We start from the raw sequence: 72,089 nt of genomic DNA on the forward strand, positions 1-72,089 counted from the left end.
TACTTAAAGTACATCTTCATACTGATTCTGAAAAATCTCTGCCCAACAGTGCGGGTGAGTGCCCAAGAAAACACAGGTAGAGAGGTTTTTACCATGCCATGCCCGATAGATGAGAAATATAGCATGGAAAAGCATATCAGGAAGAAGTAATTTTTGTAGGAAATCTCTGTGGTCCTTGCCTTTTTAGGGCACACCCACTGCAGCCAGTCAAAATGGTGGGTCATCTCCAGAATGCTCACTTGCTTGCCACAGCCTTTCATGCATGCATGGTTCCTGCCACCATACCCTCTTGGAAGTGGGGCAGGCATAGACTTGGGGGAAGGGTGCAGGAATTTTCCAGTACGAATTCTGTGAGTATGAGTGTGTGTTCATGTATGCATGTACATATAACTAAAGAGCTCAGCATCCTACCTTCCCTTTTCTGACAAACACATTTCCTTAATTTTCTTCTTGGAATCTATCTATATGTCGTTTGTACCCTTGGCTGTAACAGGCATGATTGCCAGTAACTTTTTCTCACTCTATTTATTTCACAGGAAAAGCAATGGAATGGAGTAGAGGCAAATGATCCTAGCATAAATCCTGAATGACATTTTTCTGTTATCTTGATGTTTGACCAGTGGCCAATTCCTGGAGTTCCTTAAAACTGAGTCACTTTAATGATGACACCTTCCTCCTTTCCTTGTTTTGAACTTTTCCACCTAGAACACACACAACAAATGCAATGAACATTTTTTTAAATAGAAAGGACAGAAGGAATAAAGAGTAAGCTCATTCTTCACTCACCAGAGTTTGAAACATTCACAATCCTATCAAAGTATTTAAATAAATCTGGAGAAAGAAAAAACAACTCTTTCCATGTAATCTTTATAAATCAGCTTTGGCACTTACTACCTTAGTAGTCATAGCCATCTCCAGGGAGGTTTGAAGAAAAAATAGTGCAGGAAATACACCGAAATGTAAAAACCCTCTTCACTCTTTTCTGTTTCATGATTTCATTACGAGATATGTCCTTCTTTCAGTCCAGAACTTTTCATACTTAGTGAAATTGAGATAGTCTGAACCTCCTAGCAAAAATGAGAGTCCTTCCCTCAGATTTTCTATCATCTGTGACAGGTTTTCTAGTCATGGATGGAATTTCCTCTAAGTTATTCAGTGATCATGGTGGACCCTCATGTCTCCAGAATGACAGTTTCAGACAGCTCACCAGCACTCAGTGGGTTGACAGGTGACTGATTCTGAAGGATGAAATGCCATTTGCATTTTTGTGAAATATAGACAAGAATATCAATTTCAAAAGAAGGGTCATTGGATAGAGTGCTTGCTGCACAAGAAGGAAGTCCTGATTCACATCCTAGGAACTCATATAAAAAGCTAGGCAAGGGCACACATGCTTCTATCCACAGTCTGTGGGAAGAAGAGTCTCAGTGCTTCTTTTTGTCCTCCATCCCAAATCAGGCTCATCAATAATGTCCCCAGAAGGAAAAATGGAGATTATGAGAGTCAAATAATCAGATTGTCTTCTTTGGACATTCTGTACATACATACATGTGCCACACATGCACCAAGTTAACTCATACACTTCATGTGTTTTTCATAAAGGCAAAATAGGCAGGAGACATAATTTTGTCTATTTATCAATAAATCTCTGTTTATCTTAGTAGAGATTGTCTTTTCTGACTAGAGAGACCCAAGGTCATTTGAATTTGCTTTATGAGGGGATATAGGAAAGATTTCTATTCTAAACACAATCACCACATGGGCAAAAGCCTAATGTCTGACAGCGTGGAAAGAGGTAATCTGAATGCTATTTCACTTTCTGTATCATAGCACTTGGTGCAGAATCCCTTTAAGGGAACAATAGAGATTTTACTCACCCATTTTCCACATCTTGGATGGAGTCAGGCAGAGGCTGATTCTTGGTTTCAGGAAGGAGAAAGGGAAGAAGGCCACCAAGGATGGAGAGGACTCCATAGATGATCCAGGGCAAGGAGGCAGAGTACAGCATGAAGATCATAATAAGGGGAGACAGGGCTGCCCCCAAACTACCAAAAATTCCAACGACTCCTAATGCTGTTGCCCTAAGAATACAAACCAGAATTCAGAAAAGAATCTAGCAAATGTGAACTCATGGCATTGCTACTCAGGATCATGTATTAATCATGTTCAACATCCTTATCCATCAGGGAAATACAGACTGAATCTAATTTTTGGTTTCATCTCACACCTGTCAGCATGGATTAGACAAAATCACAAGTCATAGTTCATGCTGGTGAGGATGTGGAGCAAGGGGAACTCTCCTTCATGCTAGTGGAAGTGCAAACTTGTAGAGCCACTATATAAACCAATGTGGCAGTTTGTTAGAAAATTGGGTATAGATCTACCTCAAGACCCTGCTATAACACTCCTGGGCATATATACAAAGGATGTTCTCACTCCTAACAGAAAGACATTTGTTCAAGTGTGTTTATGGTGACTTTATTCATAATAGTCACAAACTATGAATAACCTAGGTGTCCCTCAATTGAAGAACAGATAAAGAAAATCTAGGACATTTACACAATGGAGTATTATTCAATTATTAAAAACGATATCGTGAAATTGGCAGGCAAATAGATGGTATTAGAAAAAAATCATCCTGAGTCAGGTAACCCAGATCCAAAAAGACAAACATCATATGCATACACTTATACGTGGACATTAGCTCTTAATAAAAAATAAGAATCCTACAATCCACAGACCCAGAGAAGGTAAATAGCAAGTAGGGATCCAGGGGAAATGCATGGATCTTCCTGGGAAGGGGAAGTAGAATAGATTTTACAGGTTGACTGTGGCTGTGTGGGAATGGGAAAAGGAGGAATCAGATTCTTTTGGAGGGAGAAAATACTGGGAGAGATGATTAAAATTTGGAGGCATTTTTGGGGCCATGGAAAAGACTAGTACAATAGAATATCCCAAGCATCTTCAATAGTGACCCTCACTAAGATGCCTAGTAATTGGGGATATGGATACTGAACTTGGCATTTTCTATAACCGAGCAGACTTTCCAGAAGTAGGCCTGCAACACTAACTCAGCTACAAAACCTTTGACCTGAAATGTGTCCTGCCTCCAAGTTGTACTGGGGTCCTGGTGGTGCAGAACTTATGGACCTGGCAACCAATGACTGGTCCAACTTGAAGTCCTTTCCCTGAAAGGGAGCTCTTACTTCACACTGTCTAGATGCCAGAAACCCAGTATAGATTCAAATACAAGTGAGAAAAATTTCATGGAATGATTATTAATGATATTATACTATACACATAGATTTCTGCCTAGCCCAATTTTTACCACATTGGCACAATAAAGCAGCTGATAGAAGCAGATACAGAGACCCACAGTCACACTCTAGAACTTGGTAGATCCAGCAGATCCTCATAGATGTAGAGGTTGGCTGGAGGAATGCAGGAAACAGAAGAGTCAGGGCAGCACAGGAACACAGTTCAGAGAGTCAAGTTAGCATGGTTATTAGAGGAATAACAAGGATGAAATGACAGTCATACCGTCTGTATGGGTCTGAGCTAGGTCCTATTTGTACATGTTATAAATGTGTAGTTGAGTGTTGTTGTATGATTCCTTAACTATGGAAGTAGTTGTCCTCTTGGGACTCTTTCTCTTCTACTGACTTGCCTTGTCCAGGCTTGTCAAGAGGATTGTGCCTAGTCTTATTACAATTTTTCATGCAACATTTGCTTGATATCCTTGGGAAGTTTGCACATTTTATGTAGGGAAACAGAGGAAGAGTGAAACTGGAGGAGAAATGATATTGTGAGAGAAGACTGAGAAGAGTAGAGGGATGGAAAACTGTGTTTGAGATATATGAAATAATAAAGGAAAAATGAAATTATTTGATGTTGTAAGTGTAAAATTGAATATGAAGTTCCAAAGCTTCAGCATGGTTATTCTAACTATATAGAGGTTTATTGAGATGTATATACTTTGGGTCTGGCTAATTTTGTGACTAATGTTTATTTTAATTGACAAGATTATTTTTGTCATAAAATTTCTAATGCTGAAAAATTGAAAAAATATAGTATGCACCATCTGGAAATGTCAAGGAAGACTACTAGCAGGAAGAAATGGCTATCAGCATAGGTAATAGTGGCAAAATGTGGATTAAAAAACATTTTTTGAAAATGTAAGAACTAAAGTTATTACTTATATGAACTTTAAGACTTCTGTAGGGACACACACACACACACACACAAATTTGTTATGGTAGAAAATGAAGCAGATAGGAGAGCAGCAGGAATGGGGTATGAATTAGCGATTGAGGTGAATACACTATGGAATTAATAAAGCAAGTTATAAAAACCCAATTAAACACATCCTCATAGAAGCAGGAAGTGGGGGGAGGAGATGGGGGTCCCTGGGTGAGGGAAGGATGGGGTAAAGGGATACCATCTGAAATGCAAATAAAATATACAATAAAAACCCAATTAAAAATCAAAAGAACAGAAGTTGTTTCTTCTTAAGTTTCTCATAGTACTTAAGTTTTGGGTGATTCCAAATATTCATATAAAATATTTATTCGCTGTGTACAGCTGGTTCACAGCGTGACACAATGAATCTTGAAAAATGCAAACTTTGGTTAAAGTATGGCTGTATTTTTTATCATTACAATTGATTGCTGTTGATCATTACCCAGGTATTTAGATTAAGTAATGTACCTGATCACCGTGGGGAGCAGCTCATTTGTATGTAGAACATTACTGTTAAAAACTACAGAAGCATTTGCTTCTGACAGTGTTATCAAAACCACAAGGAAAGTCTGCATTTCTGTGGAAAGGAAGGTCAGGGACAATGGTTATTCTGAGGTGTAAGAATTTATTTTCTGCTTACTAAGTAGGGAATAGAGTTGAGAAACTGCCCAGACGTAAATATTCTTGGTGACTAATAATTTAAGAAAAGTTACCTGTCTGTATGTACTGGTTTATAGAGGACCAACACTTGTGAGCCACTGCATTCATATGCTGAGGATTTCTGACATCACTTCCAAAGTAGAGAGCTTGGTGAGTCGAAGAGTCACTCATTGACTTTCAGTTTTTCTACCCAGTATTTCATTGTCTTTTACACAGAGTGTAGGACTATTATGGAGGAAATTACTGAGGACTCTGTACTCATTAGAATATTTAGCAGGAATGTGACATGGTTAAGAATGGGTAAAGGTGACCAGGACCATAATATATTCTATGTATGCATGCCTGAAATTGTCAAAAAAAAAAAAGCAATTTGTATGAAGACATAATAAAAATAAAAATTGAAGTTGCATTTCTTTTGATACTTGTATTTTGAGTGGGTAAAATATTAATATGAAATATTTATGCATGTTCTTTGTGCAATATGACATAAGAGTGCCATAAAAAGGTAGATATGGGTAAGCGGGGGTTGGCTTAATTTGAAATAATGTCTTAAGGCTCAAGAGTAAGGACTTTGAGGACCTCATTGGCCTTTTTTTTTTTTTGTTTTTTTGAGACAGGGTTTCTCTGTATAACCCTGGCTGTCCTGGAACTCACTCTATAGACCAGTCTGGCCTTGAACTCAGAAATTTTCCTGCCACTGCCTCCCAAGTGCTGGGATTAAAGGTGTGCACCACCACCACTGGGCTCATTGGCCTTTTAATAGAGGCATTTTCTACTCAGTGACAAAAGACTAATGAATGCTTCAAGCACTGGAAGATGCTTAGGGAAAAGGCAGAAAATGAGTATTTGCTGACATCCTCCTGGGTTTCAACAAAGCTTGGGGTCTACCTTGGTACCCCATTCCTTGTACACATGCACTTAAATCCACAAGGTTAAATAATGGAGGTCCTGCTACTTAGTCCACCTTTACTTCCTTGCACTTGGTTTATACTTCAATACAAGTGGTCCTCAGTGTCTTGATACAACTCTCCAGGCTATGGTTGTTCTTGTGGTGAGCTGAGAGTCACAAATACATTTATATGTATACTAGACTTTCACAAATTTAAACCAAACTTACTGACTTTTAGCTTTTCTCTCAGCATGTGAATTGAAGAATGTTTCCTAAATGTTTGGTTACAAAAACTCTCTGGATGTATGCTTTTTCCTCAAAATTAGAACCTGGCAAATACTGCGGAAAGGGACGGGTATTTTTTTTTTTTTTTATGTTTAAGCTTTTTTCTCACCTTGAGGCACAGGCACTGTGCTCAGAATGAAGATTCCAAATAGGAAAGAGGAAAATAGTTGACTTTTTCTACGGCCAATGCGATTCAGTAAAAACATTCCAAGAACACTGACTGGGATGGACACTGCACAACTGAGACTTTGTATTAGAAAGATATTGCTTCTCAGGTGTTGGAGGTGGAGGTTGAAGCCCATAATAGGTACTATTTGTACAAATCTAAAAGAAACAAAGATGTGAGTCAAATCATATTGCTTAAAATCATCTTTAAAGTCAAGAATATGATTATTCCAATATGACAGTTTAACTTGTGAAACTGTACAAGCCTATCTATATTTTGGAGTATTTACCTGAGGGACCCATGACTCCACCTGTACATGAAGGGGAGGATCGCTTTGTCTGGCATAGGTTGGAGAGGAGATTCTTGGTCCCATGAAGGATGAACACCAAGTGTGTGTGGGGGTTGTGGGTGGAAAGTTGGGAGTTGGGGGTAGGTGGGGGCACATCCTCATAGAAGCATGAGGAGGGGGGATGGGATAGGAGGTTTCTGGGTGGTGAGGGAAGGGGGATTAGGGGATAAAATCTGAAATGTATATATAATATCCAATAAAACAACAACAACAACAACAAAAAACAAAACAAAAAAGAAAATAAAGCCAATTAGGAAAATATAAGAAACACACACACACACACACACACACACACACACATATATATATATATATATATATTCAGAGACACACATGTTCACAGACACAGGTAACCTATCAAAACACACCACTGGATGCCATAATATATACAAATAATCTACTTGTAAGAGTGAAGAAATCTGCTCTGATACAATATGACACAATATGAAAAAGAAAAGCAAAACAAACCAAATATGCCTTTGAGTTTTTTCCATGTTGGCCATTTAATGTTGGTAATGGGGCCTACCCTTAGACATGGTTTGTTTCTTTAGTGAGTCTTCCTTGGAGAAAACTAATTTTTTATTTGCAACTGAACTGTGTCCTCCCATGACCATAACTGGGCTTTCCCCATGTGAGGGGTATATTACAACTTTACATGTGTATATGCTCATTAAGATGTATATACTTGTGTAATTTTTTTCCTTTCAAATGCAAACAGACAAGTAGGAAATTCCCTGTGAAGCCTACCTCAAAAGGCACAGGATAAACATGCGCTTTCGCAATTTGGGTGTACGGAACAAGTCACATAGAGAAGATTTTGTTTGTGCTATTTCCAGCTCTTCTTTCATGGTGGTTCTTATGACCTTTAGAAATAGCATGAAGAAACTATTTAGTTTTCACAAAACAGTAAGCAATTTGGTGCATACCAAACACTAACACAATACTATTTATAACTATCACTTTTTATTACTTTTCTCTAGTGAAAAATAGAGATATTAATGAACATGGTGAAGAACAGGGGGTGATGATTGCCTATGCTCAACTAGGTTTTGTTTCTGTATTCTAAGACCCAAGCCCAGGGCTGGCCCTTCTACCTTTAGCGTGGATGTTTTATCAGTTAATGTAATCATAATCCCACAGAGAGATGCCCAGAGGCTAAACTAAACTAAGTAATTTTTCACAGATGTTCCTAGAAGTTGTCTTGTAGGTGATTCTTGATCCTTTTGAATTGACAATTAATGTTAGCCATCATAGACCTACTTCTTGTCAACTCAACACCCAAATACATGACCTTTGAGCCATAACCTTCCACCAGTTATATGGAGAAATACAAATGTAATGTCATTTGGCAATCCAAAGTCTAATCTAAGACTTATCAGAAATTTATGGGCTTCCCTTTTTGTTTTCAGGGCCCTGTCAACTACTTCAGTAGTTTGAAAATTAAATGAAAATTTTAATGAAAATTAAATTAAATTAAATTAAATTAATGAAATTTAAATGAAAATTAAATGAAAATTAAATGAAAATAAAATGAAAATTTACACAATGGAGTACTACTCAGCTATAAAAATGCCTTCATGAAATTCTTAGGCAAATGGATGGAAGTAGAAAGTATCCTGAGTGAAGTAACCCAATCACAAAAGAACACACATGGTATGCACTCACTGGTAAGTGAATATTAGCCCCAAGCCTGGGAATACCCAAGATGCAACCTCTAGAAGAAAGAAGACTAAAATATGGGTGTTTCGGTCCTTCTTAGAAGGAGTAACAAAATAATCATGGGAGCAAATAAGCTGACAAATTGTGCAGCAGAGACTGAAGGAAAGGCTCACCAGAGACCAGTCTACCTGGACTGGTCAAATGCAGTCATCAAACCTCGACTGTATTGTGCATGCTGGGAAGTGCTTGCTGACTGGAGCCCAATATGGCTGACTCCTGAGGGCCTCTGCCAGATCTTGACAAATACAGAGGCAGATGCTCGCAGTCAACCATTGGACTGAGTTTCAGAGTCCTTAATGGAGAAGTTGGAGAAGGGACTGAGGGAGCTGGGGTCGTTTGCAGCCTCAGGGGAAAGGGAGGAAGCAACACTGTCAACTGGCCAGACCTCCCAGAGCTCCCAGGGTCTGGACCACTGCTGGGCGTGTACCCAAAAGATTCTCCAACATATAACAAGAACACATGCTCCACTATGTTCATAGCAGCCTTATAATAGCCAGAGCTGGAAACAATCCATATGTCTCTCAACAGAGGAATGAATACAGAATATGTGTTACATTTACACAGTGGAGTACTACTCAGTTATAAAAAACAAGGACTTCCTGAAATTCTTAGGCAAATGGATGGGACTAGAAAATATCCTGAGTGAGGTAACCCAATCACAAAATAACAAACATGGTATGTACTCACTGATAAGTGGATATTTGCCAAAAAGAGACTCAGAGTTCCATGATACAACTCACAGAACATATAAAACCCAAGAAGAAAAAGACGACACCAATATTTGAATGCTACAGTCCTACTCAGAAGGAGGAAGAAAATAATCTTGGGAAGTAGAGGGAGGGAGGAGGAAGTAGGAAAAGGGGGTGGCAGTTCAGATATGGGAGGAGATTGGGGAGAAATTCAGTTGGTTGGGATTTTGAAAGGAATTTTTTAGCAGTGGGTGTAGGGGATCTGGGGGTAGTCACTAGAAAGTCCTAGATGCCAGAAACCCAAGAGGTTCTTAGAGCCCAACAGTGTGGATATTATCTGAAATACCCAACAAAGGGGAGAACAAAACTGTTGAGACCATATCCATTGGGAGGCATGGCCCCTGGTTGAGGGATGGGGCCATTTACCCACCTCAGAATTATTAATCTAGAATTCCTCCTGTCAAAAGGATATGCAGGGGCAAAGAGTTGAGCAAAGACTGAAGGAAAGGCTATCCAGAGACTGTCTCACCTTGGAATCCATTCAATTTGCAGACACTAGACCCAGACACTTTTGCTGATGTTAAGAAGAGCTTGCTGACAGGAGCCTGGTATAGCTGTCCCCTGAGAGGATCTGCCAGAGCTTGATCAATACAGATGCATATGCATTTGTGCCCTTCCTCCAGGCCTGAGCAGGCCTGCAAAGTCATTTACCACAATAGACCAAGCAACAGTAGGACCTAGGAGAGGCATTGCATTACCAGCCTTGGAGCCTGCTACCTGAGCTAAGAAGAATGGACTGCCTGCTGAGCTAGCCTTGACACCTTCCAGACTGCTATCTCCTTGCCCAGCCCCTGGGCTGAACTGAGAAGAGACTCTGGGGGGTGGGGCTTCCCCTTTATATGTGAAAGCAAATTATTAAACTTCGAGCCTTGTTCAGAGAACTTTGTCTTGGCTTCATCTCCTCCCGCCCGTTTCCATATTCTCAGCCTCTCTTACAGGTGAACCCAGTTCTACATTGTTGCTGGTGGCAGCAACAGAATGGCACCTTGAACAGCGACCGACCTGAGGACAAGAGGCCAGCTGAGAAACATTGTCTTGTGTAGAGCTCTACGGAAAATGGAAGAAGAAGAAGGAGGAGGAGGAGGAGGAGGAGGAGGAGGAGGAGGAGGAGGAGGAGGAGGAGGAGGAGAAGGAGAAGGAGAAGGAAAAGGAGAAGAAGATTATCCTGCACACTTAGTAAGTAGCAAACGATTTTGATACTAGCACTAGTTATGGTTAATTGTTCAAGGCCGTGTTTGCAGGAAGTGTGTTTGTCAGGGATAAGGTCTAGGAAATATTCGTTGGCCCGGTGTTGAATTTACCTAGGTGTTGACAACGAATTATGGGTCAGGAGAATTCAAAACCGGCATTTGCCTGCAGCTTACAAGGATTGCTCCAGGCAGGAGGATTAGGGTTTTCAAATAGTATGTTAGAAAAATTTTTTGGCAGAGATAAATTCATACTGCCCATGTTCCCACAGGAAGGAACCTTGAATAAGAAAACCTGGGAAACAGTTAGACAGGTTTCATGAACTATGAAGGCAGATCCTAACACCCTTTGCCTTTGGGAGCTTGTAAAAGATGCTATTGATAATCAAATAGGGGGTGACAGTGAGTTGGGGAAAGGAGAGTATTTAAAGGCCCAAGAGAGGCAGCCTTAGGTGTCTCATTGAGGTTTTTTATCCACGTGTCTTAGTGTGAATGATTGGTATCTCTTGTGGTGTTCTATGTTTAATGTTTAAAAGATCGTTAAAGTTGCTTGATCCAACACTTGGTCTAGCTTAACTTGGTTTTCAAAGGCAGTTTTAATATGCAGAGTAGCGGCTGATAAGTTTGCTTAACACCTGTAGCTAAGAGTTGAGCTGAGCTAGAAAAGCTGCTTTTAAAGGGACCAGCAGGTTTTTTGGATTAAATAAGGAAGTTAAGAGTTGTTTGTCATAGAAAAATCTCTGTGACAATGTGCCTTTATCTTGAAATTACAGCTAGAGAAAGTGAGAAATTTTGTTTGGCTTAAATATATAAGATGTGTTGTCACTTCATTTTTGTTTCTAATTGGTTTTAAAGTATAAATATGTTCTACATATCTTGGTTAGAAATTATTGGCCTAAAGTTATTGGATATGATAAAAAAAAAGTTTACAACCTAGGTAACAAAGGTTGGTTTAAGATTGGTAACTCAGGGTTAGAGTCATTCAGAAACCAGATGTGTAAAGATAAGATTTAAGAACAATGTCTCTTTAGTGAGATATTAAAAGCTGCACTATCATGCATTCATATATAAGAATTGGCAGCAAACCTTTGTAGCATAAAGGTAATCTACTTGGTGTTGATTTTAGAGAAAATAGATTGCTTACATCATTAAAGATTGCTTTTGTTTTGAAGACCCCCAAACTTGGGAGACCCTTCCTCACGTCTCAGGAAATCATGACCACCCAAAGATCACAAGAAACCATACCTGGATGCAATCAGCAGAGGTTTTATTAGGGAAGTTGGCCGGCCAAGGTCAAACCACGAGCTCTCTCAAGAGCAGAGTTTGACCTCGAGTGGCAGGCTAAGGGGTCTTTTAAAGAGGAAAACCGCAAACGAGGGGAGTGAGGAGGGGGTGAGGGATTGCCAAGGACACATAACATAAGAATAGCGAAACATTCCAGAGAAACCCACCCTGAATGGTTAATAGCTATGGAAATTACTCAGTACATTCATTCTTCTCAAAAATGTGGTTTTACCATATCACTGCCCTACCCTGTCAACTATCTATTAACTATTTCTCACTAGCTCCAGCCGTAGAGCCACAGCCCTGTCATTCTGTTTTTACCATCTGAATGACTTTCATTCTTTACAGCCAGTTCCTAAAACTGGCCTGGCTTGTTTCAGAGAAAAGTTTCCATGTCCCTAAAATAACTTAAAAAGCATCTATATATGTATATATTCTATAAAAATGATTTTTATAATTTTTCATTCTTCAGTTTCTCAAAATTATGGTTATACTCTAATGTTGCAAAAGAGGCTTAAAAACATAGTTAGACTGCCAATATTCCATTGGCTACAGTTGATAGTTCTATCTAGAGTTTGAGATTTTTTGATTTACCCATGTTTATAGAGAAAAGATACAACACTTATCTTTTAAAGTTTAAAGTTTAAATTTAAAGTTAAAAAAATGTGCAGTTCAGGCCCAGCCAGGCCTCAGAGAACAGGCCGGAGATTAAGAGCATTTACATTTGAATTAAGACAGTGCAGACTGAGCTCTGCAGCTCAGGTGCCAAGCATTCCTTTTGTCCTGGGTCTTCAAGACCAGGTCCTAGAAATGTGTTTACTGGAATTTGCCTTTTGCTTTCATTGTTTCTTGAGAGAAGAGGGATAATTCTAGAGAGTTAAACTTATGCTGGAGACATTAAAAATATGCCTACTTCCCTCCATGAGTTATAACTGTACCTGCTGATAAAATATTGTTCAATTTGTTTTTATTCCTTTATATCCAAAGTTGTTAAACATGAGATGCTTTTGATTCCTCTAATATATGTAACAATTATTAGAGGATTAGGTTGGCTTTTATCTGATATTCTCACTCAACTAAAAAAGATTGGTTCCTAAATTAATCCAAAATAAAGTTCAAACTTAAGATTTATACAGCCTGATTTGCCTACTCTGGCTGCCATTCCAGTAAATACATATAGAATTATAATAGATATAAAAGATATTTTTATACCATCCCTTTACATTTCTGGTAAAGGTGGGAGGTTTACATTCAGTAAGTTTGCTCGTAATTTTTGAGAGCCCATGAAGTGATATTGTTAGAAATGATTACTTCAAAGAATGGTTAATTGCTTTACATTATATATATTATAATATTTTTGTTGCTTTAATACAAAAAATTAAGAATTTAAATCTTTTAGTGTATATTATTCATTATGTGATACTTTATTAGCAGATTTCTCTAAAGGAGTTTTTTTTGCAAGCCTTTGCTCCAATATAAGAAGATTTAAAAATTTTTTGGAGTACTTGTTGCTCCAAAAAAGATTCAAAGGCAGTATCTTTTCAATATTTGAGACCTCAGTTATATCCTAAGCGGATTGTGACATGGAAAATTCTAATAAAAAAAGATAGTTGGGGCTAGAGAGATGGCTCAGCCATTAAAGGCTAGACTTAAAATTAAAAATGGAGAAATTGAATTCCCAGCAACCACATGGTGGCTCACAACCATTTGTGGTGTGATCTAGCTCCATCTTCTGGCTTGTAAGTGTACATGGAAAAAAGAAAATGGTTTACTTTTAATCTTGATTTGCGTTTAGTGATTTTTAAAAGTTGTTAAGAGATATTAATTGGCTAAAATCTCATCTTAAGCTTACTATAGGAGGACTTAAACCTCTGTTTGATATTTTCAAAGGAATGCAAGTCCTAATTCCCCTTGACAATCAACTAATAAAGGAGAGATAGCTTTGCTGAAAATAGAGTAAGCTGTCAGTTATCAACAGATAGATTATATAGACTGATAAATTGTTGGCTGTTTGTGTCGTTACTACTCATATGTCCACAGCAGCCCTTTGACAAAAGAAACCATTAATGTGGATTTATTTTTCTATATCTACAAATAAAGTTTAAACATCCTATTATAAAATTATAATTGTGTTAATACAAGATTATATGATAAAATCCTAAAAGCATTTTGGATAAAAGGTTTATTCCTTATTCCAAATAGCAATTAAATTGGTTATTGAAAAATAATGATATTTGGTCTATTACATGGCAAACATTTTAGACAAATTTGATAATCATTTGTTACACTTTTTCTCTATGCATGCTTTTATATTTCCTAAAATTTACTATGCATGCAGCCCGTAGAAAAGATGTTTGCTATATTTACTATATTTACAGATGCCTCATCTATTGAGAAGACAGTATATGTAATTAAATCACATATTTATTTTCTTGAGTTTCCCCTGCTTCAACACAAACAATTAAATTATGTGTTGTAGCCACTGTTTGAAATGCTAAAAAAATCAAGCTTTCAATTTATATACTCATAGCCAGTATATGGCTTATGATTTATAGTTGCTTAAAATTGTTTCTTTTTTAGATATAGCTAATTCTCAAATTTTATTTATAAAAATACAGCTTAATTTATAAAACATGCACTGTTTTTTAACTTTATAAGGCAATTAAAAGCTCATTGGATTATCTGAACCACAGGACAATGCCAGAGTAGATTTATATACTAGACATATTCTAGGCCTTTCAAAAATAATTGGCTATACAATCTTATTCTTTACAACATCAGAAGAGTAATAGCTTAAGACAACAATTTGACATTTCTAGAAAGTGTGCAAGTTAAATTGCAAAAACTTGTTCTCAATATTTTCAATTTTTTCATAATGGTGTTAAGCCTTGAGGACTTATATGTAATCAATTTTGGCAAATAGACGTCACTCATTTTTAAAATATGTACATGTGACTTGACACCTTTTAGGCTTTCTAGTTGCAACTACTTTAACAAGAGAGCAACTAAAAATATAATTAGTTAATATTTTCCTGTGCTTGGTGTTCCATATTAGACTAAGATAGATAATGGAACTGGCTATTACAGTTATTTGGCTACATTCAAACATTTGAGATGTTTGTTGACAATTTAATATTACTGATATTTCCTTATTGTCCTCAAGGACAAGAAATTGTGAAAGAGATTATGAAACTTTAAAATAGTATCTTCATAACTCTCTGAGTGTGGAAAAGCAGCTAATGGTGCTTCCTCCCTGGTTTTACAAGTAATTCTAAAAAATTGGCTTTTTTAAATCTGGAAAGGGGGAATTATACCCCCCCAAGGTCACCAAAAGCACACCTTGCTTTTGTCTTGTTTTAAATTTTCTGCAAACTGATGCTAAAGTCAGTCTGTAGTAGATTGCCACTGGCATCCAGTTACTTCTAGCTCATTTGCCAGGGTCTTGTGGAGAGACCCCTTAACAATACTTGGTGTGGTCCCAATCCTGTTCTAATTTGGGATCGTGGGTCAGTCTACATTTTTCAGAAAAAGAAATTGGAGCCTGATGGCTGCCTGAAAGACTGGCCCTCAAGTGGACACAGATCTTGAGCCTAATAATTATGATTCTAATGATAAAAATGGCTCAAAATCTTTATCAACCAGCTGATTTAATAATCTCCACTCTTACTGGAGAGTGTTTTTTATCATTACTTAAAGCCACCCACTATATACCTGGTGGCCAGACTTTGCGTCTGATCCTTGCTAATTAGCAGTTGCATTAGATACTGGAATACTTCCACTTCCAACCTTATTTTCTACATTGTTTGGATAATCATGTTGCTTTTAACCTTTGACCCTTATATTTTAAGCAGATTGGTTGCCCTCACACAGGATCGTTCTCAGCAAGCTCAGCTATTCATCATGGCAGTTACATATCACTGTGAAGAATTGGATCTAGTGCATGCCCACAGGCCCTTTGGTCTGAATGTGGTCTTGGTCTAAAGAGTGTGCCAATGAGGGCCAGTTAGTCAATGACGGGTAAGAGTGTTTTGAGCTCCTATAAACCTAAGACAGAGGCATACATCATTATGCTATGTATGTTTTCCTCAATGACGGGTAATTATAGGAGTAATTTTTAGCTCCCATAAACCTAAGACAGAGGCATACATCAATATGCTATGTATGATTTCCTCAATGATGGGTAATATAGGAGTAACATAAATGCCAACCTAAGCCAGGTACGGTTGCCCGGCCACTCGAGACACTAGATGGGATGAAATTGTGCCCTGTCCAGATATTGGCACTGCCATCTTAAAAAATTAAGGGGGGAACTGTGCCCTTCCCCCAGGCCTGAGCGGGCCTGCAAACTCATTTACCACAATAGACCAAGCAACAGTAGGACCTAGGAGAGGCATTGCATTACCAGCCTTGGCGCCTTGGAGCCTGCTACCTGAGCTAAGAAGAATGGACTGCCTGCTGAGCTAGCCTTGACACCTTCGGGACTGCTATCTCCTGGCCCAGCCCCTAGGCTGAACTGAGAAGAGACTCTGGGGGGTGGGGCTTCCCCTTTATATGTGAAAGCAAATTATTAAACTTCGAGCCTTGTTCAGAGAACTTTGTCTTGGCTTCATCTCTTTCCACCCGTTTCCCTATTCTCAGCCTCTCTTACAGGTGAACCCGGTTTAACATTGTTGCTGCTGGCGGCAACATGCATGTAGCCAAACATCTGACTGCATGAGGGGACCCCAATGGAACAATTAGGGCAAGGACTGAAGGATCTGAAGGGGATTGCAACCCCATAGGAAGAACAACAATGTCAATCAACTAACTTCCCCTCCCCCAGAGCTCCCAGGGAGTAAACTATCAACCAGAGTACACATGGTGGTGGTGGGGGACTCATAGCTCCAGCTGTATATGTAGCAGAGGATAGACTTATTGAGCATCACTGGGAGGGAAGTCCCTTGGTCCTGTAGAGGCTTGATGACCCAGGGTAGGAGAACACTAAGGCACTGAGGCAGAGGTGGGTAGGCAGTTGGGGAAGCACCCTCATAGATGCAGGGTGGAGTGGGATGAAAAAGCGTGTTTGTAGCGAAGAAACTTGGAAAGGGGATAACATTTGAAATGTAAATAAATAAAATAACCAATAAAAAAGAAATGCCCTACAATGGGGCGAGGGAGTATATAGAGCCCACATCCAGCAGAAAGACAGGGCATCAAGTGAGAGATGGGGTTGCCATTTCACAGTCAACACCTCTGACCCATAATTGTTCCTGTCTGAAAAAACTGCAGGGAGAAAAATGGAGAAGGGCCTAAGGAATAGAAGGTCCAGTGATGGGCCCAAAGTGGGATCCAGCTCAAGAGGAGGCCCCAAGGCCTGACACTATCCCTGAGGGTATGGAGCTCTCACAAAAAGGAACCTATCATGACTGCCTTTGGAAGACCCAACAAGTAGCAGAAAGAGTCAGTTAAAGATATTTATACCCAACCAATGGACAGAACCAGTTGACCCCTGTGGTCTAATTAGAGAAAAGGTGGAAGAAGCTGAGGAGGAAGGTGAACCTGTAGGAGGACCAGCAGTCTCAATTAACCTGGACCTTCAAGATCTCTCAGACACTGGACCATCAACCAGGCAGCATACACCAGGTGATATAAAGCCCCCAACACATATATAGCAGCGGATTGCTGGGTCTGGGTTCAGTCAGAGAAGATGCACTTAACCATCAAGAGACTGGAGTGCCCAGGCAGTGGAGAGTTCTGGTGAAGTAGGATGTGGGGTGGTGGGGATATCCTCAAGGAGATGGGGGATGGAAGGCAGGAGGAGGTATGGAATGCAGAACAGTCAGAGGATGGACTGGGAGGGGGATAAAATCTGGAGTGTAAAAAACCAAAAAGATTAAATAAAAATAAAAAAGGCACTGTGAAAAGCCTACCTCAAAAGACACAGGAAAAACAAGCAAGATGGCAAGTTGGGTGTGAGGAACAAGTCACAGAGAAAGTTTTGTTTGTGCTGCCTCCAGGACATTCTTCGTGGTGGTTCATACAACCTTTGGAAATAGCACCCAGAAACTGTGCTATTTTGGTACTCATAGAATGCTAGATCACTAATTATTTGTTCTGGCAAGTGAAAACATTGCATCAAGGAACCTATGACAGGCATAATAAAAGTGTGAAGTATGAGCCAAGAAGTAAATGAAACCCGTGTTATTTCTAGAGAGGACCTTTTATTTTATTTTTTTTATTTGATATTTTATTTACATTTCAGATGGCGTCCCCTTTCCCCAATTCCCCTCCCTAGAAAACCCTATCCCATGCCCCCTTTTTCTTTTTGCTTTTATACAATTTTTTTTAAAATGTTAATCAAAGGCTTTATAAGTTTGGTAATGCTCAATCAGTAATATAACCCAATACCCAATCTAGATATATCAACTATCTTTGACTGGTAGAGACATGTGAACATCTGCCTCCATATCCCTCTGCCATTTCTTTCTTTCTCTTTCTCTCTCTCATCACCTAGCTTCTCCTCTCCTCCTTCTCCTCCTCTCCTTAGTCCTTCTCTTCCTCTTGGTACTCCTCCCACCTTAGTTCCTCCTACATATCACCCTTCCTGTTCAAATAAAACTTTTCTCTCAAAATACAACTAGAGCATAATTATGTCAATTTGTACCAATGAGGTTCAAGATAGTCCTAATACCCAATCCATCATTTTGTTGACTAACCAGAACCTCTGTCATCTGTCCTAACTAAAACACTTAGTTCTGAACCTGGCTTTTTTCTTGGCTTTAGAATGAATGTCAGCTGAAAACCATTCACTCAAATCTTTTTTCTCAAAGTATATAGCCAGGATTGTCTATGAGACCATAAGTTTTCAACCCTGTCAGAAATCCCGAATGACTGAGTTAACTAAAATAGTAGGTGGCTACAGAACATTGACAGCAAGAAACGGTTACTAAGATTCTTTTCTAAATATCCAGTCATATTAGAATGAATTCAAAAATACAGAAACTTAATATGGTCCTCTGACATGTGTGTTCATGTCTGTCTGTCTAATGTTTACTTTATTTTTTTTTTTTGGTCTCTTATCTCTTCAGTCAACTCCCTACAATAAGGAAACACCTCCACTGGTGGAAAATTGAGTCAGAAAAATGAATTTTTTTCAAGTTATTTATATCCATCTTAGAGTCCTGCTATTAGAAACAACACATAGCATGTTGTTGAGATGTTGAGATGCTGAGATGTTGAGATGTTGTTCCTTTGGCTGGTTGTGTGGCTCAGTCACTCTTAAGAGGGAAAGTTCACCTTTCTTCTATAGCTCATGGAGGAGTGGGCCATTGAATATAGTAGCTGGCCATTGGTTATTAGCAATGCTTCTTAGTCCACAATAAAATGACAAACCTTCATCACAAACTCCTGTCTCAGTATTGTTATGCCTATTTTCTATGATCCAATGAATGTTGTGATTCTGTGAACAAAATAATTTTTATTCTATTTTGCTGTTTCTGTCATTAATATTTGTCACAGAAATATTGGTCACAGCAATGCAAAATTAGCCAACACAATTGGAACCATTAGTAAAGTTATACTTACAAGTCTGACCCTGTTTTAGACCATGTGTTGTGGTTTGTGGTGCATTTTGGGAGAGTTTGCATAGGTAGGATACAAAGGATGGTTCTTGTGGAAGTTCAGTATACTGAAATGCTGACACAAATTTGAACAGTGAAGGCCTCTATGAAATTTCAGATGAAAATGGCCCTTCCTTGGGAATTTGGGAGAAGAATGCATCTTTCCCTTTTAAGGAACAACAAAAAATTCTGGCAAGAGTCTGATCATATTTTGAAATTTTGAGTGGGGCTAAAGTCAAAGCAGTGGAGTAATTTATTTGTCAGATGAAATTTCATGACTGTACAGCTTTTAGACTGTGACATGGTGAAGAACAGGGGGTGATGAATGCCTATTCTGGGCTTTGTTTCTGTATTATAAGACCCAATTCCTAGGCTGATACTGGTGATCTTAATCTGGATGCTCCTTCCTCAGTTAATCTAATCAAGATAATCTAATCCCACAGAGGAATGCACAGTGGCTAAACTAATCTAAGTAATCTCTCACAGATGTTCTGGGAGCTTGTCCCTAGGTGACTCTTGATCCTGTTAAATGGACAATCAAAACTAAACACCACAGATATACTCCTGGCCAATTTGACACCCAAATATATCACCTTTGATCTATAACCTTCTACATGTTTCCTTCACATTCTCATAGGAAATAAGTCCATGGAGAAATACAAATCATTCAGAAGTCCAAAGTCTTTTTTTTCAGTGCCCTTACAAATATTCCTTAATTTCAGAAACCTATAAAATTTCTCAACATGTTTTTATATAATAAACTAAAGGATGTACTGCTAGTGTTCAAGGGAATAGAATAAATGTTTATATTTCAAAAGAAAATAGAACATAACAACAAATGACTGGACCAGTGTAAAACATTAAATACTGCAGGACTATGTCTGGTATCTAAGGCTCATAATGGAATCTTATGAGTACCAAAGGAATTAAGTAGTCGTTAAATATTCTTGTTCATGGCCATAGGTTAATATTCTGCCAGCCTCAATAAAAAATTGTATTTAGTATGTGACAGTCACTGGAGTTGAACAATGGTCAAAGTAAGGAGAATGAAGGACAGGCCACTGTTTTTAGACAAAGCAACAACAATTGTTTGGTCTCAGTTTAGAGTCCAGTGGGATAGAAATCCCCAGAAGGTCATCTTGGCTCAAGATTCCACTGTCATTATCAGAGACAGAATCATTGCCAAGGATGAGGACCCAGCAGCAATGACAAGGTGTGGTTGTAGTGAAGTTCTCCACAAAAGATCAGAAGAAAAGTCATCTGAAGGATCTGGATTCTTCTCAGTCTTCCAATTAGATCCAGGAGATCTTGAAAGGTCATTGAGGCTCAATAACTGTCTCCAATGGGAAGCAAAATGCTTATGCTTATGCAAGTATAAATATTTAAACAAATTCTGTTTTATAGTAGCACACTAAGTAGGGTTGATTTTGAGCTCTTCTTTTTTATTCTTTTATTTTATTTACATTTCAGATGTCATCCTCTTTTCCCATTTCCTCTTCTTAGAACCCCCATCCCATCCCTCCTCCTCTTATTTGCTTTGATACCATTTTAATTACATGAGTGTATTATGGTCAGTTCTAGGTTGAGAGAAATACAAATAGATGAAAATAGTCAAGGAACAAGCAAGACAATAAACACAAATAGTCAAAGAACAAGCAAGGCATTAAACACAATTATGTAAACTCTCTCGTGATCACTGTTTCTAAGGGCTTATCAGGATGACCAAAATATCTGAGCCAACTTCCCTGTCCTAGCCCAAAGTCATTTTCATGTCTGAAGCCTACTTTCTTGTTCTAGCCTAATATTTAGATTTTTGTCTAAAATTACTTCTTTGTTCTAGCCTAATGTCAGATTCCTGCCTGAAGCCTACTTCCTTGTCCTTGGCCAATGTCATATTTCTGCCAACCAGCCCATTTCCTTGTCCTTGCCCCATGTCAGATTCTTGCCAAGCAGCCCAACGGCTCTCCACCTCTCCTGCTTTTTTATTTTATTAACAACACTGAGACTGTCTTAGGTTGTTCTGACAAGAATGCCTTCCTCACCTGACATGAAGTATGCATTTTCCAAAGCAATGCACCTCTGTTTTAGGTTGGTAAGGCTCTGTGCAGAATCTTACCTATACTTAGCTTGCCAGCCTGTTAATTTAATAACTCTGTCTGGAGGTCTATTTTCAGATGATTTTGAGTTCTTCTTAATATGCCCTTTCTTACTTCATATCAGAGTTATACACTGCAATCTGTAGTGTTGTTGGCATAATGTGAGTGTTTTGTTTTCTACCAAGAAACCAAAAAATGATCTGCTGACTTTTTTTCCCTGTAATCCAATCTGTTCAACATTTGCTTTCTGAGAAGCTTTGTGAACCATGCCCTATGGTCAGTTCTGGAAAATGATCTGCAAACTCCCTGAAAATTAGCTAGAGTGAATCTGTCCCATGGCATGTTGCCTTTTGTGGGATGCAGAATTTATCAGGAACTACACTGAAGTATTTTTTCTTGGAAGTACTTTGCTTAATATTGAATTTGTTTAATAGAGTTAATGAAAAGAATCTGGAAGTAATGCAAATTGATTACAATGCAGTTCTCTACATTTGCCACTTGACCTGGTTTAGATCAATTAATTTCTACTGTAAACATATTGTTATTCATGTAGAAGCACTTGAAAGGCTTTCCAGTGCAAAGCTCATGTAGTAGTCTGATGCTTCTGATGATAGGTGGCTTAATGTCAGGAATGGAATAAGTGAATGATATGTGTTAGAGATTTTACAGTTCAATGAATAATACAGGGGAACATAAAGAGTTACATTCAACTATGTTAAATTTATCTCTCTGTGTATAATATCATACATCCATATATACATATAGATGTGAATAAATTTTCTGGATAGGAGCTTTTACTACAAAGAGAAATTGTTTAGAATGTCAATGATGTGGAGAGAAATGGTGTTGCAGTTACAGAGCTAAATTACTCCAGGCCATCTCTAGACCCTCTTGTAAGCATGTACTGTCTTCACTATATGTGACCCAATAGTTCTGTCACTACTATTCAAAGCATTGAGAATATAGAAACAGAGCTCTATTTTCTAACAACCAAAAGTCCAAGACTGTCATCAGGTAGCATCTGAGGTCAACAGATAAGATTTCCCCACATTTCTGTGACCTGCCTATCTAATGCAATGTTTCCTGATTTATGATTTTCTTCTTTTTGTTACTATAAAAGCCAAGGAAACCTTTATCAGATAGTAACATCAGAGTTGGCTTAAGGTGTATGGTCCTGGGCTCTTGTCACTCATATTTGTGTCCAATGTGCTGTGAATTGAGTCTAATGCTTCTTATGTTAATTTGGTCCCCAAATGTTCACAAGAATCTGCACAACCACACATAAAAAGTTGAGGGACCTTGTCCCCCAGTTGGTTAAGTAAAGTTGCCAGTGGCCAATGTCTGGGCAAGGAGATGGAGGCAGGACTTTAGGATCCTGGACAAGAAACTGAGGAACTAAGAGGAAGAGAGATAGCTGCTATGCCTGAGAGGTGTCAGACAGACAACATAGCTGTCAGGTAGGTGCTGGGGAACCCAGCCTGAGAGGACTACAGGTCTAAATCTGGGGAAGCCAAGATAGAATATAAATTTTAGTAAGTAATAACTCAGGAATATCAGAGGGGAGTGTTTTAGCCATGTGGAGGTTTGGAAGTCGCTCAACCATTGAGCTGTTTAAGGCATATTAAAATATAAATATTTCTCTCTCTCTCTCTCTCTCTCTCTCTCTCTCTCTCTCTCTCTCTCTCTCTCTCTCTCTCTCTCTCCTCTCTCTTTGTGTGTATGTCTTTTATTTGAGAACCCAGAACATTGGGGTAGGTAGTGAGGAGCACTGCCACCACCTTAGGAGTCAATATGAATAGTGTCAGTTGGGTTCTGCTACACAGTGCTTCTTCCTTTATCTTCCAGAAAAGAGACGTATTTTTGCATTTACACGTGAATTATATTTATAACACAGTACATCTTCAGACATAATATTACTTTGTTTTTATGATACCTGTTGAATATGGTTTATGTCTTTTTTCACTCTGAAGTAATCATACCAATATTCTCTATGAGCCTGCTTTTTTAAAATTAATTTTTATAGCATGTATTTTGGTCATTTTTCTTATTATCTAACTCTTCCTATATCCATATCCTTCTCATTGCCCAAGCCACCCAACATCATCTTTCTCTCTCAAAACAAAACCAACAAACCAATCCAAAACTAAAACCTCCCCCAAATTTCTGAACAGTGGCTAGAGAGTTGGCTCAGTGACTGAGAACACTGGTTGCTCTTTCAGAGGACCTGGATTCTAGCCCCATCACCACATAGTTTCTTACAACAGTGTAGCACCATTTCCTGGGTATCTGATGCTTTTTTTCTGTCCCCCACCCCATAGCTCCAGACACACATGTAACACACAAACACCATTTATTAAAAATACTCATATACATAACATAAAAGTTAAAAAAAATTTTCAAATAAAAACAAATCAAAAATTCGATAAGATTACCATCACTACCACCACCACCATCACCACCACCATCAAAAACAACAACAAACCAAAAATGAAACAAATCCTTCCTATATCACAAACATAGGATTTTGTGTTGAGCTAACTTTAAAAAATAAATACTTGGTTGTAATAGCATATGACATATTTACTTACATTGTTGCTTAATCAGTACTTAAGAATGAAATCCTCAATAGGTTATTCAACCTGAAATGTTCAGCCCTATATACATATGAGTAACTCTAAATGAACTCAAAAATTTTCACATATGTACACATGTGTGTGTATTAATATGAGTGTATGAAACAACAATAATTGTAGAAGAATCCATGGATTTGAGAGGGAGTTCAGGTTATGAGAAATATTGTTTGAAAGCAGAATGACCTAGATTATCATTGTATTGTACAATGAGTGTTATACAATACTCCTGTGTAAAATTCTAAAACACATTTAAATGAAAAATAATTATTGGGAGATTCTGGGCATAGTGGTGCAATTCCTTCTATTCTAATACATGGTATGATGAGGCATGAGTCCAAGGCCATGCTGATTTACATAAGTCCCAGGCTAGCAAGGGCTATGTACTAGAGGCCCTTTCTAAAAATACAAAATAAACAACAATAACAGTAAAGAGTCATTTACTGTATGAGTGTTCACCGTGTCCTTAGTAGTCCATTTATTACTGTTGCATAAATGATTCTGATGAACTGAATAAAGACATAGCATAGAATCATGTCTTTGTGTTATATGTGGCAGTTAAGCATGGGATACCCTGTCATACTGATCAGAAAGACTGTATTAGCTTTCCTGTGCTATCTTGACAAGATGTGCTCATTAATGCATCTTTTTGTCTTTGCATTTTCTCCTTTACTTTAATATCTGACTTTATTGGCCCAAAAGTTAAATTTAGCTTCATGTTTAATTGTGTTACAATGATATGAACTGGCCAAACAATCCATTTAACATATGTGGAATTTATAATCTAATGTAAATCAGGCCTTGCATATATGATCCTGCCATTCTCTATTTCTACAATATATTTACATTAAAAGATTCTCAAGAGTAGTGTGATACTTTTTTACATTTTTGTATCATCATGAACTCAGTGTTCAACTCTGATTAAAAGGTCCCATTATACTGGTTTATATTTTGGCTTGTCTGTCAGGGGCAGCTTTGCTTATACACTGAAGGCCTAAAATCAGCTATAGGCCTAAGTCAGCCTGCTAACACAAAGCCTCAGTTCTCTGTGGAAAAACACTGAAACAGATAACTATAAGATATTGTAAACAGGCAGCTTTGGTGGAAATTTACCAGCCTGGATAGGAACAAGTAGTCATAGGTCTTGTAGATAGTCATAGACCTTGGGTAGCCTTGGTGGATAGTACCAACTTAGATAAGGACAAGTGAATCATAGGTGGAGTCATAGTGAACTGTCCCCTGAACCTTTACCCAGCTGACACTCTGTCTGGAAGATATCTGTACTTCCCCTGAACACCTATGCTCCTGCGTCATCCCCTTCCCCACATCCTGCATTTTTGTGTATATAACTCCTGTTTGAAAAAGTAAAATCAATGGTTTGATCAGCCTATAGATAAGCCATGATCCTTTGCATTCACCTGTCCCCAATCTTCTCTTTCAGGTGACCTCCTCAGACCCCTATTTAATGCCCTGCTGGACAGGACACTTGTCTTAGAGTTTCCATTGCTGTGAAGAGACACCATGACCAAGGCAACACCTATAAAGGACAGTTATTTGGGGCTGACTTACAATTTTAGTGGTTCTGTCCATTGTCGTCATGGTGGGAAGCATGATATCATGCAGGGAGATTTTGGTTATTTTTATGTCCCACACCCGACCCCTCACCCTACTAGACCTCTAAACTCCCTGGGGGACTCCAGACTCTTTGAGGGTTAGGTGAATCTTCTCTTTCTAAACCCAGACACAGCAGTCCTTGTTGGATATGTGTTGGGGGCCTCAAATCAGCTGGTGTATGCTGCCTGGTTGGTGGTCCAGTGTTCAGGAGATCTCCGGGGTCCAGGTTGATTGAGACTGCTGGTCCTCCTACAGGTTCACTCTCCTCCTCAGCTTCGTCCAGCTTTCCCCTAATTTGACCACAGGGGTCAGCAGCTTCTGTCCATTGGTTGAGTGCAAAAATCTGCATCTGACTCTTTCTGCTGCTTGTCAGGTCTTTCAGAGGGCAGTCATGATAAGTTCCTTTTTGTGAGTGCTCCATAGCCTTGGTAATAGTGTTGGGTCTTGGGGCCTCCCATTGAGCTGGATTCCACTTTGGGACTGTCACTGGACCTCCTTTTCCTCAGGTTCTTCTCCATTTCCATCCCAGCAGTTCTTTCATATAGGAACAATTATGGGTCAGAGTTTTGACAGTGGGATGGCAACCCTATTCCCCAATTAATGTTTTGTCTTTCTGCTGGAGATGTGCTCTACAAGTTCCTTCTCCCTAATGTAGTGTACTTCATCTAAAGTCCCTCTCTTTGAGTCCTGAGAGTCTCTCATCTTCTAGGTCTCTGGTACATTCTGGAAGGTCCCCTCAAACTCCTACCTCTCGAGGTTGCCTGTTTCTATTTTTTTCTGCTGACCCTCAGGGATTTCAGCCCTTTCCCCCCACCCAATACCAGATCAGGTTCCCCTCGCAATACCCTTATAACTGTTCCCTCCCAGTTTCCTTCCTCCCTCCTGCCCTTCCTCCCTCCCTTCCTCTCTTCTTCTCTCCTCCCTCCCCCTTGTGGTTGCTTTACTCTCCCTTCTAAGTTGGACTGAGGCATCCTCATTTGGGCCCTTCAACTTGTTGAACTTTTGAGTTTTGTGGATTGTATCTTGGGTATTCTTTACTTTTTGGGGCTAATATCCATTTATTAGTGAGTATATACTATGCATGTCCTTTTGTGTCTGAGTTAACTTACTCAGGATGATATTTTCTAGTTCCATCCATTTGCCAATAAAAATCAAGGTGTCCCTGTTCTTAATAGCTGAGTAGTATTTCATTTTGAAAATGAACCACATTTTCTGTAGCCATTTTTTTGTCATGGGACATCTGGGTTGTTTCCAGCTTCTAGCTATCACAAATAAGGCCACTATAAACATAGTGGCACATGTGCCCCTGTGGCCTGGTGGGGCATCTTTTGGGCATATTCCCAAGAGTAGTATTGCTGGGTCTTCAGATAGATCTATTTCCAGTTTTTTTGAGCAACCTCCAGATTGATTTCCATAGTAGTTGTACCAGTTTGCAATCCCACAAGCAATGGAGGAGTGTTCCTCTTTCACCACATCCTTGCCAACAAGTGCTGTCACCTGAGGTTTTGATCTTAGTCATTCTGATTGGTGTAAGGTAGAATCTCAGGGTCGTTTTGATTTGCATTTCTCGGATCACTAAGAACTTTGAACATTTTCTTCAGTGTTTCTCAACCATTTGAGTTTCTTCTGTTGTGAATTCTCTGGTTAGTTCTATACCCCATTTTTGATTGGCTTCTTTGGTTTTTTGGTGGTTAGCATCTTGAATTCTTTACGTATTTTAGATATTGGCCCTCTATCAGATATGGGGTTAGTGAAGATTTTTTTCCAATCTGGAGGTGGGTAATTTGTCTTATTTGGTATCTTTTGCCTTACAGAAGCTTTCCAGTTACATGAAGTTCCATTTATCAATTATTTCTCATAGAGAATGAACCATTAGAGTTCTGTTTATGAAGTTCCCCCCTGTGCCAATGAGTTCAAAGTTCTTTCCCACTTTCTCTTCTATTAGATTCAGTGTATCTGGTATTATGTTGAGGTCCTTGATCCACTTGGACTTGAGCTTTGTGCAAAGTGACAAATATGGATCTATTTTCATTTTTTCTGCAAATCAACAGCCAGTTAGACTAGCAACATTCTTTGAAGATGCTTTCCTTTTTCATTGTATAAGTTTGGCTTCATTAGAGATTAAGTTCCCATAAGTGTGTGGTTTTATTTCTGGGTCTTAAACTTTATTCTACTGATCAATGTGTCTGTCTCTGTACCAATACCATGCAGTTTTTATCACTATTGTTCTGTATTAAACTTGAGGTCAGGAATGGTGATTCACCCAGCCATTATTTTATTGTTAAGTATTGTTTTCACTATTCTGTGTTTTGTTTTGTTTTTTTTTGTTTTGTTTTGTTTTGTTTTTTTTTTGTTTTTTTTGCCTTTACAGACAAATTTGAGAATTGCTCTTTCCATGTCTTTGAAGAATTGTGTTGGGGTTTTTATGGGAATTGCAATGAATCTGTAGATTGCCTTTGTAGGATGGCCATTTTTACTATGTTAATCCTGTCAATCCATGAGCATGGGAGATCTCTCCATTTTCTAAAAACGTCTTCAATTTCTTTCTTGAGATACTTGAAGTTGTTGTCGTACAGATCTTTCACTTGTTTAGTTAGAGTTACCTCAAGATATTTTGTATTATTTTTGGCTATTATGAAGAAAATTGTTTCTATAATTTCTTTTCTTTGGTTTAGGTACCTTCCTTGTGTTGGAGTTTTCCTTCTAGGATCCTCTGTAGGCCTGGATTGGTAGATAGATACTGTTTGAATTTGGTTTAGTCCTGAATATTTTGTTTTCTCCATCTATGTTCATTAAGACTTTTGCTGGGCTGCCATTTGTGTTCCCTTCGAGTCTGCATGACCTTTGATCAGGCTCTTTTGGCTTTCGTAGTCTCTGTTGCGAAGTCTAGTATAATTCTGATAGGTCTACCTTTGTATGTTTCTTGGCCCTTTTCCCTTGCAGCTTTTAATATTCTTTCTTTGCTCTGTGGGTTTTGTGTTTTAATTATTATGTGACCAGAGGATTTTGTTTTGTGGTCATATTTATTTGGTGTTCTATAAGCTTCTTGTACCTTTATGGTCATATCTTTCTTTAGGTTGGGGAAGTTTTCTTTTATAATTTTGTTGAAGACATTTTCAGGTCCTTTGAGCTGAAAATCTTCATTCTCCTCTATTCCAATTATTCTTAGATTTGGTCTTTTCATTGTGTCTTGAATTTCCTGGATGGTTTGGGTTAGGAGTCTTTTATGTTTTGAGTTTTCTTCGACAGTTTTGTCAATCTCTTCTAAGGTATCTTCTACACTTGACAGTCTCTCTTCTATCTCTTGTATTCTGTTGGTGATACTTACATCTGTAATTCCTGAATTGTTTTCTAGGTTTTCCATTTCCAGGTTTGCCTCCATTTGTGTTTTCTTTACAGTCTCTACTTCCACTTTTATGTCTTGGACTGTTTTATTCAATTCCTTCACCTGTTTGATTGTAATTTCCTGTATTTATTTAAGGGATTTGTTTCCTCTTTAAGGGCTTCTACTTGTTTAACTGTGTTTTCCTGTTTTCTTTCAGTGAGTTATGTATATCCTCATTAATGGACTCTATTATCTTCATGAGATAGGATTTTAGGTCAGCTTCCTGATTTTCAGGTGTGTTTGTGTGTTCAGGGCTTTTTGTGGTGAGAGAACTGGGTTCTGATGATACCCATGTAAATTGGCTTCTGTTTCTTATGTTTTTGTGGTTGCCTCTCACCATCTGGTTGTCCCTGGTGTTTGCTGGTCTGGGTGACTCTGTCTGTAGTCTGCCTCTTTTGTCTCTGGGTTGCTTTATGTCTCCTGTTTTATCTGTGGCACTGGCTGTAGCAGACCACCTGTGGGGGCTTCCAACTGGGGGCTCTTCAGTAGAGCAGAGAAGCTGCTGATCTGTTGGCCTGGCTACAGTCCATCTCCTGGGAGGTCTTTGGACTGGTGGGTCTCCAGAGGAGCACCCTAGTGTGAAGATTTTCTTTGGGAGGGAGGTGTCTACTGACTGTGGTTTTTGTTATCCTGTGTGCAGCAGAATCCCAGGGAGGCTTTCAGTCTGTTGGGTCAGTTGCCTTCCATGCCACAGAGCCCCCTGAGGTCTTCAGTCTTGTGTGTAACACCATCCTTGGACTTAAGCTTTTATTCAATTCCAATTCAAAAGATGGAAGCCTCAGTGGCTGCATTTTGTTCAGAGGTCACTCATCTCTTCATTATATTTCATGTCTCTAACAGGGTTGTCTCATTCAACACAGAATTTAGCTCCATTCCACTTCTTGGTGTCACTTTAATACTTGAACCAAAAATTTTGTATTTTTTCTTTCTAAGCTTGTTATGTTTGATCAAAACACTCCTTGTAAAGGTGAACCACAGGCCAAAGTCTATGCTAGTCTGTTTTGAGATTTCCTTTGTCAATGCAATTAATCTGATTTTTTCTCTTTAGCCTCATTTAGACTCTTCAAATAAGGAGAAAAGCAGCCACATTATTCACCAAAATATTACAAGCACAGTCTCTAGGAAACATGCTAAAATCCTTCTCTTTTGAAACCTCTTGAACCAACTCTCCACAGTTCAAATTGCCGTCAGCACAACAGTTTTCAAAATTCCTGCTAGGATGACCCATTAAACAACACTTAAAATTTTCAGCTTTTCTAATCCAAAGTCCCAAAGTCCATATTTCTCTGAATAAAAATGTGTCTATCACAGCAATACTCCACAGTTCCAAAGTTCTTATTTTTCCAACAAAAACATGATCACGCCTATAAAAGCAATGTTCCACTCCTTATGCCAAGTTTTTAGTTAAGGTTTTCATTGCTGTGAAGAGACACCATGGCCAAGGCAACTCTTACAAAGGTAAACATTTAATTTGGGCTTATAGTTTCAGTGGTTCAGTCTATTATCATCATGGTGGGAAGTGTGGCATCAGCCAGGCTGACTTGATGCTGGCGGAGCTCAGATTTCTACATCTTGATCAAATTGAAATGCAACTACTGTGTTTTATACTAAGAAAAACTTGAACATATATATTATATTTCAAAGCCCATGTATACATTTTCTTCAACAACGCCATACCTACTCTAAGGAAGCCACACCTCCTAATTGGGTCACTCACTATGGTCAAAGCATACATATATACATATATATATATATATATATATATATATATATATATATATATATATATTGGTATCAAATGCATACATTTTGAAGGCCAAATCTATTCAAATTACCACAGGCTGTTTTCTGGATTAGGTGTTATTTTCAATGTCTTTGCAATAATCACATGGAAATTCTGCTTTGTTTTAGGCACTTATTTATTTTCAATTTGTTTTTTCTCATACAATGTATCCTAAATATACTATCCCCTACCCCTTTTCCCCACTTCCTTCCTACCTCTCTTATCACCTAGATCCACTGCTAATTCTCTTAAAAAATAGCTCTTCCAGTGGTATCAACCAAAAATGATATAACAAAATGTAATAAGATTAGACATAAAATTTCATGTCAAGCCTGGACAATACAACCCAGTAGAAAGATAAATATCCCAAGAGCATTTGGAGTCCAACCAAATCCCTGAGCTAAACAACCATAGTTTAGGGCCTAGCATAGACCCATGCAGGCTCTGTGGTTGCCACTTCAGTCTCTGTGAGTCCCTGTGAGCCCTGACAAGGTCATTTTGTGAGCTGTGTTCTTCTGGTATTCTTGACCCCTTTGGCTTCCACAATCCTTTCTCATACTATTATGTGAGGTTCTAAGACTTCTCCCTAATATTTGGGTATAGGTCACTTTATCTGTTCCCATCTGCTGCTGGAAGAAGCCTTTCTGATAACAGTTAGACTCTGCACCCATCTTTGGGTGAAGAATATCATTAAGAATCATTTCTTGACTTTTTTTTTTGTTTGGCCATGTTTGGTTCTAACACAAGTCTCTGAGCCATCCTGCTTCTAGATCCAGGCCATTTATTTTTGAGTGTATGACATTTTATGAGGTTAGTCATTTTGTGTCTGACTGTGGTTCTGTCTGGAGGTGGTGACTTAGTTTTGGGGTAACAGACTCAGATTGTTCACTTTTTAATGGTGTTTTTGGGCCTGCACTGTTGTATTTTATGGAATTGTGTCCATATCTCTGAGGTGTAATATGTTTTATGTATCCACACTAAGTATTCTTTTTTTTCATTTATCCTTTATATGTTTATTAATTAAAATTATTTATTTATATCCTAAATGTTGCCCCCTCTCCTAGTCCCTCTTCCCAGAGTTCTTCACCCTATCCCCTTTGCCTCTAAAGGGTGTCTCCCCTCCACTAATCCCCCTTCCCTGGGGCATCAACTCTTTATAAGATTAGGTGAATCCTCTCCCACTGAGGCCAGAGGCAGTCCTCTGCTTCATATGTGCTGGGGACCTCAGACCAGCCCATATATTCTCTTTGGTTGGTGGCTTAGTCTCTGGGGACTCCCAGGGGTCTAAATTAGTTGATACTGTTGGTCTTACTATGGGGTTGCTGTCCCCTTCAGTTCCTTCAATACTTCCCTTAACTCTTCCAAAGGAGACTGTGGCATCAGTTCAATGACTGGCTGTAAGTATCTGGATCTGTATCAGCCAGCTCTGGTATTGTCTCTCAGAGGACAGTCATGTTAGGCTCCTGTCTGCAAGAACAACATGGCACCAGCAATAGTGTCAGGGAGTCCCCAGAGATTAAGCCACCAACCCAAAAGCATACATGTGCTGATCTGTGACCCCTGGCACATATGTAGCAGAGGACTACCTTGTCTGGCCTCAGTGGGAGAGGATGCACCTAACCCTATAGAAACTCTCAAGGTAATATTAGAAGCCTGTTCAATGCTATCTTTTTTTCTAGAACTCTTAAATATATTGGTAAGTGCATAATTAGGTATTAACTATTTAGATTTTGTTGAAGTTGCAGTGGAAATACCAAGTTCATGAGACCAGGGAGAAACTGAAAAATTGAATTCCTTTTTTTCCTGCTATGCCTAGATTGCCTACATTGTAAATTTAGCATTTTCATAAGCTCTTGTAAGTCCTTGTCAAATAGTGAAGAGAATTCAGTATTAGATTTGCAGTATGTAGTTTTAAAATTAAGTGATGTTAAATCTGGTGCTGGCATTTGGCAGTCATGACCAGCCCCCATGGTTATCCTGGTGCCATGCTCCACTGGTACAAAACCCATTCTCTAACAGCTTTAATTACATTAATTGCTAGCACCACTGCTTCTGCAATAGCTTTAACACAAGAAGTTAAGACAGTTACTTTTTAAAAACCATTTAGCAAAAAAATTTACTATTAAGACAGTTAATTTTGTTAGTCATTTAGCAAAAAAATTACTAATGTGTTGAGTATTCAAGAGGATTTATATAGGTGTTTGGAACAATGGATTGATGCTCTGTATCCTATTCAAATTATTGGAAGAAGGTTAAGGGTTTAACTGTTAGGAGTCATCTTGAGTGTTAATGCAAATACCCTTGGAGTTGGATTACTTCTAAAATTTACAATGATAATCATTATAATTAGAAAAAAGTTTAAAGACACCTGTAAATTATTTGGCATATTCTTACACTTCTCTGGATATTTTAACTTTGCATAGTGAGATTATGAATTTAAAGAATGCTGCTCTACTGAGCTTTGATGCTGCAGATAATACTGATAAAATTATCCATGGCTTGAGGTCAGTATTTCCATTTTGGTCAAACCTCAAGAATGGCAAATATAGCTAAATCATGCCAGCCACTTTTGTCCTGGGAATACTTTTATTCCTGCCCATCTTGTTAAAGCTTATCTCTAACTACATCAACATGTTGGCAGCCAAAGTACATGGATTCAAACTGAAAATGGACCCCCAGACAGAGTTATTAATTTAACAGGCTTGCAAGACTAGGATGGGCAAGATTCTGCACAGAGCCATACCAACCTAAGACATAAGTGCATTGCTTTTGATAATGCATATTCCATGATGGGTAAGGAAGGCATTCTTGTCAGAACAACCTAAGATAGGCTCAGTCTGGTTTATGCAATAAAAATGGGGGAGATATGGAGAGCTTTTGGGGCTACCTGACAGGAATCTGACATTGGCCAAGGACAAGGAAATGGACTGCAGGCAGGAATCTGACATTAGGCTAGAACAAAGAAGTAATTTCAGACAGGAATCTAAATCCTAGGCTAGAACAAAGAGGTAATTTCAGGCAGGAATCTAAATCTTAAGCTAGAACAAAGAAGTAATTACAGGCAGGAATCTAAATTTTAGGCTAGAACAAAGAAGTAGGTTTCAGGCATGAGAATGACTTTGGGCTAGGACAGGTAAGTAGGCTCAGATATTATGGTTATCCCGATAAGTCCTTAGAAATAGTGATCATGGAAGTGATCACGGGACTCTGTTTTTTGTCCTGCTTGTTCCCTTTGACTATCTGGGTTTATTGTCTTGCTTGTTCCTTGACTATTTGCATCTATTGAATTGCTAGTCTCTCAACCTAGTACTGACCTTAATACATGTAATTTAAATGGCATAAAAGCAAAAAAGGAGGAAAAGGGATGGGATAGGAGATTAATGGGGGGTAAATGGTGAAGGGGATAACATCTGAAATATAAATAAATAAAATATCAAATAAAAATATTAAAACCCCTCTTCTCTAGGTCTCTGCATGCTAAACTGAATTACTGAGGCCATCCAACCCCTGTGGCTGGACTGCAGAACAACAGCTACTGCCCACCCAGCTCTCCTTATTCCTGTGAAATGAAAACACCAGAGACTTATATTATACCAGCCAGATTTATAATGGTAAAACTCCAACCCCAAAATGCTCATGCAGAGAACATAAAACTTATTTGATAAAAATACAAGCAGCACACCTAGATTGGGCAAATATACCCTATACTACTCTATTACCCATCTATGAAATCCCTAGATATTTCTATCTCCATGCAATGTGAGTCTGCTCACTGTTCAACCTCTTTTTTCTCTATCTTCTTCTCCCTCCATCTTCCATCTCCATTTCTCCTTTCTTCTTCACCCCTTCTTTAAATCTTTCAGCCTGCCTTTTCCTTCCACTACCCAATCACAGGCTCTAGCCTTATCTGACCAATTAATATTTAAACTGACATCACCTGATTACATGCTCTCCTCCTAGTCTGGGCACCCCTTATGAGGGAACAGAAAATACAAACAGCAATCTACAACATAGATTGATTATCAAATTCCTCATTACATGCATCAAGGTCATTTTCTAAAGGAGGCTCTAGTAAAGAATTTGAGGAAGTTGTCACTGGGATCATTATTGGTAGCACTAATTTTTACTTTTCATTTTGTCTAAACAGGTAGAATCTTCTCTTTTTGCCTGTTAACAGTCTTAAGGTTTGTATTCATGCAAGGAATTCAGCATGTCTTTCTAATGATTAATATCCAACTTGTCTCCTTAAGAATTTTAATGACAGTCTAAATCATTGCCCAAGTTACCCAAAATTGAATGTGTACCTGTTAGGAACCACGGTGAGCGTGACAGCATTCGCCATTACAAGATGGCGCGGGCATCCTGTGCTCCCACAAGTAAACAACTAACTGCGCAGGTGCAAAAGGCAAAAGAGCGCCAAAGTCACTGCCCATCCCGGGGCATAATATGGGGTGATGAGTGAACAGCCAATCAGAAGTGAACACACCACTCTAGGGTACATATAGCAGTGCCTTTCCCGGGCTTGGGGTCTTCCGCTTCTGCTGATACAAGAATAAAGCCTCATTGTAGTAACTACTCGAACACTGCCTCACGTGTCTCTTTCGCGGGCGAAGGGGACTTGGAAGGGGCATGGAACAATCTGGTGCCGAAACCCGGGAGTTTCAAGGCGCCGCAGAGACCCCCCCCCGAGATTCAGGGCGGGTTAAAAGACTACAGGATCGAGGTACATCTCTGAGAGATATGTTTGGGGTGGAAGCCTTCGTTATGAGCGGATTGTAACCCATTGTTGCCGCTGCACTAGTTGGCCTCTTGTTTGTGTTGTTTTTGCTTTTAGCTTATTTGTGTTGTGGGGATCTAGCTTGCAGCCCAGCTAGTAGTGCAAGTCAAGAGGTTTCAAGAGAGGTCCACTCCAGGGTATCAGAAACAGAGCGTGTTAGTCGGCATCAGGCCAAGGAGCCTGGGGAAAAAGATAAGGCCAAGGAGCCTGGAAAGGAGAAGCAGGCAAAAAAGCCTGGGCAACAGAGACAGGCCAAGGAGCCTGGTCAAAGAAAAGAGTACTCAAAAGGAACAGGGGCCACTGCAGGGCCTGTTAAGGTTAAGGACACTTCACCGGGTGATGAGAGAGTAGAGGTCAAAAGGACACCCCCCCCCCATACCCCATTAAGGAGCTTGCCGCCATAGACCTTAGCAGCTCCGAAGAAGAAAGCCTAGAGCTACAGCTGGCATTTCCAGTCTTTGAAGAGGCAGAGGGAGCCTGTGTTCATGCCCCAGTAGAGTATAGGCAGGTCAAAGAATTAGCTGAGGCAGTACACGCATATGGAATTGGGCTAATTTTACTGTATCCCAAGTGGAGAGATTAAGTACAGCTGCTATGATGCCAGGAGACTGGCAGGACATGGTGAAGGCAGTACTTAACAATATGGGCCAATACCTAGAGTGGAAGGCCTTGTGGCACGAGGCACTGCAAGCACAAGCCAGGATTAATGCAAACACTGAGGGACAACAATTATGGACTTTTGACATGCTGGCTGGAGTTGGCGTACACGTGAATGACCAGACCACTCATCCCTGGCAGGTCTACGCACAGATAGCATCAGCTGCTGTTAAGGCCTGGAAGTCTCTCCCCAGGCGAGAAGGGAGTAATCTTTATTTGTCCAAAATAACTCAGGGGACCAGTTAGTCCTTCTCTGACTTTGTGGCCCGCATGACTGAGGCAGCTGGCAGAATCTTTGGGGAACCAGAGCAAGCAATGCCATTAATTGAACAAATGATCTTTGACTGGTTAAGAATCTGTCGTGGCTTGGGAGGTCCCCTCACTAATGCAGGACTTGCGGCAGCAAATTTAGAGATGGCTGCTGTCCTTCTCCAAGGTCAGGGACGCGATAGACCCCTGCCATGGCTGGGGAGGGGAGCTGTCTGTGTTTCTCCACAGGGTGAAGACAATCCAATTTGGGTCCCCACGCGGCTGGTGTAGATCGTGAAGAATGAAGCTAGATCGCAAGATAACGGCTCTGATTCTCCTGATGCTGATGTTCGATTTGGGGATAAGTATACCACTATGGGCCATAGTTAGATCTTGGCCTGTTCCCATGCCAGTACATTCAAATTCTGCAGTGCTGCCGTTGTTTACAGCTACTGAGAGTTACATGGATGCCCTGTGCTCTCGGCGCACCTACCAGCAGCCTTAGTTATATAATGCTACAAGTTTTCCATTAAATTTTACACTTTGTTTTGTGGCAGCAAGCAAGGGTAATAGACAAGTAAACTGCATACACCTTGTATGATTCTTAAGAAAGCTACTCTTGCTAATTGGGTGGATCCTGTGACTTACAGTAAGGTAGAGACAAGAGTGCTAGGGGCTGTCTTGAATCAGATTAGTTCAGGACAGATGGAAGGATCGGGAAATATTGGTCTGAATTCATCAGCACCTATAAACATTACCACCACCATGATTAGAAGTAATGTGACTATAATTAAGAGGTCCAATTGGCATACCAATAATGCCACTTTGCAACAGATGATACCGTGGTACTATCCAGATTTGTCCTTTCCAGTGGTGTTTTCACCTTGCCAGTCTAAGATTAAACCCAAGAGGCAAATTGCCAGAGGATTTAATTTATCCCCTCCTCTCGATTTGGCTATAATGAATAATACAGGTAAGAGCATTGGCATAGAAAATATTTGGCCCTTTTATCATTGGGTGTTGAGTAATGAGGCTGGAGCTAGTGCCAGTGTATCTGCCTTTGCCTTGTTGAATGGTATATTTCATGAAGTACAAAACGTTTCAGCTACACGATCTAATATCTCTAGCCATTTGAATAACATTAAAATTAATAAGGTGTTTAGGAATGCATCTGCACAACCGGTGTCAGTGTGTGTGGACCCCCCATTTTTCTTTATGTTATCCAACTTTCAAAATAATTCTGATATCTTGGATTGCAAGAATATTACATGCTTTTGGCACAATGCTGGAATGGATTACTAGACCTAGCCTTGGTTGTGCACATGCCTACCTTTGTGCCCATCCCAGTAGAAGCTGATCCCGAAACTTTCCCTACTACATCATTATTGAGACATAAAAGAGACTTTGACATTACTGCAGCCATTATCACTGCTATTACCATCTCTACAGCTGCAGCTGTGACAGCCAACACAGACATGGTTAATAAAGTTACAGCAGCTACTGTTGTTAATCAAATCTCAGAAAAGACCTCTGAGGCTTTGACCACTCTACAGAAAGTGGATGCATACCTGGCATCAGACATTCTGTTGGTCAACCAGAGAGTTGATTTGCTCCAAGCCCATGTGGAGCAGCTCACGGATGTGGTTCAAATGAGCTGCGTGTCAGCAACCCCACATCTTGTATTACACCTCTGAGATTTGTGAATGATGCATTTGTTCAAAGCCATAATCTTTCTGCTTATTTACAAGGGAAGTGGACTAGGGAGCTGGACCAGATGCAGCAGCAATTGCAGATCCAGATTTCGAGCCTTAATGGAACACGAGTGGACCCTGTTACCCCTGGCGATTTTACTTCTTGGCTTACCTCTGCCTTTTCCTTTTTTCTTAAAGGGTGGGGATAGGCCTGTTTGGTGCAGCCCTATGTTGTGGATTAGTGTTCATGATGATTGGTCTGTAAGCTCAGAGCCCAACAAAAACATGACAAGGTCGCTATCACCCAAGCCTTGAGCAATCATCTCCCCCTGAAATTTGGCTATCTAGGCTAAGAAAGTAGCTGATGACTGAGACCCTCAGTCAATGCACCCCAAGGGTTCAGCCCATTGCACTGGGTCGATGAGAGGTCTAAGTCTAGCCAGCCCTTGCCTGAATAACTGTGGTACTTGAATATCTAGAGGTGTTTGCGAGTGGGTACTCGACAGGGAATGTTCCATGAGTGTGGATAGATTTCCCGAAAGTATGCCTGATTGCACAAAGGTTTGATGCCAAAAAACCTCCCCTGGTGGTGCCCCAGGGTGGAGGCTCCCTTTCCCCGTCAAAAGGCATCGAGATGGGTATGGGAAGTAAACCCATTACAATATCTCATTTTGCAAAGGGGATCAGGCCTCTGCTTTCCCTCACTGAGTTGGTGCCATGCTTGATAGGCAATAGGCTGTTCCATCTTAAATATATAGATAGGGGGAGATGTTGGGAGCCACAGTGAGCGTGTTAGCATTCACCATTACAAGATGGCGTGGGCATCCTGTCCAGAGCTGTCTCCATATAAGAGACATAAACAATACATCACCTATTTGGTTGATTGTGTTAAGTCTCCTTTTTCTTCTGTGTCGACAAGGTCTTCAGGAGGTTTCCCTTTGTCATATCCGATTTTTATCAACTTGGAAGGAACACACAGCTTTTCTTTTCCTGTGGAAACATAGGCATAACCTCTCCCCCAGTGTAACACATTTCCCACTTTCCATTCTGACATCAGAATATCCTTAATACAAACAGGTTGATTTAGTTCAGTAGTTTTTTCCACCATCCAATGTCTCTCAGCAGCTGTGGTGTTTTGTTCATTAGCATTAAAACATTTTAAGGTTAACAAAGCACTATGTAATCTATCTTTGGGGGTTCTTATTGATCCCTTTTGCCTATTAAGCATTTCCTTTAGAGTTTGATTAGATCTCTCCACAACTGCTTGTCCCATAGGATTGTGTGATATGCCTGTAACATGTTTTATATTATAATATGTAAAAAACTTTATCTTATTAGAGATATATGCCAGACCATTGTCTGTTTTAAATTGTATGTGTATTTTCACAATGGCCATTACTTCTAACAAATGTGTAATTACAAAATCAGCCTTTTCTGATGCCAAGGCAGCTGCCCATTGAAATCCTGAATACATGTCTACAGTATGGTGCACATATTTCAGTTTACCAAACTCTGTAAAATGAAACACACCCATTTTCCAAATGTCATTTCTTTCGGTACCCTTAGGGTTAGTTCCTGTAGGCAAGGGAGTTTGGTTATATAATGAGCAAGTAGGGCATTACCTCACAATTTCCTTGGCTTGTTAACAAGTAATAGAGAACTCTTTCTTTAAACCTTTGCTGTTAACATGGTGGTTTTTATGGATTTCTGAAGCCTCTAGAATGCTTCCTATCAATAATGGTCGATTTCATTATTACCTTGTGCTAGAGGGCCTGGCAGGCCTGTATGGGATCTTATGTGTCTCATATATAGTGGGTAACTCCTATTTCTGGTAATTTGTTGTAGTTGAATAAATAGTGAGGTCAATTTAGAATCATCCTGAATAAGTTCAGCAATCTCTATGTATAAAACAACACTTTCTGCATATTGAGAGCCAGTTACTATAATAAGGGACTCTTGAAAATCTGACAACACCATGATTATTGCATGTAATTCAGATTTTTGAACTGACTTATAGGGACTCTCAGCCACCTTACTTATGTCTTCTGATTTATATCCCGCCTTTCCTGATTTACTAGCATCAGTGTAAAACATAGGGGCTCCAGATATTGGAGTTTTCTTTAATATATGAGGGATAATCCAATTAGTTCTTTTTATGAACTGAAGCCCTTGCTTTTAGGATATCTGTTGTTAATCTCTCCCAAGAAGTTACTGCACGCTCTTTGCCAATGTTCATCTTGTGCCCATAACAAGGCAATTTCTGCATTAGTAAAAGGTACAACAATTTCAGCCGGGTCCATTCCAGCTAATTGTTGAAGTTAGAGAGCTTCTCAATGTAGGTTTTTAACTTTTTACTCTGTTTATGAGCTAAAATATCCATTCTATGATATAATCTTCTCTGTGCATAAGAATTCATGTAGGAGAATGAGTAGAAGGTAAGATAACTAAGATGCAGGCCATCTTTGGATTAATATGATCTAGATGTGTATCCTGTAATTTTCTTTCTACCAAGGCTAACTCCTTCTCAGCCTCAGGTGTGAGATGCCAGTTGACCTTGCCCTAAGATGGCTCTGGCTGCCTGAACGCCAAGTTGGCATGAGGTTGTTGCATGATATGGGCCGATCTGACGTAGATCACTGTAGAGATGCCATGTGGCCGGAGGGCATTGCCTGGCTACAGGGATTTAAGGCGGACACGGAGAAGGCTCGGGACCACTTGTTAGAATCTTGCTGAGAACCTGAGTAAACTGCTTTGGGAAGGACTCCGTTGTGTTGTGTCTTTCTGCTGGTCAGATAGCGGCGTGCGACACTCAGGTGTCAGTTTCCATGGGCTATTTAAATCTTTATCGCCTTGTAAAGTTTGAAATAAATTACTCAGCTCTTGAGTGGCCAAGCCAATTGCTGTCAGCAGCTGGTTGATATCATTAAGGGTCCATAACTGGTTTCTTCTGATTTGTACTTTTTATGGCTTAACCCTTTGTAGACTTATTTTATACCCTAGATAATTAATAGAATCCCCTCTTTGTATTTTTTCGGGGTCTATTTGCAATCCCCAGCAAGGCAAGGTTTTCTTTACTTCATCAAACATTCTTTCCACAATATTAATATCTGGATCAGCCAACAAAATATCATCCATAAAATTATAAATAATTATTTTGGAAAATTGTTTGAGAATCATCTCCAATCGCTGTTGTACAAAGTATTGACACAAGGTAGGGCTATTTACCATTCCTTGTGGTAAGACTTTCCAATGATATCTTTTTACTTGGCAGCCTCTATTGAAGGTAGGTACTGAGAAAGCAAACCTTTCCTTATTGCATTCATGTAGAGGAATCGTGAAGAAACAATCTTTCAGATCAATCACTATGATGGGCCATTCCTTAGGCAACAAGGAAGGCAATGGGATACCAGGCTGCAAGGAACCCATAGGCTGAATAATCTTACTAATTGCTCTGAGATATGTCGACATCCTCCATTTGCCAGATTTCTTTTTAATGACAAATACTGGAGAATTCCAAGGACTGGTAGACTGTTCTATATGCTGAGCCTCCAGCTGCTCCTGGACTAGCAGTTCTAATACCTGTAATTTTCCTTTTGTCATAGACCACTGCTCAATCCAAATGGGTTGATCAGTCAACCACCTTAGTGGTAAGGCTGTTGGTGTCTTGGCAGCAATGGCTCCTTGGGGTAGAGCTAAATTGTCGGCCTCTGCTGTATCTTGTTTATGGACAGCTTAGACAGTCCGTGACTGCCTTTGATAATGTTTCCTAACTACTTTTAAATTTTATTAGGAGCCTGATGGGTTTCATGACTAGACACTGACACTGAGGCAATATTAATTTAGGTTTTCCACTGTTGTAATACATCTCTTCCCCATAAGTTAATAGCTATATCAGCCACATATGGCCTCGGTTTTCCTATCTGACCTTCTGGTCCTATACATTTAAGCCATCTGGTGCTTTGTTTTGTTTTGGATAAAGTCCCAAGTCCTTGAAACTGGATGTCTACTTCTTGAAGTGGACAATTTTCAGGCCAAGAATTTGGAGAGATAATTGTGACATCTGCTCCAGTATCAACCATCCCTTCAATCTCAGTATTATTCACTAGTATTAGTTTTGGTCTTTAATCCTCTATAGAAGTTTGCCAAAATATTCACTTTTGGCTACCTGTGAGGCCTTCTGAATTGTCTATAAAACTTGCCTCAGCCTTATCTGGTCTCAGAACATCTGTTTTTGAAGCAGTGACATTTAACTGTCCTGAGGAAGAGAACTCTCCATGACTGGCATTAGGGCCTGCGAGAGGCCTCCCTAGAAGTTTTTGGCAGGGTATTGCCCCATTTGTCTGTTGTTGCTCTACATTCCCTAGTCAGATGTCAGCTTTTGCCACATCTTTGACATATTCCTGTTTTGTATTACTTTGGTTTTTCCTGCAGTTATTTCTGAGATGACCCCATTCACATTTGAAATCTTGGGGACACGGAGGGGCTCGGAACATTTTGATAGATTAATCTTACAAGGTTATTCTCCAAGTCTTGCTTCTATTCCTCATTATTTTCTCTCTGCTGCTCAGTCTGATCTGTGAGCTGCTGCATCCTCTGTTCTATCATCTTTTCAAGCTCCTGTCTCCCACATTCAATTTCATCTTTCTGTCTCTTATCCTGATCTATAATTTCTTGTGTCTTCAATTCTACTGTTTCCTTTAAGCCGTTTTGCCAAGTCATAAGTTTCTCTTTCTGATGTTTATGCTGCTCTATAATTTCCTGTATCTTCTGTTCTAAGCTCTGCTTCCATAATCTTAACTTCTCTTTATGTTGTAATTTTAATATTGCAGTGTCTGCCTAATTTTGATTTCCTAACTTTAGTAAATTATCTTCTAGACTTTGTTTCCAAATTTTATCTCTATCTCCTTGCTGTTGCTTATTTTGACCAATAAAATTCTGTACCTTTAGTTCTACTGTTACTTTTAATCTATTTTCCAAGGCAAGGAATCTTTTATCTAGGGACCTGTCTTTTGAGAAGACATAGTAAATCAAGAGAATAAATATTACAGCACTGATAAATGATAAGGTGTCTATGTTCCCTAAGTTGATTCCTGTCAAACCATTTGAAATATCATTACATAAAGCCCAAAAGATATTTATTGTTTTTGTCATCTTTATGTATTGTTTTTGTATCTTTATGTGTCTTTTTTATATCAAAGAATTACCTGGTCCGGAGCCCTCAGTTCACTGTTTCTGCCTGAAAATGACCTCAAAGGCAGTTGTGTTCTAGGATCACCTGTCCCTCCTTGCAGTTTTTACAGGGCACTGAGCAAGCCCAGTTGCAGCCTGAGTGCTTCTCCTGACTCTGGCCATAGCTCTCTGTCTGGGGGTTGGGAGAGGAAGCCTCTCTATGGTTCTTTTTAGGCCCTCAGACCCACTCAGCTTTCAATACATGCTGGTGCAGCCTAGAAGGCTGCCCAAGCCATATTCAGAGGTTGGGAGGCAATGAACTTTTATTTCAGGTTAGTTGAGTCCTAAGTAATAAGTTGGGGGCCAATTTGTTGCGGTAAATCTCCGACCCAAATAAGTCCAGTCAAAGAAAACACAAGTCAATATTTATGATTATAAACTTCATGCCTAGATTGGGCAGATTTACCATTGCACTACTCTATTCCCCAGCTATGAGATCCCTTACAACTTGTGTTTTTTTCTAGGCCACATTCTTCTCCTCTGTTGTCCTTCCACCTCCGGCTTTTTGGTTGCCTCCATAGCCTCTCTCCCATCAACTTCCTCTTCTGACTCCTCCTCTTCCAACTCCTCCTCTAAGCCTTTTTCTCCACCTCCCCTTCTACTGCCCAATCACTGGCTCTAGACTTTATTTGACAAATTCAATTGGACAGAAGGTTCACAACATTCACTTCTTCTCTGCAGTCCCTCCCAGGAGTAGAACTACCATCAAACAAGAGGCTGGGCTATCCACAACATGCAAAGAGTGAAATGAGCAAAACTGAGAATGAACAAACACAAAGGGAGAGTGATGTAACACAGGAAAACAAAATTCTGCATTTCTTAGAACACTAGAAATGCCATACCTTATGTTGAAATGAACAAATCATTTGTACAGATTTTATAGGAGCAGCTGTGCTAACAAATGGGAACTGGAAACCTTGTGTTGTTTGCAACTCTCATCAGCTTAGTCACATCAAAATGTGAATTATACACTCCATCTCATGAGTACTATGGTGGTTTGAATGTACTTTGACCATGGGAAGTGTCACCATTAGGAGGTGTGGCCATATGGGAACAGGTGTGGCCTTGCTAGAGGTAGTGTGTCACTTTGCGGGTGGGCTTAGAAGACTCAATGCTCAAGATTCACCAGGTGTGAAAGAGAGCCTCCTCCTGGCTGCCTGCAGAAGATAGTCTCCTGCCTGCCTTTGAATCAAGGTGGAAAACTATCAGCTCCTTCTCCAGCATCATGTCTACCTTGATGCTCCCATGCTTCCTGTCATGTTGATAATGGGCTGAACCTCTGAAACCATAAAGCCAGACACAATTACATGTTGTCCTTTATGAGGTGCCTTGGTCATGTCTCTTCACAGCAATAAAATGTTAAGACAGACTTATAAGACATACATGTTTTACCTAAAAAATCTATTTCAATATAGATTGGAGAAGAATGTATAAATGAATGATCTCTTACATTCCATGATGTTGATTAAGAATGCTGCAGCATTTTCCAGATATAATTTGACACATGGACTTGAGCAAGGGAATTTCCATTGGAGTTTTGCCATGACTTGTGCTGACTTGCTTGACTGCCAGCAAGTTATAGTTTGTAAATCTTGGTCAGCTTAAATACTATATAGTTATATAAAATAAATATATTATCACAGAAAAGGTCATTTATAACATTGGTAAATGTAATGATGCTTTAGATGGTAAGCATTTGGTGGTAGCCTTGTTATCTGTTTCCAAAAGTGGACTCAATAAAAATAGAAATTCTAAACATCAGTTTTCTGTTGTTCATGTACATTGCACTTGATTGATTTTGTTGTTAAAATTCAGTACTATGTGACTTCTGTGACTTTACTAATCTCTTTTTAAATAGCCTTCATTGTTTTGTGTTTTTTTCTGATCTCTCTGTTTCATTACATCACAGTATCTAAAGTTTTGACACATATTTCCTCATTAAGTGTACTGCTTCCTTTTTGGAGTATTAACATTTTCTTTGGAACTCCTCAAAGAAGAAATGAATATTGTACTATGAAAACATTGTGTGACACTATTTCTGAAATATATTAACTAATTTCTACTCACTTCAGATAGAGAAGTGATAAGAGACCCAAAAATAGACACCACAAAATCTAACTTGTTGAACCAATGAGTTTTATTGAGTTAGGCAAAGGAATATGTGTGAGGAGCTCCCAAGGGAGTAACATGACTCAAAGACAGTTCCATCACCAGATACATCCAGCACTGGAGATAGCTCATGAAAGACAGAACTAGAGTGCCCTGCCTGGCACACAGTTAGTTCAACAGGTTGGTGGGTGGCCTTTGCTGGCAACACAGCTGGTTTGAACCACCTCCTGTTAAGATAAATTCTCTCACTTCTAGACAATTCAGTTGGTCTGAGCTTTTTCTAAGCAAATCAGCTTGTCTGAGAGTGTCTCTCAGAAATGCTAACTACTTATACATGCATGGGTGACAGCGCAGGCGCTGCCCATGGTACTGAGCTCAGGCATAGGTCTGGGGGATTAAAGAACAACTCAGACTCAGGTCATTTGTTGTGAGAGAATGCCAATGCTTTTACTGGGCAGGTTCAATATATACATCAAGCCAGGGAAGGAAAAACACAAACTCAGGAAAAAACAGGAACTCAACTGGTGGGCAATAGGATGTCAAGTGTAAATTCCCTTCCTGGGGCATCATCCTTCAACAGGATGTTTTGTTCTTAGAAAAACTTCAGAATGTTACTTTGTAGACAGAAGCACATGGAAAATCTCAGCCAGGGCACAGCAGTCCTTTGGGGTCCTACACATGGGAAAAAGGGGGGCTAGTGAATCTGGTCAATGTTAAGGACTTCTCAAAGTTACTGATTTACCTCCTGAGCCTCCCTGCAGAGTGGATTTCTTTACCCTCTTCTAGAAAGTCCTATTGTTTCACTTTCCTGTAAAGATCTTGTCTCAAAATATGTGATGGTTCAGCCGTGCTTCAACCTCCTGTGTTTTAAGTAGTGTCTGTATAACAGGGAAGAAAAATGAAACAAGTTGATTTGATAAAATTGTCTATTTAAAGAAAATATATTCAGGCTTAAGATACCAATTCTTATTCCACAATTTATTGCTTCAGTATTTACTTGCCTAATTACATAATATTTTGGAATGTGTAACTATCAGAAATCTGCATCAAGCAGAAGCAAGCACAGAAGTGATAGGTATAATTCACTTCAAAGAATGAGGCTTAAATTGAAGGCTTTATTCTCTGAGCACTCAGGGAGGTGGCCAGCTCAGGAACAGAACCATATCCATGAAAGAAAATTGTGCAGCAATTTAAAAGGATGAAATAACAAAACGAGGGGGAGCGGGGTGAGCTAGAACATTGTCCAGTTATACTTTTTACCCAAGGAGTTGAACATAGGAGCATTGGACATTTGTCATGGCTTACAGCCAGCCAGTCATAGGAAGGGAGTATGTTGGTGGTTGGGCCTTATTAAGGCTTCCAGGTTTCAAGATTCTTGACTCAGAGCCTTGGAAGTTTAGAGAAAGAATGAGTGGACAATCTCCACGTAGTTAGTTAGGTCATGACAGGAAACAAGTTATATACATTTATGACTTGTGCATCTAAGTTTAGATAACAGGCAACTCCTCTCTTTACATTTTTTCTAATCTACTGATTAAGAGACAAACAAGAAACATCTGAAAAAAAGAAACATCTGGAGAAACAGGATAGAAGTTGGTTTCTGGACTGGAAACAGGAACTTAGTTTGACCCTGGCAGCAAGATGGAAGTATTATCCCTGAGATAGATGAACTCAAATAAATATCTCCTTAAACCAACACATCCCCAAAGACACACGGTTGTATATTTCACAGGCATCAAAAGGCATTCTATTTGTCATGATCAAGCAACTAAAATGCCATATTTTTCACTTGAGATTTAGTCTATTCAATTCAATGTCCAAAAGGAAGGTAGCCATGTGCCTTAACCAAGGACAATACTGTTTTCTATAAATTATGTAACTACGTTGAAATTGATGGTGCAATTTTCTTAGTCTTTCCTCCCATAGTTAGCCCTTTCTCAATTTCTAAGCTGTCTTGTGTACCCACATTTTGAACATCTGTTCAGAGATTTTTTTATTGGTAAAGTGGCAGAATTAGGACAGTATAATGTACAATCAATACTTCATCTTCTATAAGTCCCATCTACTAAAAGTACATGTAGAGTGGGTGGGAGCACTTTAAACATACTCACCTGTGTGACAGATGGCCACATATGATAACTCCTATAAATATGCCAATCATGAATAATAATTTAGTGACAGAATTAAGGGCCTGACATTCACACACCAGGTCCCACTAGAAAAGAGAAAAAGCACCAAATAAGAGATCACACCTACCTAGTTAGGGCCATTTGCTCTAACCCTTTACCATAACTCCTGATTTTACTCTGTAGCCTTATCTTACTCTTCCACATTGCTTTTGAATACAACGTGGTTTCTAATATCAGCTAATATTAAATTTCTCTAAGTTAACACTATAGTTTAGGTTAATGATTTGTAAAACTTACAAAGATGATCTCTCAAATAGGCCATAAAATGCAATTATTTGAGATACTTAAAGAATTTTCTGGATATATTATATATATAATATATATTATACATATATATAATATATATATAATATACATATATATTAGTGTATAAACTCTCATAGTATTCCACTAGGTGTAGATTTCTCTCTCTCTCTCTCTCTCTCTCTCTCATTTCTTTACTGCTTTCTTTTTTTACTTTTGGTAAAAGTGAGTATTTAACCAAGTGGGACAGTGTTCTAATAATGAGAAACATTCTAGCTTGTTATAGAGGTAAAATATAGTGTCTTTTATTAGGCAATGCTGATATTCTATCCTGGATCACACACGTGAAACATATTTACTCTATCTTTGGGCAACAGCCTTAGATGGCCTTGTGGTTTTTTTATACTCACCCAGAGATACCTAAGCAATAGAGAGCCCTTACTGCTGCTGCAATGGACCCTAGTTCAGTTATTAGCATACACATAGTGGCTCACAAATACCTCTAATTTCTGTTTCCTAGGATACAACACCCTCTTTTACTTCTTTGTGCACCAAGCACATATGTGGTACACATACATATATTATAGAAAACATTGAGAACTAAATTAATTCATAAACTGTAGTCATCCTTAGAATAAAATACAAATACTAGAATGAGAAATGACTCACATTTAATATATCAGTAAATAATGTTCACTAAAAGTTGTAGACTGTGCTAAATGAATATCCAGTATCTGTGCTATTGGTAAAGCTACATCATGAATTCATGTTGAGGAAAGACTTATCTCAGTTACAGTGGTGGAAAGGAAGTTGCTCCTGTCATACACCCAGCCATCCACACAGGGCTCAGTGTCTGACTCTGTCACCCTGGAGAAAGTACCACTCAAATGAAGAAGATGCCACTGTGGTTGGGCAAAACGATGACAATTATCCAGTCTCAGGTTAGAGTCCAAAGGGATGGAGATCATCAGGAGGTCATCATGACTCAGGATCTCAGTGTCATTGTTTAGAACAGTGTCATTGTCAAGAATGGGGACCCAGCAGTGATGACTGGGAACAACAGCAGTAAAGTTCTCCAACATAGTATTAGGTATTGCAATAGAATTGAGGAAGAATAAAAAGGATATTTGAAGGATTTGGAAACTCCCCAGGCTTCCAACTTGATTCAGGAGTTCCTGAACAGCCATTGAGGCTGAATAACGATCTCCAAAGGGAGACGAATAATTTACTATTAGACAAATAATTAAATAGAAAAATATTAGTTCAAAGAATTAAAAAATTATATTTCACAAAGACACCATAAATAATGTTGATCCTCAGTTGTTCTTCATATGTTCTCATTCACTTCTGCATTGCTGTCATAGAATAATTACCCTTTAGTGAGGCAATGGTGATTTGTAATGAATTTTTCTTTCTCTTGAGTTTCTTTTTCAAAAGTGACCAAGCATTTAATACTGTTGTTATTTCTGCAATTGAATTTGTCTAAAATTTATTTTTAAAGGTATTTTGTTTACACAATGCCCCATGATCAAATATAGACTTTGATCCGCAAATCTCAGAAAACAAAAAAGTTAAACTATAACATATTATGCATTGCAGAACATGCAATCTGAAAGACTCCAAGGTGATCCATTTTATTTTTTATTCAGTGTGTTGTGTTTAATATTGAAGTTTGTTAAAAGAGTTAAGGAAAAGAATTAAAATTCAATTAGTTAAAGTATAACAGGGACTACATGCTGTTTCAAAATGAATGTCCCTCCCAGACTCATATGTTTGAATGCTTGGTTCTCAGTAGATGGAACTTTTTGATGAGATTAAAGGGTGTTAACTTAGTGGAGGACATTTGTCACTAGGGGTAGGTTAGAAGTTTAAAATGGCTGTGCCATTACTAATGAGCTTTTCTCTCTCTTTGTCTCTACCTTGCTTACAACCATGTAAGCTTTTAATGATCAATCTAGTGCTTTGCCTGTCAATATGTTGCCAGGCTCCTTTTTTTTTCATATGAATTCATCAGGTTATATTTATAAATATATATGTATATAGATATATACATATGCATGCAAGAACAGTGAAAAAAGAGAATATCACTTTGAAGGAGGGTTGGGAGGAGTATCTGGGTGAGTTCAGAAGGTTAGAGTTAAATTGTAATCCAAAACAAACAAGCAAACAAACAAACCAAACACTGGCGAATCTATAGTACCATTGAATAGATATTAACAAGATAAACTGTTCCATCAGCAACTGCTATTTCTACTGGTGGATGGTGTCACAAAAATCACCATTAGCACAATCACATAATTTATTCAATTATGTGCCACATGAACTATTGAAGACCTAACAATTTTTGATCAGTAAAACTGATAATTTCCTATGTTAATTGTTTTTTTATTAGATCTTTCATTTACACTTCAGATACCATCCCGTTTCCCCATCCCCCCCCTTAGAAAACCCCTATCCCATGCCCCCTTTTCCTTTTTGCATTTATACATTTTTTTAAGAAATGTTAATCATAGGCTTTATAAGTTTGGTATTGTTTAATCAGAGGTGTAACCCACTACCCAACCTAGATATATCAACTATCTTTGACTGGTGGAGATACATGAACATCTGCTTCCCTGTCTCCCCCCTCTATCTCTCTTTCATCACCTAGCTTCTCCTCTCCTTCTTCTTCTCCTCTTCTTACTCCTTTTCTTCCTCTCAGTACTCCTCCCACCTTAGCTCCTCCTACACATCACCCTTCCTATTAAAAGGAAACTTTTCTCTCAAAATACAATTAGAGCATAATTATGCCTATTTGTACCAGTGAGATACAAGATAGTCCTAATACCCAGTCCATCCTTTTGTTGACTAACCAGCACCTCTGTCATCTATCCTAACTAAAACACTTAGTTCTGAACCTGGCTTTTTCCTTGGCTTTAGGATGAATGTCAGCTGATGACCATACACTCAGATCTTTTCTCTCAAAGTAAATAGCTATAAGTTTTCAACCCCGTCAGAAATCCAGAATGACTGAGTTGACTATAATTGTGGGAAGCACAAAGCATAGCTTCTAAAACTTAGCCAATTTATAGAGACCTCTGAACACCTGGACACTCGCTCTACTTCAAAACGTTGGAGCATCTGTTCTTCTGCCTTCTGGCCCAGGATCATCTGACAGAGCTTAGTGCTGCAGAATTATTAAGGGCTGATTACTCTGTCTAGGCAGATATAATCAGTCGACTATTCTGCAAGTGTGTCCTTTTCTGGACAGTAATTTGTCTGCAGATGGAAAGAGGCAATTCTTGTCTAGTGGCTGTCTCACCACAACTGGAGTAACTCCAAGGATGCTCAATTTCTTCTTAGAATTTAACATAGGAAGCTGTCCGGAGCAGACAGGTCTCTAATGAAAATGAACATTAATACTGAAATGTTTGTCATGTCAATTCTAAGGATTTCTGATGTTTTGAAAACCAGCTATCCATGTAAGGTAATCTGGACTGTTGCCTGTTAACTCCACTCAGCTATTTCTAAATAAAACATAGAGAACACCCTTATAATAAACTCCAAGTCATGAATTTGCTATAGTCCCTTAACTCACAGGCTGACCATCTCAAATCAGTTAAAAAAGTTAAAGAAGGACTGGGTCTAAGCTTTGTATTCCTAAGTGTGTTATACTGGTACAATGCCTATGAGAGTAACAATATTCATCTCACTCTTATATCACTAAGAAGCTCATGCCAATGAAAACCTTAAAATTTGTAAACAAAGTAAATTGGTGCCATTTAAGAATTTATATCTTCATCTTGATATTAATTATACAGATTTCTACTAATAGGTTATGGCTATGCAATAAACCCTAGCTAATCCTCTCTATTCCGACAAAACCACTACTTTTCCCTAGGGAGACAGCCCAACATTTACCACCTTAGTCCCCATGCCCAGGGAATAGGGGCGCTGACTCATCATTAGCTTCTTCAAGCTGATTATGGGCGTTGAGATATTAGAAGAGGAGTGGGGGGGAGAGCAAGTTGACAATCCTCTGATGCTGTGTCTTCACTGCCTCCAGATGGAATTCACGGACCTCAGAGGTTTGAGCAGGTCTGCCCAGCTTGCTTGTTGAGTAGATACACCAAGGCTGATCATTCTGCAATATACAATTCTCAAAACAAATTTTAGTATCAAGATAGTTTTTTTTTTTAAAAGAGGGCTGACATTTTATTAAGAATGTTGGTTCTAACCGCTTTTCTATTTTTCCCCTCTTTTATTGGATATAATATTTACATTTCAAATTTTATCCCCTTACCATATTTCCCCCACCACCCAGGAACCCCTTATCCCATCCCCCCTCCTCCTGCCTCTATGTAGGTGTTTACCCACCTACCCCCAGCCTCTCTCCCCACCCTCAGATCCCCCCCCCTCGGTGCTCAGCCTTCAGGGTACCAATGATCTTGTCTCCCACCTATGCCCAACAGGGCCATCCTCCCCTACATATACAGCTGGAGTCATGTGTCTCTCCCTATGTGCTCCTGGGCTGGTGGTTTAGACCCTGGGGAGCTCTGGCTGGTTGGTATTCTTGCTCTCCTCACAGAGCCACCAGCCCTTACGGTTCACGGTTCCTTCAATTTACTCTCTAACTCCTCCATTGGGAACTTTGATCAGATTAATGGATAGCTGTGGGTATTTGTCTCTGGGTATGTCCGCCTCTGAGAGACCTCTAAGGAGACAGCCTTATCAGGCTGCTGTCAGCTTTCCCATCCTGACATCCCTATCAGCGTCTATTTTTGGTGACTGCCTATGGAATGAATACCCAGACGCAATGGTCTCCCTACAACCCCCCCTTCAGATTCTGACCCACACTTTGTCTCCATATTTGCTCCCTTGGTTATTTAGTTACTCCTTCTAAGAAAGCCCTAGGCATCCTCACTTGTTCTTTCTTCTTCATGAGCTTCGTGTCGTCTGGTAGTTGAATCTTTGTTGTTTCAAACTTTTGGGCTAATCTCCGCTTATCAGTGAGTAAATACCATGTGTGTTCTTTTGTGATTGGGTTACCTCACTCAGGATGATATTTTCTAGATCCATCCATTTACCTAAGAATTTCTCGAACTCATTATTTTTAATAGCTGAGTAATATTCCATTGTGTAAATGTACCACATTTTTTTGTATCCATTCCTCTGTTGAAGGGCATCTGGGTTCTTTCCAGCTTCTGGCTATTATAAATAGGGCTGCTATGAACATAGTGGAGCATATGTCTTTGTTATTTGTTGAGGCATTTTCTGGGTATATACCCAGAAGTGGTATAGCTGGGTCCTCAGGTAGTGCTATGTCCAATTTTCTGAGGAACCGCCAGACTGACTTCCAAAGTGGTTGTACCAGCTTGCAACCCCACCAACAATGCAGGAGTGTTCCTCTTTCTTCACATCCTTGCCAGCATCTACTATCACCTGAGTTTTTGATCTTAGCCATTCTGACTGGTGTGAGGTGGTATCTCAGTGTTGTTTTGATTTGCATTTCCCTGATGACTAAGGATGTTGAGCATTTCTTAAGGTGCTTCTCGGCCATTCGAGTTTCCTCAGTTGAGAATTCTTTGTTTAGCTCTGTACCCCATTTTTTAATGGGGTTATTTTGTTGTTTGGTGTCTAATTTCTTGAGTTCTTTGTAAATATTAGATATTAGCCCCCTATCAGATGTAGGATTGGTAATGATCATTTCCCAATCTGTTGGTTGCCGTTTTGTCTTGTTGACAGTGTCCTTTGCCTTATAGAAGCTTTGCAATTTGATGAGGTCCCATTTGTGGATTCTTGATCTTAGAGCATAAGCCATTGGTGTTCTGTTCAGGAACTTTTCCCCTGTGCCTAGGTATTCGAGGGTTTTCCCCAACTTCTCTTCTAATATTTTCAGTGTACCTGGCTTTATGTGAAGGTCCTTTATCCACTTGGAGTTGAGCTTTGTGCAAGGAGATAAGAATGGATTAATTTGCATTCTTCTACATGTTGACCTCCAGTTGAGCCAGCACCACTTGTTGAAAATGCTGTCCTTTACCCACTGGGTGAATTTAGCTCCCTTGTCAAATATCAAGTGACCAAAGGTATGCGGGTTCATTTCTGGGTCTTCAACTCTGTTCCATTGATCGTCCTTTCTGTCTCTGTACCAATACCAAGCAGTTTTTATCACTACTGCTCTGTAGTACAGTTTGAGGTCCGGAATGGTGATTCCCCCAGAGGTTCTTTTATTGTTGAGAATAGTTCTCGCTATCCTAGGTTTTTTGTTATTCCAAATGAATTTGTAAATTGCTCTTTCTATCTCTATGAAGAATTGATTTGGAATTTTGATGGGTATTGCATTGAATCTGTAGATTGCTTTTGGCAGGATAGCCATTTTTACTAAATTAATCCTGCCAATCCAGGAGCATGGGAGATCTTTCCATCTTCTGAGATGTTCTTCAATTTCTTTCTTGAGAGACTTGAAGTTCTTGTCATACAGATCTTTCACTTGCTTTGTTAGATTCACTCCAAGATAATTTATTTTATTCGTGGCTATTGTGAAGGGTGTCATTTCCCTGATTTCTTTCTCTGCCTGTTTATCCTTTGAATAGAGGAAGGCTACTGATTTGTTTGAGTTGATTTTATATCCAGCCACATTGCTAAAGTTGTATATCAAGTTTAGGAGTTCTCTGGTGGAAGTTTTAGGTTCACTTAAGTATACTATCATATCATCTGCAAATAGTGAAATTTTGACTTCTTCCTTTCCTATCTGTATCCCTTTGACTTCCTTTTGTTGTCTAATTGCTCTAGCTAAGACTTCCAGTACTATATTGAATAGGTAAGGTGAGAGTGGGCAGCCTTGCCTAGTCCCTGATCTTAGTGGGATTGCTTCCAGTTTCTCTCCATTTAGTTTGATGTTGGCTACTGGCTTGCTGTATATTGCTTTTACTATGTTTAGATATGGGCCTTGTATTCCTGATCTTTCCAAGACTTTTAACATGAAGGGATGTTGAATTTTGTCAAATGCTTTCTCAGCATCTAGTGATATGACCATGTGGTTTTTCTCTCTGAGTTTATTTATGTAGTGGATTACATTGATGGATTTCCGAATATTGAACCATCCCTGCATTCCTGGGATAAAGCCTACTTGATCTTGATGGATAATTGTTTTGATGTGTTGTTGGATTCGGTTTGCGAGAATTTTATTGAGTATTTTTGCATCAATATTCATAAGAGAGATTGGTCTGTAGTTCTCTTTCTTTGTTGAGTCTTTCTGTGGTTTAGGTATGAGTGTAATGGTAGCTTCATAGAATGAATTGGGTAGTGTTCCTTCTGTTTCTATTCGATGGAATAACTTGAAGAGGATTGGTATTAGGTCTTCCTTGAAGGTCTGAAAGAATTCTGCACTGAAACCATCTGGCCCACTGAAACCATTTTTTGGTGGGAAGATTTTTAATGACTGTGTCTATTTCTTTAGGCGTTATGGGACTGTTTAGGTGGTTTATCTGCTCCTCATTTAACTTTGGTACCTGGTATCTATCTAGAAAATGGTCCATTTCCTCCAGATTTTCCAATTTTGTTGAGTATAGGCCTTTGTAGTAGGATCTGATAATTTTTTTAATTTCCTCTGTTTCTGTTGTTATGTCTCCCTTTTCAGTTCTGATTTTATTAATTTGAATGCTGTCTCTGCGCCCTTTGGTTAGTCTGGCTAAGGGTTTGTCTATCTTGTTGATTTTCTCAAAGAACCAGCTCCTGGTTTTGTTGATATTTTGTATAGTTCTTTTTGTTTCGACTTGGTTGATTTCAGCCCTGAGTTTGACTATTTCCTGCCGTCTACTCCTCTTGGGTATACTAGCTTCTTTTTGTTCTAATGCTTTCAGGTTTGCTGTCAAGTTGTTGATGTATGCTCTTTCCACTTTCTTTTTGTGAGCACTTAGAGCTATGATTTTTCCTCTTAGTACTGCTTTCAATGAGTCCCACATGTTTTGATATGATGTGTCCTCATTTTCATTTAAATCTAAAAAGTCTTTAATTTCTTTCTTAATTTCTTCCTTGACCAAGTTATCATTGAGTAGAGCATTGTTCAGTTGCCAAGTGTATGTCGGTTTTCTGATGTTTTTGTCCATGTCAAAAACAAGTCTTAATCCATGGTGGTCTGATAAGGTGCTGGGGATTATTTCAATCTTTTTGTATCTGTTGAGGCCTGTTTTGTGACCAATTATATGGTCTATTTTCGAGAAGGTACCATGAGGTGCTAAGAAGAAGGTGTATTCTTTTGTTTTAGGATGAAATGTTCTATAGATGTCAGTTAAGTCCAATTGGTTCATAACTTCTGTTAGTTTCATTGTGTCTCGATTTAGTTTCTGTTTCCATGACCTGTCCATAGCTGAGAGTGGGGTGTTGAAATCTCCCACTATTATTGTGTAGGGTGCAATGTATGCTTTAAGTTTTAGTAAAGTGTCTTTTATGTATGTGGGTGCCCTTACATTTGGGGCATAGATGTTGAGAATTGCAAGTTCCTCTTGGTACATTTTTCCTTTCATGAATATGAAGTGTCCTTCTTTATCTTTTTTGATTACTTCTGGTTGAAAACTGATTTTATTTGATATTAGAATCGCTACTCCAGCTTGTTTCTTGGGACCATTTGCTTGGTAGATTGTTTTCCAACCTTTTACTCTGAGGTAGTGTCTGTCCTTTCCACAGAGGTGCGTTTCCTGAATGCAGCAAAATGTTGGGTCCTGTTTACGTATCCAGTCTGATAGTCTATGTCTTTTTACTGGAGAATTGAGTCCATTGATATTAAGAGATATTAAGGAAAAATGAGTGTTGTTTCATGTTATTTTTGTTATTGGCATTGGAGATATGTTTGTGTAGCTACCTTCTTTTACGGTTTTTGGAAGATTACTTTCCTGCTTTTTCCAGGTTGTAGTTTCCCTCCTTGTGATGGAGTTTTCCACCAATTATCCTTTGAAGTGCTGGGTTTGTGTTGAGATACTGTGTAAATTTGGATTTGTCATGGAATATTTTGGTTTCTCCATCAATAATGATTGACAGTTTTGCTGGGTATAGTAGTCTGGGCTGACATTTATGTTCTTTTAGAGTCTGTATGATATCAGTCCAGGATCTTCTGGCTTTTATGGTCTCTGGTGAGAAGTCTGGTGTAATTCATATAGGTCTGCCTTTATATGTTACTTTGCCTTTTTCCCTTACTGCTTTTAGTATTTTTTCTTTGTTTTGTACATTTGATGTTTTGACTATTATGTGGCGGGAAGTATTTCTTTTCTGGTCTAAACTATTTGGAGTTCTGTAGGCTTCTTGTATATTTATGGACATCTCTTTCTTTAGGTTAGGGAAGTTTTCCTCTATAATTTTGTTGAGAATATTTACTGGTCCTTTAAGTTGGGAGTCTTCCCCCTCATCTATTCCTATTATCCTTAGGTTTGGCCTTCTCATTGTGTCTTGGATTTCTTGTATATTTTGGGTTAGTAGCTTTTTGTATTTTGCATTTTCTTTGACAGTTGTGTCAATGTTTTCCATGGTATCTTCTGCACATGAGATTCTCTCTTCCATCTCTTGTATTCTGTTGGTGATACTTGTGTCTATGACTCCTGATCTTTTTTTTTTAGGTTTTCTATCTCCAGGGTGGTCTCCCTTTGTGATTTCTTTATTGTTTCTACTTCCATTTTTAGATCCTGCATGGTTTTGTTTAACTCCTTCTCCTGTTTGGTTGCATTTTCTTGCAATTCCTTAAGGGATTTTTGTGTTTCCTCTTTAAGGGTTTCTATCTGTCTACCAGTGTTCTCCTTAAGTTCTTTGAGAGTGTTATTTATGTCTTTCTTAAAGTCCTCTATCATCATCATGAGAAGTGATTTTAATTCTGAATCCTGCTTTTCTGGTGTGATGGGGTGTTCAGGGCTTGCTATGATGGGGGAGCTGAGTTCTGATGATGCCATGTAACTTTGGTTTCTGTTCCTCGCGTTCTTGTGCTTGCCTTTCACCATCTGGTTAACTCTAGTGCTGCCTGTACTTGCTGTCTCTGACTGAAGCCTGCCTTTCCAGTTATCTCGCTTGTGTCTGATCTCCTAGGGGTCCAGATGTCTCTGTGATCTTTTCCAGCTGCCCTGATTACAGTGGTATCTCTAGGATGCCTCAGGATATGGTGCCTCCAAGGTAGCAGTCCAGCTAGATGTCTGCTGTTCTGGGTGCAGTGTCTCCTCTTGGATATTTCAGGGTATGTTGTCTGACACTCTGAGTTCAGTTGTTCCTCTGTGGCTCTGGGTTGAACGGACCTTCCAGTATGTCTCAGGTGGAATCCGGGGTCCACACAACTGCAGACCTGGTAGAGGTCTGGTCTGGGACTCAGACCCTGCAGGCCTCAGATTGCAGGAGGGGCTAGCGGCAGAAGGGGCGTGCTAGCGCTGGCTATGGGTTCTATGGATCCCCCAGAATGTGTCTGGGGGGCTCCTGGGTGCACTCACCCGAAGGCCTCAGACTGGAGGAGGGGCGAGCGGCGGAAGGGGCTTGCTAGCGCTGGCTATGGGTTCTTTGGATCCCCCAGAATGTGTCTGGGGGGCTCCTGGGTGCACTCACTCGCAGGCCTCAGACTGCAGGAGGGTGCCAGGCTCCTTTTAATGATGAACATGGACTAATGACCAGACACTGTAAGCAAGCCCTAAATTAAATATATTGTTTAATAAATTGTCTTTGTTTTAGTGTGCATTCACAGGAATAGAGAATTAACTAAGACAAAAGTTGGTAGCAGAGGGTGGTGTATTTCTGTCACAGGCCTGGTTATGCAGGTTTTTGGAGAAATATGGAAAATATGGGAACTTTGGAGTAGAAAAGTGGTACAATATTATATTTTAGTATCAACTAAGGTTCAATTAGTATTTGCTCCTATTTAAGCTTGGAAGATGACAGTGCTGACAGCAATGTGGACTATGCATACCCAACTTAATAGGTTACAAAAGAGAATAATATTAGCAACTGGTAGAGTGGCCATTCTTGTGATATTTTGGAGACAACGTACCTGCTTCTTGCCTTTGTCCTAGAAATCTGCAAGAGGCTAAATTCAGAGGTTTTGGACTAATTTCATTGGCAGAGTTTTCAAGACAGCCTAAAATTAATTTTATTGTATGGTTGTTATGAAATATAATACAGCCAGGGGATATCTTTGTCATGCTATCATGGTGTATCCCTGTGTGGGGAGCTGACACAAGATGGCTATCATCCTTGCAGCCACCTTGAGCCATATACCCTGACAAGAGATTTGATTACAATAGCCTACAACAGCTGAGCACACTCTGATAACATCTTGGTTTAGATACCCAGGATCTTTTCTTGGGTGTGTGAGACTTAAAGGTGTGTGACTTAAGGGCATGACTTAGAGATCAGATTTAGAGACAAGGCCTAAGGGCATGACTTAAAGGTGTGACTTAGAGGCGTGGCTTAGAAGTGAAACATAAAAGGCAAGAGGCAGACAGAAGAGTTCAGGACACCTTGGAGTAGGAATTAGGTTACAGAGTACAACTTAGAGTACAACTTGGAGTTAGTTATTAGGCATTAGGTATTAGGCACTTGGCACTTGGAGGAAGAACTTGGAATTAGACATTAGGCACTTAGCACTTGGAAGAAGTAACTTGGAACTTGGAGGCACTAGGAAAGAGAAGTAGGAACTAGGAACTCAAGACTTGGGGCTCGAAGAGAAGAGAGTCTGAAGAATAAATGGGATTGAATCACACTCTGTCTGGTCTCCATTATTCCAGTCCATCCTCACTCTCTCTCTTGCTGAACTGGACTGGAACAGCTTGGGGCAGTGCTGGCTTTAACACTTAGCCCCCAAGGCTTTTGGAAGTATGGGTTCCAACACTGACAGAACGGTCTGAGACATTTTGGCCTCCAAACATGGGATAGTGCAGCTCTCAACATTTCTGGTCCTCAAGTGTGGGGCAGCTTGGGCCGCAACACCCCTTAAAAATATTCACCATGCAAAAGATCTGATACAAGAAAGGTTTATTGATAGAGGAGTTGGAAGTGAGGATCTGGGGAAAGAATAGAAGCAGACAAGTGAACGTGTAGACAGGCAGACAGACAGATGGACAGACAGACTGACAGAAGGGAGCAGTGAGAGAGCTATGAGGAGATGGGGGCATAGAAGGTCACACAGTGAGAACAGAGGAAATAAAGCAATAAAGCTGATATGGTTGATGGTAATTTTATCTGCAGCACATATCTGGTACACCTGGTGTACCTGGCATACTTGCAGCAAGTACAGGTCAACTAATTGCTAATTCCATGAGAGGAAGAAAGCCTGTAGAATTACCTCTACTCTAACAGTGATTATTAGTGACCACACTTGCCAAATTCTAAAGTGACAAAGCAAGGAAAAGGAGATACAGAATATGCAGTTTAAGTGTGAAAAGAGTACCAGAAAATATTGCATCCAAGTCTTGTTCTCAAAGATACAAGAAGATTAAAGAAAAGCCTGATACAAAATGTAATAGAATGGTGCCTTTGAGGTCACAACCCCAACCCTGCAAGTTTCCAAATTGTAAAAATATTGTTGGTAGATATGGATCTATTTGATTTAACAGGTCCATTTCCTGGTGTGGCAGTAAGCACTAAAGGGGGCCATTTAGACCCCAGTGCCAGTGAAATTCCTTAGAAGTGACATTCCAGCATTTCTGGGATTAAGGGTTATGTATTCTCTTCTGTAACTACATGTTTCTGAGATCGCCAGGGCCCAGGAAGGCTGGAATGGTAGATAAAGGCTGGGAGGGGATTAAGGCAATTGATCATCACAAGCATCTGGTTCAATAATCCAGATGAAGAAATGGGGAGCAAACACATTAGCTGGCCTGGTTCACCTAAGCTTTCAGCAAATTCAGGGCTGGAAGCCATTTGAAGCAGTTTGTATTCCACAGCTGATTCCTGGATAAATGTATCAGTCAAGTAGAAATCTGATTAAACAGATATTGACTAAGGACAGAAGTTAAAGTTTAGGAACTCAAATAAAAATCTTACATATTAAGTTCTCAGGATTACAATTCTAGTAATTTGGGGAGAAGAGGAGTTCTAAGATGAGGGGAGTGAGGGAGAGATCACACCCTCAGGAATAGGCAGGTGGGGAAACAAGATGTACTTATGTAGAGTTCATTTGATCTGTAAGAAGTAGATCCAATCCTTTAGACTCTGTGGACTCCCTAAAATTTACAAGTTTTTTTTTTTTAGTTTACAAATAGAAGTTTTGGGTATATTAGCATTACCACTGTTTTTAGTCTGTACTGAAATCCACATTGTAGAAAAAGCACCCAACAGCTGTCTGTAAGAATGCTGGATAGACTCATGCCTTCTAGTTATTAAAAACCATGCTTTGGGTTACAAAGAATGAACAGTTTTCTCTATACTAAGAGTTGGCTATATATAAATTGTAATGAAATTTTTTTTAGCCCAATGAAAAGCTCCTTTAAGTACATGATTCGAAGACTGTTGTTATTCTTCATTACATGGGGTGATTTATTTATTGATTGAGTGACAAAAGAGAGACAGTGCATGATGAGTTTAGCCTTCTCAAGCAGCAGAGAATAAGCCTCTCAAAGACTGAACTCCAAACCTTTTTTTCCATAGTGTCTTTAGTATTACACCAAAGGCACTTTTAGGAAGTCAATTTCTGCATATCAGAACTTATTGTCTGATCTTGGGGAATTGAGTCCATTGATGTTAAAAGATATTAAGGAAAATGACTGTTTCTTCCTGTTATTTTTGTTATTAGAATTGGAGTTATATTTGTGTGGCCATCTTCTTTTGGGTTTGTTCATAGATTACTTTCTTCCTTTTTCTAGGGTATATTTTCCCTCCTTGTATTGGAGTTTTACCTCTATTATTCTTTATAGGGCTGGATTTGTGGAAAGATATTGTGGAAATTTGGTTTTGTCACGGAATATATTGGTCTCTCCATCTATGATAATTTAGAGTTTTGCTGGGTATTGTAGCCTGGGCTGGCATTTGTGTTCTCTTAGGGTCTGTAAACACATCTGTCCAGGATATTTTGGCTTTTATAGTCTCTGGTGAGAAATCTGGTGTAATTCTGACAGGTCTGCTTTTATATATTACTTGATCTTTTCCCTTTACTGCTTTTAATATTCTTTCTTTGTTTTGTGCATTTGGTGTTTTGATTATTATGTTACAAGGGGAATTTCTTTTGTGATATAGTCTATTTGGAGTTCTGTAGGCTTCTTGTATGTTTATGGGCATCTCTTTCTTTAGGTTGGGAAAATTTTGTTCTATAATTTTGTTGAAGATACTTACTGGCCCTTTAAGTTGAGAATCTTCACTCTCTTCTATACCTATCACCCTTAGGTTTGCTCTTCTCATTGTGTCCTGGATTTCCTGGATGTTTTGGGTTAGAAGCTTTTTACACTTTTCATTTTCTTTGAGAATTGTGTCAATATTTTTTATGGTATCTTCTGCACCTGAGTTTCTCTCTTCTATCTCTTGTATTCTGTTGGTGATGCTTACATCTGAAATTCCTGTCCTCTTTCCTATGCTTTCCATTTCCAGGTTTGCTTCCAATTCTTTATTGTTTCTACTTTCACTTTTAGATCTTGGACTGCTTTATTCAATTTTGTCACCTGTTTGTGTTTTCCTGTATTTCTTTAAGGGATTTATTTGTTTTCTCTTTACGGGCTTCCACCTGTTTACTTGTGTTTTCCTGGATGTCTTTCAGTGAGTTATTTATATTCTCCTTAAAGGACTCTACTATCTACACGAGAAAGGATTTTAGGTCATCTTCCTGATTTTCAGGCGTGTTGGTGTATCCAGGCTTGTTTTGGTGAGAGAACTAGGTTCTGATGATGCCAAGGTGTATTGGCTTCTGTTGATTATGCTCTTGAGCTTGACCCTGGCCATATGGCTATCCCCGGTGTTTGCTAGTCTGGGTATGTCTCTCAGAAGCCTACATCTTTTGTCCCTGGGTTGATTTAGGTTTCTTGGTAGGCCTGTGGCTCTGGCTGTACCAGGCCTCCTGTGGGGCCTTCAGACTGGTGGGTCTTCAGAGGAGCAGTCTTTCTGTTGCCCTGTGTGTAGCTGTTCTCCAGGAAGGCTTTAGGACAATGGGGTCTGTTTACCTGTGTTCATCAAAACTCCAGAAAGGCTTTCAGACTGTTGGGTCAGTTGCCCTGCATGCTACAGAGCTCCTGGGAGGTCTTCAGGCTATGGTGTCAGTTGCCTAGTTGCCCTGTGTGCAGAGCATCTCCTGAGTGTCTTTAGGCTGTGGGGTCTTCAGAGGAGCAGACTAGCTGACAATCTGCTCCATCTGGGGAATGATGGGTCCGGATTACACTGACCTCCCAGCGGCAGCTCTGGGCCTTTGGGATGGCCCCTTACCAGTTGCCAGTCTGTAATCCAACTCCCCAAAAAAGGTCATCTGTGAATGGAAAGTTCAAGTATCTAGTAGTTCCTCAGTCCCACAAGGCTATTAGATCTGATAGATGTGCTGGCAAGTAAATGAAAGCAGGTGAAATAGAGCCACAGTGATTTTTCTTTTTAAAAAAGTTATAAAATTTCTACAACCTTCTCCCAAACAACATGGTCAAGTCTATTAGAACAATAACCTATGTTTGGGAACTGATTTCTGTCTTTGTTTACATTCTATTGTGTGATACAGACAGCATCAAAAGCAATATAGAGTGGAATGGAAAAGATATGTTTGATTTACAAATGATAATCACAGTTCATCAGTGAGGAAAGTTAGAGTGGGAACTCACAACAGGAATCTGAGGCAGAAACTAATGCAAAGGCCATGGAGGAACATTTCTAAGTGGCCTGCTCTTTAAGATCACATATTTTTATTCCTGATCCTTTTATTGAAAATAGATTCTTTGCTTAAATAATATATTCTTATTATGGTGTCTTATCTCTCTATTTCCCCCAGTTACTCCATAACCCCTCTACAATTGTATCCACTACCTTTCTCTCTCACCATAGAAAATAACAAGCTTCTAACAGATAATGAAATATAGTAAAATATTACCTAATAAAACAAAAACTACCACTTTAGATTTGGAAAAGTTAAAAAGAGGAAAATAAAGCCCAAATGAAAGGACAAGAATCAGAGATTCAGACAAAACTGTTGGCATTTTTTGGGGGATACTTTACTAGGTTTGTACATTTACCACCCTACCAACTCTACTCCACTTTAATCACTTTCAACCCACCAGCATTAGGTAAGAGAAAAAAAAGGTTAGAGGGAAAAGGGGACATACACCTCTTTAGACTACTTCAGGCTGATTAGAAACATTGAGTTCTTATAGACAAACCAATTTGTGATATCAATATCTTCAGCTAGGAATTCAGTAAACTAGCAACTATCAGCAGCAGGGGCAGCATCCACCACTGAATCTCTGGGGGCTCTCGAGTTTGTACCATCTTCAGAGACTCCAGAATTAAAATACTTACAGATGGCAAAAATCACACCCCTCCTAGAGCATTAGACTGTCATAGTTAGTGACTGTGGACAATCTGAAGCAACCTTATATACCAAACTTTATATTAAATGAAAATGTATCCACATAACTTAATTGGGTTTTTCAAAGAACCAAAATTCTCATTATATTTTTCTCCCTTTAGTACAAAAATGGGTTTTCTGTAACATTTATAAGTTATATACAATAAGAACAATGATCAGAACTATCAAATAAGAATTATATTCACAATGTCCAGTCCATTTGTATTTGACAAACTTTGAGAAAGTATACTACTATCTAACCTATCTTTGTGAGTACTAAGTTCTGTAACTAAACCACCTCCTCATCATAACTTGCATTTAGCGACCTAAAAAAATCTTTTTAGACTCTAAAACATTTTTTATTCCCTAAACAACTTAACTTTCTATGCCTTTAATCTTTAATAAGGAAAACTGTAAACTATCACTATATAGACTTCAAACTCATCAGAGACCTAAGAAGGATAATTACTACCCGAGTCAACAGAAAGTGCAGAACAAACTGCTTCCAAATCTACAGAATTTACAGAGATTTCTAGCTACCAGGACCATCATCTAAGGTTTCTCTGTTATCATTGGGTTATCCAGTCTTAAGCCAACAGGCCCATAATATCTGACAGACTTATCAGCAAAGCAGGAATCTTGAAGGACTGTCCTACATTGTCTCTCTGCACAATTGGTCAGTCGACTTTCCAATGTCCTGCATGCTTTGGATGGCATGCTGTCCCAGTTGAGGGAAGAACAGTTGTTTGCCCAATTGCCACCTTAGCCATAATGAATCAAACTCCATGTACAGATTATTTGGTGCCAATCATGTTTTAAGTGGACTGAGGTGCTGCCAGGAGTTACTCACTTTCATTTCTTATTTATCCTAAATAGTTCAAACTATCAGCTTTCCTGAGGAGGAGGGCAAGCAGTCTCAAATAACCTGGACCTCTGAGATCTCTCCAACACTGGGCCACCCTCCAGGCAGCATATACCAGCTGATATGAAACCCCCAACACATATACAGCAGAGGATAGTTAGGGCTGGATGCAGTCAGAGAAGATGCACCTAACCCTCAAGAGATTGGAGGCCCTAGAAAGTAGGGAGGTCTGTTGGAGTAGGGTCTAAGAGAGATGTGGACATTCTCATGGAAACAGGGGGAGAAGGTATGGGATGTGGAATAGTCAGAGTGTGGATCACGAGAGGGAGAAAATCTGGACTGTAATAAAACATTAAATAAAATAAAAAATAAACAGGTCCAAACATAAAAAAGTATCAGCCTTTAATAGGACTAAAAATTTACATCAAATTGTTAATTGGTTCCAAATTTGCAATGCCTAAAACAAAGGTTGAAACACATATAGAGTATATTGTGACAAAATAGCCTTAAATTTCCAACAATATACAATAATCCAAACCAATGTAAAATATTTGAGAGTATGGCCTTGGGGCAAGATTCTACCCAACTAAGTTTAGATTCAGGCATGGTGGTACACACTTTTAATCTCAGGAGAAAGACAAGCAGATCTCTGAGTTCAAGGTCAATCTACAGAGCAAAATTCAGGACAGCTCAACTTAGGCAGTGAAAGATTTGGAAAAGAGGAAGTTAGTGGTAATGTAATATAACAAAGGGCAGCAAATTCCAGCTCCTGCAAGCAGCAGAACTCTGCAGTTTTGGGTATGTTTCTCTGGCTTTATAGACAAAAGGAAGAAACTACTGGGACAATTGATGCTGGTTAGTTGGAGCTAAGTAGTTAGTGGTGATTAAGAAAGAGACCAGCATCATTGAGGTGAAGTTATCTGGGAAGTGTTTATTCTGAGATAACAAAGAGTCTGTGTTCCACACATAGCCAAGGTTGTCCCTTGTGTTGCAGCTGTACTTGGTAATGTGTAAGAATCACCCAGGTTATACTGGTTTTGAGGGTATGAAAAAGCTACTCATGGAGAACACCTGAGGATTGGCACTGTGAAAGGCCAGGAAAGCTATTGGTAAAGGTGCAGCCTCAGTTGCAGTTGATGGCCTAGAACTGAAGGGATTACATAAAGAAGTTGATGTTTGACACCATGAAGAGAGCCCATGGTGAAGGCAATATATTGGATATGCCAATAACATAAGATGAACACCAAGAACAGCTGTAGTAAAGTAGTGTCAACCAGAGCCTAGAATGCTACAGAGGGATTAGATGGAAAAGTGACACAAGCCCTTTAGAAGATCCCAGAAGTTCATGTATGGGATCCCAAACACTGGAACATGAAGCTGTGAAGTTGAAGTTGACTTGGAGACCCCAAGATGTTAAAGTTACCAGCACTGTAAGATATGTGCCAAGGAAAGCTGATAATAAAATAGAGACAGCTCAGAATAAAGAAATTTGTTGTGGTCAACAAAAGATGAAAAGAAGTTGGAGAGCTGAAGACTGCTTTGCCATCAGACAAGGAGATGTAGAGTTTTGAATTTGCCCAGTTGTTTTCCTGTCTTGCTATGGGGATTACAGTTAAGTGATTGGATGAATCTCAGAAGAGACTTTGAGCTTTGGACTTTCAACATTGCTGAGACTGGTATAGACTATGGGGACTTTTGAACTTGGATTAAATGTGTTTTTAATTATTTTATGGCTAGGTATGGCCCCATAGAATCATGTGTTTGAACAAGCCAATGGTGGCCAAGGAGTGGAATGTGGTAATTTGTATGCTTGGCCCAGAGAGTGGCACTATGAGGAGGTGTGGCCTTGTTGAAAGAAGTGTCAATTTGGTGTGGGCTTTAAGACCTTCATCCAACCTGCCTGGAAGACAGTCTTCTCCTAGCTGCCTTCAGAACAAGAGGTGGAACTCTCAGCTTCCTCAGCCCCATGTCTGTCTAGACACTGCCATATTCCTACCTCTATAATAATGTACTGAACCTCTGAACCTGTTAGCTAGCCCCAATTAAATATATATTAAGATAGTTGCCTTGGTCATGGTGTTTGTTCACAGCAGTAAAACCCTAAGTCAGTGGTTGTGTGTTTACTAGTAAAAAGTTTTTTGGGATCTTGATAGTTGTAGTCACTTAGGATCCCAAAAGAATGTGTATGTAGGTTTTAAAATTGGACACTTAGCAATAGGTATGGTCTAGGAGGGGGAGCTCAGGAAGCCCACAGGAGTAACCACCATCCAAAGAGTATACATGGAGGGATCCACAACTCCAGCCACATATACAGCAGAGGATGGCCTTGTCAGGCATCAGTAGGAGGAGAGATCCTTGGTTCTGTGAAGGCTCGATGCCTAAGAGTAGGGAAATATTGGCATGGGGAGGTAAGAGTGGGTGATTTAGAGGGGGAACACCCTCATAGAAGCAGGGGGAGGAGGGATGGAATTGGGAGTTTCTTGGAGTGGGGGAAACTGGGAAAGGGGATAACATTTGAAATGTAAATAAAGAAAATATCCAATAAAAAAAGAAAAAAATACATTCTACCAGGATCTTTTTAGGCCCCTCACAATTTTGGTAGAGACTGAGAAGAGGGTGCTGCAGATATTCTGCTACAGCACTAGTGATGTGATTGTGGGATTAGCCTTGGAGAAAAGAAGGGATAGGTTAATATATGCAGTCAGCCTACCCTTTTCTCTATCTGTAGTTGATCCCCTCAATTTAATAAAATGTCACCCTCTTTCTTAATTCAGTAAGTAGAATACTCATATCTATATATTATCAGAACATAAAAATTGAGGCTTTCTTTAGACATCCCCCTTTCACCTAGTGGCTACTATTCCTTACCAAGCAAAACCCAGGATAAGAGAAGCAAATGAGTCAACTCCCTAGTGTTTTATAATGCTATTTGTTGATAAAAGCTTGAACTTATACAATTTTTTCAAGGATGATTTGGGGTGACCTTTATGATGTCACACTACTCTTACGGTTCCAAGGTATCAAAAGAAAAGGCATGTTGAACATAAATATTGTGGAAAACAATAACAAAAATACCACAAACATGTAGGTGGCCGCTAAAGTAACTTCATTTTACATTCGGCAGCCATCTTGGTACCTATAAGGCATTAGTCTCAGATTCCAGGCCTTTGAAGATAAGTTCCTAATAACCCTGACTCAGTGACTCTACAGCTCAGAAATAGACAGTCATTACCACCTAGTTGTTATGGTATGACTAACTGCATTATTGAATTTTGTTGTTTCCATTCCCAAAGATTTTGAGTCACCCTAAGCATATTAGTTTATAAGACAGATTTTTGCTTGTTTATCTAGGTATTAAGTCTTCCTGTGGTTTTTTTTCTTCTCAACAGAGGAATCTTTTTTTTCATTATTGGTTATTTTATTTATTTACATTTCAAATGTTATCCCCATCTCCAGTTTCCCCTCCACAACACCTCTATTCCCCCCTCCACTTCTTCCTTCATCTATGAGGGTGTGCCCCACCTGCCCACCCACTCCTGCCCTAGGGTCCTATCATTCATCTAATCTGGGTCATTGAGAACCAAGGGGATCCCCTCCCAGTGATGTTTGCTATGGCAATCCTGTGCTACATATCCAGCCGGAACCATGGGTTGCATTGTGCCATGTGCACTCTTTGGTTGGTGGTTTAGTTCCTGGGAGCTTTGGGGCATTCTGTTTGGTTGATATTGTTCTATCATGGGTATTCTGAGCTCCTTTTTGTCTAATATCCACTGTTCTTTTGTGACTGGGTTACTTCACTTGGGATGATATTTTCTAGTTCCATCCATCTGCCTGTGAATTTCATGTAGTCATTGGTTTTAAAAGCTGAGTAGTACTCCATTGTGTAAATGTACCACATTGTCTGTATCCATTGTTCTGTGGTGGGATAACTGGGTTGTTTCCAGCTTCTGGCTATTATACATAAGGCTGCTATAAACACAGTGGAGCATGTGTCCTTGTTATATGTTGGAACATCTTTTGGGTATATGCCTAGGAGTGGTATAGCTGGATCTTCAGGTGATACTATGTCCAATTTACTGAGGAACTGCCAAATTGATTTCCAGAATGGTTCTACCATTATGCAATCCCACCAGCAATTAAGGAGTATTCTTTCTCCACATCCTTGCCAATATCTACTGTCACCTGAGTTTTTGATCTTAGTTATTCTGACTGGTGTAAGGTGTAATCTCAAGGTTGTTTTGATTTACATTTCCCTGATGACTAAGGATATTGAACATTTCTTTAAGTGCTTCTCAGTCATTTGAGATTCCTCTGTTTGTTGTTTGTTGAGAATTCTCTGTTTAGATCTGTATCCCATTTTTAAATTGGGTTATTTGGTTCTTTGGAGTCTAACTTCTTGTGTTCTATGCATGTTTTGAATGTTAATCCTCTATTGGATGTAGGTTTGGTAAAGTTCTTTTCCCAATCTGTGGGTTGCCATTTTGTCCTATTGACAATGTCCTTCACCTTACAGAAAATTTTCAATTTTATGAGGTCCCATTTGTCAATAATTAATCTTAGAGCATAAGCCATTTGAGTTCTGTTCAGGAATTTTTCTCCTGTAACAATGTGTTTGAGATTCTTCCCCACTTTCTCTTCTATTAGATTCATGGTATCTGGTTTTATGTGGTGATCCTTGATCCACTTGCACTTGAGCTTTGTACAAGGAGATAAGAATGGTTCAGTGTGCATTCTTCTACAAGCCAAAGGCCACTTGAAACAGCATCATTTATTGAAAATTCTGTCTTTCCCCCACAGGATGGTATTGGCTGTTTTGTCAAAGATCAAGTGACCAAAGGTGAGGTGTGCAAGTTCATTTCTGGAGCTTCAGTTCTATTCCATTGATCTACTTGTCTGTTTCTGTACCAATACTATGCAGTTTTTATCACTATTGCTCTGTAGTATAGCTTGTGGTCAGGGATGGTGATTCCCCCAGAAGTTCTTTTATTGTTAAAAATGGTTTTTTATATCCTGAGATTTTTGTTATTCGAAATACATTTGAGAATTGCTATTTCTACCTCTTTGAAGAATTGCATTGGAATTTTGAAGGGGATTGTATTGAATCTGTAGATTGCTTTAGGTAAACTGGCCAATTTTACTGTTATTTCTGCTAATCCATTAACATGGGAGATCTTTCCATCTTCTGTGAGCTTCTTTAATTTCTTTCTTCAGAGACTTAAAGTTTTTATCATATAGATATTTCACTTGCATGTTTAGTGTCACACAAAAGTATTTTTATATTATTTGTGACTATTATAAATGATGTAGTTTTTTAAATTTCTTTCTCAGCTCGTTTATCTTTGAGTAAAGGAAAGTTACTGATTACAGTTAATTTTGTATCCAGCCACTTTGCTGAAGTTATTTATTACTTGTAGGAATTCTGTTGTGGATTTTTTGGGTCCCTTATGTATACTATCTTATCATCTGCAAATAATGATATCTTTACTTCCCTCTTTCCAATTTGTATCTCTTTGATCTCTTTTGTTGGCCAATTGCTCTGGCTAGAAATAAGTACTATATTGAATGGATAGGGGAAGAACAGGCATCCTTGTCTTGTCCCTGATTTTAGTGGAATTATTTCAACTTTCTCTCCATTTAGTTTGAAGTTAGCTATTGGTTTGCTGTATATTGGTTTTATTATATTTATGTATAGAGCATGAGTTATTATTCTCTCCAATACCTTTAGCATGAAGGGATGTTCTATTTTTTCAGAGTTTTTTCAACATCTAATGATGTGTCCATGTGGGTTTTTTTTGAGATTGTTCATGTAGTGTATTACATTAATAGATTTTCATATATTGAACCATTCCTGCATCCCTGGGGTGATGCCTACTTGATCATGGTGAATGATCATTTAATATATTTTTGGATTCAGTTTGCAAGAATTGTATTGAGTATTTTTGCATCAATATTCATGAGGGAAATTGATCTGAAGATCTCTTTTCTGGTTGGGTCTCTGTTTGGTGTAGGTACCAGTGTAACTGTGGCTTCATAGAACATATTGGGTAGTGTTGCTTCTGTTTCTATTTTATGAAATATTTTGGGAAGTATTAGAAATAGGTGTTCTTTGAAGGTCTGATAGAATTTTGCACTAAAACCATCTGGTCTTGGGGATGTTTTGGTTGATAGACTTTTCGTGACTGCCTCTATTTCCTTAGGGGTTATGGGATGGTTTAGATGGTTTATCTGATCCTGATTTAACTTTAGTAGCTGGTATCTCTCTAGAAAATCATCCATTTCATTTAGGTTTTCCAGTTTTGTTGAGATTAGTCTTTTGTGGAAGGATCTGATAATTTTTTGAATTTTTAAATCTTCTGTTACATCTCTATCTTCCTTTCTGATTTTGTTAATTTGTATACTGTCTCTGTGCCCTCTGGTTACTCTGGATAAGGGTATATCTATTTTGTTGATTTTCTCAAAGAACTAGATCCTGGTTTTATTGATTCTTTGTACAGTATAGTTCTTTTTGTTTCTATTTGATTGATTTGATTGAGTTTGATTACTTCTTGACATCTACTCCTCTTGGGTGTATTTTCTTCTTGTTCTAGAGATTTTAGATGTGCTGTTAAGCTGCTAGTGTATGCTCTCTCCAATTTCTTTATGTAAGCACTCAGAGCTCTGAGTTTTCCTCTTAGCACTGCTTTCATAGTGTCCCATAAGTTTGGGTATGTTCTGCCTTCATTTTCAATAAATTCTAAAAAGCTTTTAATTTCTTTCTTTATTTCTTCCTTGACCAAGCTATCATTGAGAAGAGCTTTGTTCACCTTCCATGTGTATGTGTGCTTTCTGTTGTTTCTGTTGTTGCTGAAGACCACCCTTAGTCCATGGTGATGTGATAGGATGCATGGGATTTCAATCTTCATGTATCTGTTGAAGCCTTTTTTTTGTGACCAATTATATGGTCAATTTTGGAGAAGGTAGCATGGGGTGTTGAGAAGAAGGTGTA

General features: G+C 39.1%; 1 protein-coding gene and 1 long non-coding RNA gene across 2 annotated transcripts; one reads left to right on the top strand and one right to left on the bottom strand.

Annotated features, from left to right (window-relative positions):
* Positions 1-640: 640 nt before the first annotated feature.
* Positions 641-49,129, bottom strand: LOC117721828 (solute carrier family 22 member 27-like). Its single transcript, XM_034520684.2, has 7 exons — positions 48,565-49,129; positions 47,457-47,562; positions 7,336-7,473; positions 6,183-6,397; positions 4,708-4,816; positions 1,878-2,081; positions 641-701 (listed from the first exon to the last, which is right to left on the bottom strand). Exons 1-7 carry the CDS (start codon positions 48,962-48,964, stop codon positions 641-643), a joined length of 1,233 nt encoding a protein of 410 aa, XP_034376575.1. The 5' UTR covers positions 48,965-49,129.
* On the top strand, positions 30,213-35,225 carry LOC143435176 (uncharacterized). Its single transcript, XR_013105237.1, has 3 exons — positions 30,213-30,308; positions 34,100-34,244; positions 34,781-35,225. It is a non-coding gene; the product is annotated as an uncharacterized LOC143435176 (long non-coding RNA).
* Positions 49,130-72,089: the final 22,960 nt, after the last annotated feature.

The sequence above is a fragment of the Arvicanthis niloticus genome, chromosome 1 (assembly GCF_011762505.2).
Source record: "Arvicanthis niloticus isolate mArvNil1 chromosome 1, mArvNil1.pat.X, whole genome shotgun sequence".
NCBI lineage: Eukaryota > Metazoa > Chordata > Mammalia > Rodentia > Muridae > Arvicanthis > Arvicanthis niloticus.

Bases quoted from the DNA above. Each gene is read 5' to 3' on its own strand.
- LOC117721828 (XM_034520684.2), bottom strand. From the start codon at position 48,964: ATGGCTGTTCAGGAACTCCTGAATCAAGTTGGAAGCCTGGGGAGTTTC. The intron at 7,474-47,456 runs GTGAGTATGTTT...AAAACTAAATAG, and splicing joins TGTGGCCATCTGTCACACAG to TTTCTTCATGCTATTTCTAA. The intron at 4,817-6,182 runs GTGAGAAAAAAG...TCCTTTCCACAG, and splicing joins CACAGTGCCTGTGCCTCAAG to AAATGCAGACTTTCCTTGTG.